We start from the raw sequence: 71,918 nt of genomic DNA on the forward strand, positions 1-71,918 counted from the left end.
GTATTAATTCCTAGAACTCCCCAATTGCTAAGTCAGCTGCATTTATCTGTGTGATGTGCAAGAACAGGAATTCTGTGCCAGAGGAGGCAGGGAGTATGTACCATTTCAACCAGCCCTGCCCATTGCTTTTTCTTTCTTTCTTCTCTTCTTTCTTTTTTCTTTCTTCTTCTTCTTTTCTTTTTTCTTTTCTTCTTTTCTTTCTTTCTTTCTTTTTCTTTCTTCTTTCTTTCTTTCTTTCTTTCTTTCTTTCTTTTCTTTTTCTTTCGAAGCTGAGAAGAGATCTAGAGACAGTGCATGCCACTGTCAACTCAAAACAAATGGGTATGAAAAAGGGATGGACAAACCTCTAGGTTAAATGAATGAATGAATATTAAATGAACTATAAGAAAATGCCAAGTGTGCTCCTCTGTGTGTGGCATTTAATTCATAGTGAAGATTGAAGGATATAGCTTTTTAAATCCTCTCACAAAGTAAATTTGAAAAGACAAGAGTACTCAGTGACATACCGATAGAGCTGTGCGAGTACCTTTTTACAGTTTACTTGCAATTCCGTAAAACAAAATAAAATGTTTTGAGCCAAACCAAAAATGAATTTATTTGTAATTTACAGCTGATTGCCAAGTACAAAAATAATTTCAGGTCAAATTAAATGTTATTTGACCTAAAACAAGGCACTTTATTTTGACTTTGAGCTTTGTTGATGTTTTACATTAAAAAAATAAAATTAAAGAAAATTTCAAAATGAAAAGTTATTTAGAATTGACAATGGAACCATTTTGTTTTTGAAATGTGAAAACAAAACATTTCAATTGTACAGAATTTTTCTTAATTTTTTTTTCCCAACTGAAACTATTTGGTGAAATAGACACGAATTTGTGAAACGTTTCGGTGTCGTAGAATCTGCCTTTTTTGCCAAAAAATATTTTGGTTGTACACTGTCACGTACAAATGTTTGGCTTCAAATGAGAGAAATAAAAGACAGGGGATGTTAAATGCACCTGTGATGGGATCTCCACCCCATCCTACCATGGCCACTAAGGGTACGTCTACACAGCAGCTGGGAGCAAGCCTCCCAGCACAGGTAGACAGAGACGCGCTGGCATGGCTTAAGCTAACAAGCTAAAAATATTGGTGTGAACATTGTAGCATGGGCAGGGGTGCTGGCTAGCGATCTGAGATCAAGCTTCCCTGATCCCTGGGTCCAAGCTTGTGTGGCTAGCCTGAGCTGCCCATGCTGCAACACCCACACTGCTATTTTCAGCATGCTAGCTCAAGTGGAGTTAGCATGTGTCTGTCTTCCTGGGCTGGGAGGCATGCTCCTAGCCGTAGTATAGACATACCCTAAGGGGTTAACAGGTAGGCTATTAAGGTATTAACAGGAGGCTAGCTGGTTCCTCATCTGCGGCTAATCCCGGGGACAGCAACATCTGGGGATAAGAGGGCTGCAGATCAGAGGAGAAAAGCTGCTGCCAGAGAGACTGAGGGACTGGAAGGCAGAGTGGGTGGGTTCTCCTAATATTCCCAGCAAAGAATAGTACACCCATTGGAGCAAAGGAGTCAGGACTCTATGGGGCCTGGGGTTACTGACCTTTCGCTAGGGTCAATTAGACTGCAGGTCTATCAGACTGTATTGCCCCAGAAGAGGAAAGATTATGAACAGTTTGGGCAGAGAGCTGGAGTCATAAGAGGATGCCAGCCAGCACAGGGCCAAATGACTCTTGGAGGGGTTCAGGAAAGGACAGAGTTCCCACAACAGCACACACAGCCATGAGAGGGCGCTGGCTGGCAAAGGCACCCCCGGGCAGCACCATATTGGGGATCTTTGGACATAGCTCCTGACCCTCTGCTGGGGGTAGCACAGGGTAACTGGCTCTGATCACAGTTGTAGTAGTTTCAGCATTGCCCTGCACCTTGTGCCATCATTTATACCCACGGCCCTACCAAATTCATGGCCCATTTTCATAAATTTCATGGTCATAGCATTTTAAAAATGTTGAATTTCACGGTTTCCGATATTTAAATCTTAAATTTCACGGTGTTGTAACAAAGCATGAATATGGATTTAAAAATGGCAAAATATAAACATGTAAAGCCCATGATGACCCTTCCCCAAAAGTGACAACCTCCCCAATATCGTGCCCCCTCACTTCTGCCCTGCTGCTAGTGGCAGCACTGCCTTCAGAGCTGGGTGCTCAGCCAGCAGCCACTGCTCTCTGGTTGCCCAGCTCTGAAGGCAGTGAAGAAGTAAGGGTGGCAATATTGTGACCCCCTTTTGGGTCAGGACCCCCAGTTTGAGAAATGCTGCTATAGGATAAAAGTACACAAAGACCAGATTTTACGGGGGTGGGGAGACCAGATTCCATGGTTTGTGATGTGTTTTTCATGGTTGTGAATTTCATAGGGTCCTATTTATACTGGTCTGAGGTAGGGCTAAAACACTACGTAGGAACAGTTATTCCATTTTGCACCCATGTTGTCTTGGTGCAAATGCCTGCACAAGGACATGGATGAATCGGATACAAGTCTCCCGCTTAAAGGGATGGCGTGCTACCCTCCATAAATGGTATCAGATGCTGTGAGTGGTTGAGAAAGGAAACGTTAAGCCAGTTGGCAGAGAAACATACGCAAGGAAAAATGAGATGCTGTAGCTAAATGAGAGATTTCAAAGGCTGGATCCCTCTGCAGTTTGATCTTTAAAATATTAAAACACGCCAGCTGCTAGCTGAAAGGGCTTTGTAATGAGATTATGAAGAAGATGGGAATGCAACATCAATTCCAATTAAATGGACTAAACCAGGTTCCTTCCTAGCGAACTTGGAACCTGGACTTTATCCCATCAAAGAGAAGACAGAGAAACCCAGCCTATGTCGACAGATGAATTATCCCCAGACTGATTTAAGTTCTTAGTCTTTGAGGGCTCTTGAAATATTTTATTCCAAACTGACAATCAGACAAAGCACAGCTCTTTCATTCCTCATAAAAAGAGGTGGCGGATAGCTCAGGTTTTGGCAAAGGGTTATGTTGTCTTTTACTAGATCATTGGGAGAGCCCAGTGGGTAACGGAGTTTTCTGTTCATTGGCAATTTTGAAAAGTCAAAGCAAAAAATCATTTCAGGTCGGACCAAATGTGATTTTTAAAAAAAATATTTTGGCCAGTTGAAAAGTTTGCGGGGGGGAGAGTCATATTTGGCTGGAATGAAATATTTTCTTTTAACAATATCAAAATGTGCTTCCATTTTTTGAATGTTTAAAAACCCAAGAAGAACAGGAGGACTTGTGGCACCTTAGAGACTAACAAATTTATTTGAGCATCAGCTTTCGTGAGCTACAGCTCACTTCAAGGAATGCATCCGATGTAGCTCACGAAAGCTTATGCTCAAATACATTTGTTAGTCTCTAAGGTGCCACAAGTCCTCCTATTCTTTTTGCGTATACAGACTAACATGGCTGCTACTCTGAAAACCCAAGGACATTTTTGAAACTAAAAGTTGTTTGAGATGAAAAAATGGAGGGGTTCTTTTGGATTTTTGTTCCCCCAACCGAACAAAGGGGCAATATCAACTGTTGGTGCTGCCAAATCTGTATTTCTCACCGGGGGGGGGCAGTTTCAGCTGAAAAAATTTCCTGAACTCTAATCATTGGCTCCAATCCTGCATCATCGTGGCTGTAGTAGGTCATTGCCATCTGGTGTGTTCTTGTCCTTCCCACAGCACACGGCACAGCTTGGTATTCCGGGAGAGCTGTTAGAACTGTACGTGTTCAGACAGTTAATATAAAGAGTGCCATCTACCTTTAGCAATAGCAGCATTGTTCAGAAGTTAGTAGCTTTTAGAGTGACCACACAGCAAGTGTGAAAAATCGGGATGGGGTGGGGGGGAATAGGTGCCTATATAAGACAAAGCCCCAAATATCAGGATTGTCCCTATAAAATCGGGTCACCCTAGAACAGTGGTCACCAATCGGTAGATTGCAATTGACCGATAAATCGTGGAGCCTCTGCCGGTCGATCTCAGTCTCCGGCTGCTAAAATCCTGGTGGCGCAGGGGGGCTAAGGCAGGCTCCCAGCCTGCCTTGGCCCCGCGCCACTCCAGTAAGTGGCCAGCAGCACGTCCCTGCAGCCACTGGTGGAGTAGGCAGGGGGTCTCTGTGCCCCTCTCCTGCCTGCAGGTACTGTCCTCGCAGCTCCCATTGCCTGGGAACAGGGAACTGCGACCAATGGAAGCTGCAGGGGTGGTGCCTGCAGGGAGGGAAAGCGTGTGGAGCCACGTGCCGCACCCTAGGGGCCACAGGGGCATGCTGGCCACTTCTGGGAGTGGTGCAGGACTGGGGCAGGCAGGGAGCCTGTCTTAGTACTGCTGCACTGCCGACCAAGGTAAGCACCGCCTAACGGGCACCTGCACCCTTCACCCTTCCCACACCCCAAACCCCTGCCCCAGCCCTGAGCCTCCTCCTGGAGCAAGCACCCTGAACACCGTCTTGCACCCCAACCCCTTGCCCCCTCCCAGAGCTCCTGCACCTCAACCCCTTGCCCCAGGCCTGAGCCCCTCCCAGAGCCTGCACAACGAGCCACCTTCTGCACCGCAACCCCTTGCCCCAGCCCTGGGCCCCCTCCCAGAGCCCGCACCCCAAACCTCCTGCACCCTACCTCCTTGCCCCAGCCCACAGCCCCCTCATGCACCCAAACTCCCTCTCAGAGCATGAACCCCTCACCCCCTCCTGCATCCCAACCCCCTGCCCCAGGCTCAGCCTGGAGCCCAATCCCACAGTCTGAACCCCTCGGCCCCAGCCCATAGACCACACTTCCTCCAGCAACCCAATCCCCTGCCCCAGACCGGTGAAAGTGAGTGAGGGTGGGGGAGAGCAAGTGAAGGAGGGAGGGGTGATGGAGTGAGTGGGTCGGGGTCTCGGGGAAGGGCCAGGGCCTCGGGGAAGGGAAGGGGTAGATCGGGGGTTGCACTTAAATTCAAAAAGTGATCGTGTGCTTAAAAAGGTTGGAGACCACTGCCCTAGTAGCTTTGATAAAGTTATTGCTGTTATGCACTGCTAGTGGCGGCCTGAATCCAGCTCTTAACACTTGGTGGGATTGCTGACAGCCTGAGCAGAGAGGCTGGGGACTACATAGGCCATGGAGACCAAACTCCCCCTCATGATGGTACTGTAAAGAAACACAGGACATCAGTATAGTTCTGACACCTTTCCTACGCACCAACTTTGTTCCAAAATGTCAAAGTAAACAGATACACAAGCTCTTTTTCTAGGTCTCTTGAATTTTTCTGTCTCATTATACTAAGTGGGCCTCTCGTTTACTTGGGAAACTGTTTTAATGATTCTCTCCATTCTACTGCGGCTCTTTTCTTTTCTTTTCTTTTCTTTTCTTTTCTTTTCTTTTCTTTTCTCATGTTGATCTCCTTAAGAGCACTGAACTCCTGCTTCAGGAAAGCTACTCAAGCTTTTATAAAGGTTGCCCAGCAGAAGAGTTACTTATCCCCCCATCCTTCAGACACCGATGTGAACGGATTAACAACAGCGGACTGCTCAAGAAATTATACAAGCTACGATTTGCCTCCAAAACATGCAACAGATGCATAGTGAAAATCTTAGGTTCTGGTAGATAGGGAACTATGCTGGCAGACCAAATCTTTCATGGCAATTAAAAATGTTAAAGAAAGAATATATTTATGAACAGCTCCGGATGCACTTTCTTTAATAAAGGTACTGTAGTCTACAATCCTCTAATGAAATTTAGTAGATTAGTCTAACAGTCCTTTCCCAAATCCAGTAACAATCCAAAATGTCTTGCTGCCTTGCTAAACTCACAATGCCCCACACGTTTCCATGATAAGTATAATATTGGTATTTTGTCTCTTTACCTAGCTCCAGATGGTAAAGAAATATGATTCTAGCTTTAGGCTCCGAAGCCTATGCATGGCCTCATTTTCAAAAGAGTGGCTCCCACCGAAATTCCTAAATATGGGTTTAGGAGCTTTCCTTTAAGCACGCATTTCTGAAGAATGAGGGCAAACAACCGTGCAAAGGGTAGGAAGAGAACAAAATGTCTGAAGAGAGAGCATGAATAAAAGCTGCAGAGGGGTGAGTATTTTGTGTGAAAGAAAAACAATCTAATGGAAGAAAAACCCAGGTGGCCTGTCATTTGGTATAAGCAACGCACATGTCCTTTGCCAGACTGGCTTGAGTGAGCTTCTCAGAGAGATAGCCCTGGAGGGTGCTAAAATATTTTTCCTAAACCATCTTTGGGGTGGATAAATGGGGTTAGGTTAGAAGGGTAAAACCATGGGCGGTGGGTGAAGCTGCCCCTGGGGGAGGCTAGCTCCCCATCCTGCCTTTTCCACTCGCGGCCCCGTCGACAGTCCACAGCTGCTCTGCCGCAGGCTCCACCCCGGCTCGGTCTCTTCCCCGCTCAGCCCCCTTGCCGCCACTCCCCACGTCCCTCCTCTCCTCCACCCCTCAGCCCTGCGAGGCCCCCACCACCTGTTATGTCCCTCCCCTCCTCCGCCTCCCACGAGCCCCCCCACCCACCATGTGCCTCTTCTCCTCCACCCCCTGCCCCCATGAGGCTCCCTCGCCTATCGTGACCCTCCTCTTCCAACCCCTTCCTCCCACCCCGCAGGGATAAGGCAAGCTGTGGGGACCTCTGGAAAGGGGTGTGTGTAGTGGAGGAGAGGAGGGACTCACCAGGCAGCAGTGGGGGCCTCACGGAAGAGGTGGAGCAGGGACGGGAAGGGGCGGAGCGCAGGTGGGGCCACCACGGCCCAGGTGTCCGGGGTGGTGGCAGCTGGGCCAGGGGAGAGTTAGCCTCCCCTGGCCTATTATACCCACCGTCTATGGGTAAACCATTCCCAAACTCTGCCTAGTGCTGCAATCCCCACCAGACACCAGGTCTATACAAAGATGCAGACATTCAAGGAGATGCCAAAAAATCAAACAGTGGAAAATGAAGAACTAAAGAAGAGGAATACAATAGTATTGACAGAATCCACAGGGATAAGTGTCAAGCTGTCTGGAGTGGCTCACAAATGTGTGTCCCGACCTCAGGAAGACTGTTATAACCCAGCGCACAAATCCCAAACTGGTTGTGAGTTCTGCACTTAGATTTCACCAACCAAGCACCAAGTGTGAACTCCTCAGGCACTATATCAGCCTTAATATGGAGTCACAGACAGCCCCGTGGATACTCCGATCTACCTTGCCACTCAGGCTAGCCTGCCTTTGTGATAGATGGTCCCTTACACCAAAATTCACAACAAGATTCAGATTATACCCTGTCCCAAAGGACCAGTCACTTACTCCAGGTCAGTTGTATCTCGGATCTCTCACCAAGGACAATGCTTGTAGCCAATCTTATAATAAACTAACTGAAGACTTATTAACTAAGAAAAAGAAATTAGAGTTATTTATGAATTTAAAGCAGGTGAACACACAGGCAGCTTTGTCCACTAAAATCAAGTGGTCAGCACGGCTCTCCTGTGTCGTGTGAACGAGTAACAGTCTTAGGTTCCAAAAGGCGATAGAAGCTGCTGTAATATGCAAGTTCTGTTGGTGTGTCTGCACTGCAATTAGACACCCATGGTTGGCCCGTGCCAGCTGACTTGGGCTTGCGGGGCTGTTTCATTGCTGTGTAGACCTCTGGGTTCAGCCTGCGACCCGAGCTCTGGGACCCTTCCACTTCTCTGGGTCCTAAAGCCTAGGCTTGGAAGTCCACACTGCAATGAAAGAGACCCACAGCCGGAGACCCGCATGCTTGAGTCAGCTGGAATGGAACAGCCACAGGTTATTAATTGCAGCGTAGACCTACCCAAAAAGTCCTTTAGTGCTAACTCAAGCTAAGCAACTTGGGGATCCCTTGCTTATGCTTAGAAACACTGCCGTCCCCAAATTCCAAGCAGCATAGTGATACAGCTCCTTCTGGTCAGGGATTTTCATTCCCTTCCCCCAGAGATCAAACTGATGAGACAAGTGTTTGCACCTGTCTCCTCTTCATTGGTGTGGTGGGGCGGGGGAGGAAATCAGTGAAATCTTTGTCCTTTGATGTTTCACATTCATGATTCATTTGGTTTCAATGGGCCTTCAAGACCAGCACTTACATTAATTAATGCGTCTTTCCTGTTTGGTGCATTATACAATTACATAAGAGCTTTAAAATGCAAATGCTCCACATAACTTTATATCGTGAGCTACAGAAGTTGGAAGTGAGATCAATGCATGCAACATCCTCCAAGCCTTTCATCAGATCTAAACATTGAACATATTCTGATCAACTTAACACCTATCTGAACAATGCTAACGCACGGGGGAGCCAGGATGGTTTCCAGCTGTGCATTTGTCACTGTTCCATGAGGCCTAAGGGCCTTAGCGTGAACTGCCACCTGGTCTGCCAGCATCACAATAGGATTCAGGATTAAATAATAACGAGGATAATTGCTTGGACACTAACAGTAGCTCGATGTATAAATGGATTCTGTTGCTTTACAATGGTGATTCATGCTGTCATGCACAGGGATACACCAGCTGTCAGATTAGATGCAGGGAAGAAATTTTCCTTCCACTGCAGATTGGCGGGGATTTTTGGGGGCTAATGGGGTAGCAAGGAGACCTTCTTCTGAAGCACTTAGTAAAGGTTGTCCACTAGACTCAAGTAGGAAAACACTTGCGCAAAACACTTTAGGTGATTTTGGTTTCATCACACCATCCTCTACTTCTATGTTCCTAAAGAAAACCTAACTGAGCTGCATGATTGTTTTTCTTTCAAGTACCAGGACAGGCTCCAGCTGCCTAGCAGGAAAGAGCCAGAAAGAAAAGAACAACAAAGGAAGACAGTGAAGATGCTTCAGTGAGATAATTTTAGCTGCTCTAAACGACACAGGCAATGTGCAAGCATATGGAGAAAAGGGGAGAGGAAGAAGAAAAGGGAACAAAGTCTGCGCTGCACACCGGATGCCCCAAATATGGAGAAAAAGAAGCATTTCGTCAAGGTTAGAAGCAGATTGAGAGCTGGTGTGGGCAGGGGTAGCTCTGCTGACTGTTAAGGGAGTTTCACCCTCTTGAATCAAGTCTGAATGTGACCCCTGGCCACATCCTGTTCAGAATCCTGCACTGTGACAGGCTCCAGCTCACTCAGTGCAACATCTGGTACCATGGCACACCCTGGCACCCTGAGCCGTGGCATGCCCCAGCATTCTGCGCCTTGGGATGCCCCGGCAGCCAAAGCCATGGTATGCCCCAACATTCTGCACCTCGGCATGTCCTTGCCTCCTGCACCTTGGCACAACTCGGTACCCTGACTCATGGCACGCTGCAGCATCCTGCATCGTAGCATGCCCCAGCTCTGTGCCATGCCCCAGCACTCTGCCCCCCTGCCAGCCCGCCTAGGCAGCTTTGGGGAGGAGGATTAGTGCCACTGGAGGAAGGAAAACAAATCCAGAGCTGGTGTGTGTGTTTGTTCAGAGAGGGGGCAGCGGATGGTGGTTTCCTGATAAATAGAGGTTGTGAGAAAGGGAGAGATGCCCTGATCTCCGGGGGAGCTCCAATCCATCTCTCCAGAGCTCTCAATCTCGTACTGCATGCAACACTGGCACCTTGGCAATGAATGTCGCACCAGTGTCTCCATCAGTCCCTGGTTGGGTTAGCCCTCCTCCCACGTCACAGGGCACCCGGGACCAGCAGGTCTTGCAGCGCTGCATGAACTGCCCTTAACCCCAGTGAGTGCCACACTCCAACAAAGACAATGAGCCTGTTCCAGAGTCCACTGGCATCCATGGGAATTGTTCTATAGACTCCAGTGGGATTTGGATCAGACCCAGTGTCCCCAGGCAAAGTGGGGCAGAATGTGGGTGAATTCTCAAGGTGGTTCCTTGGAGACGTATAGTGTGTGGGGGAAGGGAGGCGAAATGACCAGAGTGCCATACCTGTTAACCCTGGGCACACAGGGCATCTCTGTGCCATTCGCTGCCAGTACTAGCACTGCAGTGCCCCACATGGGCAAGGCGCTTTATGTGTGTGTCTACATTGCAGCGTAAACCTGGGTCTGTGGAACCCGGGCTTGCTGACTTGGTGTTTCCAAGCCAGCACTTCAGCCTCCACGCTGCATTGCAATTGATGGACCCAGGTCTCATGGCTGTGCTAACACGTCCATGCTGTGCAACGCAGCCCTTCTGCCTTGGGGCTGCGGCTTGAGCTACGTCCACACTGCAAAATGACAGGGCCTGGACCTGAGTTGCAGCAGGACTTGGGCTCTGACCATCCTCCTATCAAGGTCCAATGCCAGGTGCCCCAGAGGGGATGAACAGAACAGGGAATCATCAAGTGATCCATCCCCTGTCGCCCATTCCCAGCCTCTGGCAAACAGAAGCTAGGGACACCATCCCTGCCCATCCTGGCTAATAGCCATTGATGGACCTATCTCCATGAATTTACCTAGTTCTTTTTTGAACCCTGTTATAATCTTAAGATGCTGTGTAGACATGATCCTGCAAACCCTTCCTCACGTGAGTTATTACTGATGTCAGTGGGGCTGCTCTCTTCACTAAGGATGGGCTGCCCACAGTGCCAAGATCCCCACCCTCAAGAGCTGATGAATTTACAGCCCTGATCCTGGCAGGCGCCGGCAGGGCACTCGGTGTCTTCTGTCCCTGGTGATTTGCTAGGGGATGGGGATGCTCAGCAGCTGGCTGGCTGGGGCTCTGAGCTACAGAACAAGACGCAGAGCGTGGGGAAGTGACGCAGCCCAGACAGCAGCAGATTCAGGCTGGGTATGGGGCTGGTATGTTTTCCCCTCGGGATGCGTAATGACCTCGGCTCTCTGTAAGGATGCCAGCCGGGGAGCAGAGCCAGGGAGGAAGGGGGCTCAGACTCTCCCTGTCTCGTGTGGTTGCCCTATCACTCTCCATTCAATTCGAGGAGATTTTCTGGGCATGCCGGGTGTTGCCAAGCCTCGGCCAGCTATCTGTCAGGGCAGGGGAGGCATGGCCCTCTCAGGCTAGGGGCTCTGGTCCCCAGGTCAGTTTCTCAGCAGTGTCCAGCGGGAGGTGGCTACGCAGCATCTCAGCCCCCTCTCCCCATCGCTCTGAGGCATTCCTCCTCTCCCTTATGACTGTCTCTGGGTGTCTCACTGCTTTCCAGAGCAGGGGAAGCGTGGGGGGGGGGGCGGTTTGCACGGAACGATAGCACCATGTTCAGGAGTCTGGGAGTCAAGGAGATCGCTCTCTCTCCACCTGTCACACACGCTCAGCCCACACATCTATCCCTCCCACACCTCACCCGCCACCCCCACTTTCCCCTGTCATCCTCTCACTCCCCCTTCTGCCTCTGAATCTCTCCCCACCCCAGCTTTGAGCCTCGCTGAGGCAGGGAGCAGGTGCAGACCAGACCAACTTTGTTCTCCAGGGCGTTTCAAGCAGGTGCTGGGGAAAACTTGACAGAAAAAAGGGAGGTGGGGTGGGAAATCCAGATATCCTCCCTCCGAGGCGCCTTTGCTTCGTAAGGTCAGTGGTGACACAGGCTATTCTGGGTGAAATGGAGGAAGACACCCGTGATGAGTGAAAGATCTTTGCCGAAGACCTGATGCCTCTGGATTTATATGGGGCCCAGTAGCGCTGAGATCAAGGCCCCGCAGGTGCTGTATGGACCCATAGCTGTCCACACCTGCCCCAAGCAGCCAACAGGCAAAGGGAAATCTGATTATCCCCACTTCCCAGATGAAGCCCAGAGAGATCCAATGATCTATTCAGGTTCACCCAGGGAGGTTGTGGTTCACTGGGGACCTGCCCCCAGGCTAAATCACCTCCCACCAACCCCCCAACATGCACAGCCCCTGACGCGGGATCAGGAGCGAGCTGTTGAATTGACTGGCATTGTTTCAACCTCGGGAGCTGGATTGTGAAGGCTGGCCCTCACTGGCCATGGTGCAGCACTGCACTACCCCAGTGGGACCAGCAGGAGGTGCTGTGCTTCAGGGAGGCATAACCCCCTTTGAGAGTGCTGTAGCAGGCAATGGAGGAGAAGGGAGGGGGGGAGCTTGCTTCCCCTCCTCCCCTTGCACACTCATATTCACAATCTGGCCCTTGGTGAATTTAGTGCTGGTGAAAGGAGTATCGCAGCTTTGGGTCAGGATCGAGCCCTGTCAGCCACGCCTAAGGACTAGCCGCCAGGCAGATTAATGAGCTCACCTGGCTTGCAGTAGGCCGCCTGCTTGGCTGAAGTGAGGCTCCTATGCCTCCCTTTTGCCTAGCCTTGCTGTTCCCCTGCTCTAGTCCGTTCCTGCCAGTTCCCTTCCTCGGTTCCTGACTCTTGGCTCTGACTTCTGGTTCCTGACTGCTATGGCTCCAATCAGTAGGTCTGACCACCCACACCCTGGTCCTGACCCACTGAAGACTAAAGGCCTTTGTAGCAGGGGCAGGGTGAATTTCCCACGCACAGAACCCCCACCAAATATACACGGTCTTTAGTAATTATTTGTCATTATTAAATGTGTATCAGCCTTTACCTGAGATGTTCCCACCCCTACAGGAGAGTGGGGAATCAGGACACATACAGTCTCCAGTCTTTGCTGAGACTGCCAGCTGTAATATCATTAAAAGCTACCACATGGCTCTGTTAAGAACATAAGAACGGCCATACTGGGTCAGACCAAAGGTCCATCCAGCCCAGTATCCTGTCTGCCGACAGTGGCCAGTGCCAAGTGCCCCAGAGGGAATGAACGGAACAGGGAATCATCAAGTGATCCATTCCTTGTCGCCCATTCCCAGCTTCTGGCAAACAGAAGCTAGGGACACTATCCCTGCCCATCCTGACTAATAGCCATTGATGGACCTATCCTCCATGAATTTAGTTAGTTCTTTTTTGAATCCTGTTATAGTCTTGGCCTTCACAACATCCTCTGGCAAGGAATTCCACAGGTTGACTGTGCGTTGTGTGAAAAAATACTTCCTTTTGTTTGTTTTAAACCCGCTGTCTATTAATTTCATTTGGTGAGCCCTAATTCTTGTGTTATGAGAAGAAGCAAATGAACACTTCCTTATTTACTTTCGCTACACCAGTCATGATTTTATAGACCTCTATCATATCCCCCCTTAGCTGTCTCTTTTCCAAGCTGAAAAGAGTTACAGGTGGTTTTACAAGTTTAACTGAACATATAGGCTGTTAGATCTTGGAGACATGCTTTGCTGTTAGTTGAAATGTTTTTTTTTAAAACTGACCCTACCACTGGAAGTTTGTTCTCCCTGCCTGTGAGTCTCTCTGACTGATTCAATTATGAGGCACAGATCTGCTGCCTATATGGTATACACACACAAGAGAAACATCACAGGGTGTCACAACATTACACCAACCAAGAGGTCCAGTTATTGCCACCTCCAGGCTTGCAAAATTATAAGAGAGATCTGCAAAATCAGGTAATTACAAGTCAAGAGAATTTTTAATTGCATTTTTTTCCTGCCTTCCAGAATTGCCAGACTAGATCAGATCATAGTCCATTCACTTTGTACCCTGTCTCCAATAGAGGCCAGCACCAGATGCTTCAGGAGATGGTGCCAGAACCCCACAGTAGGCAGAAGTGGGACAAGCTGCTGCCCACATTAGATCTCAACCGCACCTATCAGTCTCTTTATCCACAGCTGTCACTGCCTTCCTCATTCTCTTGTCTCCTTCCTGCTTCTAAAGAGGCTAGCAGGCTGGCTAACCTAGTGAGGAGGGTTTTAAACTAGCTTCACTGGGGGAAGGAGAACAAAGCCCTGAGGTAAATGGGATGTGGTATACCGGGAGAAAGCAAGAACAGGAGAGCACGAGAGGGGAGGGCTCCTGCCTCATACTAAGAAAGCAGGACAAACAGCAAGTTATCTCAAGCGCCTACACACAAAGGCAAGAAGCCTGGGAAACAAGCAGGGAGAACTGGAAGTCCTGGCACAGTCAAGGAATTATGATGTGATTGGAATAACAGAGACTTGGTGGGATAACTCCCATGACTGAAGTACTGTCATGGATGGGTATAAACTGTTCAGGAAGGACAGGCAGGGCAGAAAAGGTGGGGAAGTTGCAATGTACATAAGGGAGCAGTATGATTGCTCACGGATCCGGTATGAAACTGCAGAAAAACCTGAGAGTCTCTGGATTAAGTTTAGAAGTGTGAGCAACAAGGGTGATGTCGTGGTGGGAGTCTGCCGTAGACCCCACCAGATCCAGGGGATGAGGTTAACGAGGCTTTCTTCCAGCAACTCACGGAAGTTACTAGATCACAGGTCCTGGTTTTCATGGGAGACTTCAATCACCGTGATATCTGCTGGGAGAGCAATACAGTGGTGCACAGACAATCCAGGAAGTTTCTGGAAAGTGTAGGGGACAATTTCTTGGTGCAAGTGCTGGAGGAACCAACTAGGAACAGAGCTCTTCTTGACCTGCTGCTCACAAACCGGGAAGAATTAGTAGGGGAAGCAAAAGTGGAGGGGAACCTGCGAGGCAGTGACCATGAGATGGTCGAGTTCAGGATCCTGACACAAGAAAGAAAGGAGAGCAGCAGAATACAGACCCTGGACTTCAGAAAAGCAGACTTTGACTCCCTCAGGGAGCTGATGGGCAGGATCCCCTGGGAGAATAACATGACGGGGAAAGGAGTCCAGGAGAGCTTGCAGTATTTTAAAGAATCCTTATTGAGGTTACAGGGACACTCTATCCTTATGTGTAGAAAGAATAATAAATATGGCAGGCAACCAGCTTGGCTTAACATTGAAATCCTTGCTGATCTTGAACACAAAAAAGAAGCTCACAAGAAGCGGAAGATGGACAAATGACCAGGGAAGAGTATAAAAATATTTCCAGGGCATGCAGGAGTGAAATCAGGAAGGCCAAATCACACTTGGAGTTGCAGCTAGCAAGAGATGTTAAGAATAGCAAGAAGGGTTTCTTCAGATATATTAGCAACAAGAAGAAAGTCAAGGAAAGTGTGGGCCCCTTACTGAATGAGGGAGGCCAGCTAGTGACAGAGGATGTGGAAAAAGCTAATGTACTCAATGCTTTTTTTGCCTCTGTCTTCATGAACTAAGTCAGCTCCCAGACTACTGCTGTGGGCAGCACAGCATGGGGAGGAGGTGACCAGCCCTTTGTGGAGAAAGAAGTGGTTCGGGACTATTTAGAAAAGCTGAACGAGCACAAGTCCATGGGGCCGGATGCGTTGCATCTGAGAGTGCTAAAGGAGTGGCAGATGTGATTGCAGAGCCATTGGCCATTATCTTTGAAAACTCATGGTGATCAGGGGAGGTCCCGGATGACTGGAAAAAGGCTAATGTAGTGCCCATCTTTAAAAAAGGGAAGAAGGAGGATCCGGGGAACTACAGGCCAGTCAGCCTCACCTCAGTCCCTGGAAAAATCATGGAGCAGGTCCTCAAGGAATCAATTCTGAAGCACTTAGAGGAGAGGAAAGTGATCAGAAACAGTCAGCATGGATTCCCCAAGGGCAAGTCATGCCTGACTAATCTAATTGCCTTCTATGACGAGGTAACTGTCTCTGTGGATGAGGGGAAAGCAGTGGACGTGTTATTCCTTGACTTTAGCAAAGCTTTTGACATAGTGTCCCACAGTATTCTTGCCAGCAAGTTAAAGAAGTATGGGCTGGATGAATGTACATAAGGTGGATAGAAAGCTGGCTAGATCATTGGGCTCAACGGGTAGTGATCAATGGCTCCATGTCTAGTTGGCAGCCGGTATCAAGCAGAGTGCCCCAAGGGTCAGTCCTGGGGCCGGTTTTATTCAATATCTTCATTAATGATCTGGAGGATGGTGTGGATTGCACTCTCAGCAAGTTTGCAGATGACAATAAACTGGGAGGAGCTGTAGATATGCTGGAGGGTAGGGATAGGATACAGAGGGCCCTAGAAAAATTAGAGGATTGGGCCAAAAGAAATCTGATGAGGTTCAACAAGGACAAGTGCAGAGTCCTGCACTTAGGACGGAAGAATCCCATGCACCGCTACAGACTAGGGACCGAATGGCTAGGCAGCAGTTCTGCAGAAAAGGACCTAGGTGTTACAATGGAGGAGAAGCTGGATATGAGTCAACAGTGTGCCCTTGTTGCCAAGTTGGCCAATGGCATTTTGGGCTGTATAAGTAGGGGCATTGCCAGCAGATCGAGGGACGTGATCATTCCCCTCTATTCGACCTTGGTGAGGCCTCATCTGGAGTCCTGTGTTCAGTTTTGGTCCCCACACTACGAGAAGGATGTGGAAAAATTGGACAGTGTCCAGCAGAGGGCAACAAAAATGATTAGGGGTCTGGAACACATGACTTATGAGGAGAGGCTGAGGGAACTGGGATTGTTTAGTCTGCGGAAGAGAAGAATGAGGGGGGATTTGATAGCTGCTTTCAACTACCTGAAAGGGGGTTCCAAAGAGGATGGATCTAGACTGTTCTCAGTGGTAGGAGATAACAGAACGAGGAGTAATGGTCTCAAGTTGCAGTGGGGGAAGTCTAGGTTGGATATTAGGAAACACTATTTCACTAGGAGCGTGGTGAAGCACTGGAATGCATTACCTAGGGAGAATGTGGAATCTCCTTCCTTGGAATTTTTTAAGGTCAGGCTTGACAAAGCCCTGGCTGGGATGATTTAGTTGGGGATTGGTCCTGCTTTGAGCAGGAGGTTGGACTAGATGACCTCCTGAGGTCCCTTCCAACCCTGCTATTCTATATTTCTATAAAGCCAGATTCACCTCTCATTTACTCCGCTATAAGGCCAAGAGTAACTTCACGGAAGTCAATGACTAGGCTAAGAAAGCTCAGAATCAGGCCTCCTGACCAGAGGAAGTAACCTTCCCCTTCTTCTCCATCAGCCATGGCACGGGTTTTCCAGAGCACCGGGAACCAGCTACTCAACTGCTAGCCTCGGCAAACAGAAAGTGGCTGCATGCATTTAATCAAGCTGAGACTCCCACTGGCTACAACAGTTTAGTGGATGAAAGCCGGGAGTAGCACTGATCACAGAAGTAAGCAATCACGCTGTGGGTTAAACAAAAACTAAAAAGCAGTGAGAGGCAGCAGAAAGCAAAACAGGGAAAATAAACAAACCTCAGCTCACTCCGTGGACTAGTCTGTGCTTCAGTGGCTATTGCTGAGAGGGCAGCTGGCTGGGTATTGACACCGGTCAGAATGCAGCCTGGTGGGGTGGAATGAGTGTTTAGCCAACACAAGAGGCTTGGTAAATTAATGCAGCCCACTTAATTAGTGGAGTGGTTAGCTCCCTACCTGGGCCTTAGAGCTGCTTCTAGTCTTAGCTCTTGGGCCAGTGCCTCCATTTCTCCTTCTGTAAAATGGGGCCAGTAATAATATTGACCTCATGGTGAAGTGTTTTGAGAGCTGCTGAGCAAGAGCTGGGTGTTGTTATTATTATTACCCTGGGAAGCTCCTATTTCCCCTTGTCCACCTTTTCATTGAACCTGGCCCTCCTGGCAAAGAAGGGTGCACAGCAAAATGAAAAGGCCACAGGTGTAAATCAGAGACAAGAACCAGTGGCCAGATTGTCAGTCGGCATAGCTCCATTAACTTCAGTGCACACTAGCTGAGGGTCAGACCATGAGTTTTCTAATATTCTACAGGACACTGACTGAGGCTTCACATTTAAGCCTGACTTGAGAGAATGTATGTGAAAGAGCAAATTGATCCCCGTCTCTCACAGTTCAAAGGCAAGCTCTATTGGTAGGTGTGTTTTGGTGATTACAGTTACCGGGATTTCAGTCCTGTCAACCCCAAGTGTTCAAAACTCAGACCCCCAAATTCATGAGATTACCTTAAAAATCAGAAAGATTGGGCTATTTTTATTTGCCATCTGTTCTTTTTTAACCTTTAGCGTTTCCACTTTCCAGCTTTTCTCCCCAGTGACGAAGGGCCAGAGTCTTACTTTTTTTTTTTTAGCATAAACTGAGATTCTCATATAATAACATGACTCCAGGTGCTGGTGCTTTAATAAAAAGCATTGACTATCACAAGACTGGTGAAGTCTGGCAACACTGAGATCTCCAACAATGTTCAGGAAATCTTTTCTAGTAACCGAGGAGCTTCCGAAGTCAAAGTCAAGCAACCCCACACTGCTGGATGAATAGGATTCGGGTATTATCCAGACCAGTTATGGACTGCAGCTGCGCACTGTGCGCATTGCAGGTGGCTTTAAAGTTCACCTGTGAATGACCCTGATCCTGCTGTAGCTCTCTGCAGGCCAGTGCCCCTAAGTAGCTATGCCAGGCTGCAGCAGCCACACCAGGCTTTAAACGACCATCAAGGATCAGGATAGCACAGTGTCCCAGCCAAGCCCTCTCTCCCGGACCCTGCAGGCAGCAGGGCTGATGCATGGCAGAAGATCCCCTGTGTCACCAGAGGATCTCTTACCCTGGAGCTGCCTTCCCTGGGCTAGCTAAAGCGGTGGTTAAGCCAGCTCCAGGGCCAGGTCATGCTGGCGATGTGGACGGAGCTCCTCTCATGGGGTTCTCCCAGACTGTTCTACGGAGACAGGTGCTGGTGGGGGTTAAACCCCTGCCCCAGCATTGTCCCATCCTCCCCACCATGGAACGAGCAAGGGGTTGACCCCCAGACCCTGCAGCTCTTGGATGATATCTCTCTGTGCCCTTCCTTGATTCTGGGCCCACCTGCCAGGATGTCCACTCCTTATCCATGCTGCCAAGGCATCTCCTGCCTTCTGTAAAGAGGATTCCCTAGTACCGGGGGATTCAGCTCATGTATCAACAAATCTGGAGGGAAAATACTGAGGCCTCAGCCCACTCTAGCTCCACAAGAGACCCCCAGACCCACCAGGGGCTCCCTGCAGGTGCTGGGACAGTGGGAATGGTGCCAACACCACCCCTTCCACATAGGAATGCCGTGATCCCAGTGCAGGCATCAAGGACACCGCGTGGGCTGTTTATTTCTCTGTTCTAACATGAAAGTGCCACTTTCCATTAGCCCTCAAGAACCTGGATGATTATCGTTTCCCTGGATGACTTTGATGCAAAGCTGATTCAGGCTCAGTTTAGCAACACTGCACAGTAGCCACTGATGAGAACTCTGCAGACACAGTCAGTGTAATCTCAACCATTGATGGAATCCAGGCCCTGGGGTGGCTGGAGATCAAACCAGAATGCCTTCTCCCCATCATTTTAAAATTTACTGCTGAAAAGGCATTAAAACATACATAATTCAGAAACTGTGGATAGAGAATTCAATGCTAAAAGGAAGAGGAGCACACACTTAAAAATAAACCCGCTAATTAATGGGAGCCGGATTCCACGCCCCGCTACATCCATGCCAATCTAGAGTCACTCGATTGACTTGACCAGCATTAGTCCAGATTTTCACCCATGTAAACAAGATCCGAATGTGGCTTGGTTATTTTTTTGGCAACAGACATACCCTCTCAGCTAATCAGTTGCATACATGACAAGTATACCAGGCCAATTTAGCGATGTCCCTATTATTGCATTAATCCCATCAGTGTCAGAACAGCCAAGTACACCGTTCAGATTGGAAAGGCAAAAAGCACAGCAATAATAATAAAGAGAAAGAGTTTGTTTCCTTGATTAAGCCTCTGCTGGTTTGACGCTGCAGGGACACAATCGCTTGTTAATATTTTCCCCGTCCACCAAGGAAACAAAAGCAAAAAGCATTGCATTAGAAAATAAAGGCCGCTCTGAATTTTTTTTTTTTTTAATGCCGGAAAAGGTTTATCTGTCTCCAGAAAGAAGTGCTTGTTGGGGAAAAAAAAGTGGGAAGAACTCGCAGGGTTCCCTGCTCCCAACTATTAGCAATAATAATTGTAATGAATACCAATAAAGCACTCACCTCTGATGTTCCCCATTTGTGAGCCCCCCACTGTCACAAAATGAGGGGGTTTCGACAAGAAGTACAGTGGGGCGCGCATGTTTTGAGGAGGCAAGAACAGTGCAGGCACTGACGTGAATTGTGTTGTGATTGGTATGTTGTGCATTGTGAGTGGCAGTTTGAATGGAATGCAATGTTCCCGGTCTGGAGACGGATGACTAGAGTACTCAAAATGTATTATTATTGTTATTATTTTTTTACACATCTTTAGCTCTCCTTCTGATCACCCTTCCTGCAGACTTTGCTTCCAGAAAAACAACCGACTGTCCAACTTTCTGCCGCAGGCAGAGCTGATAGGGTGTGTGCACTGTTTCCTTAAATCTATAGCAGGAAGGCTGGTGGGGGTTGAGGCTGGGGAAGTCTCTAATCTAGGCTGATCTCTTCAGTGAAGGAGGGAGAAAGGCTGGGCATCTTATGGATAATGCTGTGGGTTTGTCAGCTCAAGCTATAACCCCAGTGTTGCCCCTAAAATGGCACCCGTTCATGCACAAAAATCTCTTGCTTGAGTTAAGTGGTGCTTTAAATTCCAGCTCTCTGGCCCATCCAGGCAGTGGGAAGGGGGAAGATTGGGTGTGGCTGACACTTCAGCCAGTAATGCAGTGGGGACGCTGTGACAGATTCAATCACAGAAACCCCCTTGGGACTGTCATCTGATGTGCTGAGACTACCTCTGGGCCCATTTTCTCTGTCAGTTTGGGCCTCCAGTATCCTGCCTTGTTGGGCCTTCAGAACACCACTCTGCTCCAACACTGACCCGGGGGTCTGAACCATGCACCCCAAAGCTGCAGAATTAACTGAAAACAGCTTAAGTGCTCCGGTCTTCAGCACCCAGACACCCAGTTCCCAATGGGGTCCAAACACCAAATGAATCCATTTTACTCTGTATAAAGCTTATACAGGGTCAACTCATGAATTGTCCAGCCTCTATAACACTGATAGAGATATATGCACAGCTGTTTGCTCCTGTAGGTATTAATTGCCTACTCTGGGTTAATTAATAAACAAAAGTGATTTTATTAAGTATAAAAAGTAGGATTTAAGTGGTTCCAAGTAATAACAGACAGAACAAAGTCAGTTACCAAGCAAAATAATACAAAACACGCAAGTCTAAGCCCAATACATTAAGAAACAGATTACAGATAAAATCTCACCCTCAGAGATGTTCCAATAAGCTTCTTTCACAGACTGGACTCCTTCCTAGTCTGCGACCAATCTTTCCCCTGGTACAGTTCTTGTCATCTCCAGCTCAGATGGTAACTAGGGAATTTCTCATGACTGGAAGCTCCTTTGTTCTGTTCCATCCCCTTTTATATATTTGGCACAAGGAGGGAATCTTTTGTCTCTCTGGGTTCCCACCTCTCCTTCTAAATGGAAAAGCACCAGGTTTAAGATGGATTCCAGTACCAGAAGACATGGTCACATGTCCTGTGAGACCCAAAACCTTCATTCTTCCTGGCCTGACTCACAGGAAGGCTTGCAAGTAAACAGAGCCATTTACAACCAATTGTCCTAGTTGATGGGAGCCATCAAGATTCCAAACCACCATTAATGGCCCACACTTTGCATAATTACAATAGGACCTCAGAGTTATATTCCATCTTTCTAGTTTCAGATACAAGAATGATACATGTATACAAACTGGATGATCACACTCAGTAGATTATAAACTTTGTAATTATACCTTACAAGAGACCTTTTGCATGAAGCATATTCCAGTTACATTATATTCACACTCATTAGCATATTTTCATAAAATCACATAGAGTGCAACATCACAGATGCAGCTACAGCTGGAGTTAGCACAACTCACCAACTACTAATCTAGTCCCGCTGGGCACCTTCAGTGTTTTGCAAGGCTAGGTGGAGAGGAGTTGCTCAAGATGGCCATTGCAGTGAAGACAAGCCCATTGTTTTCCTTATTCCAGTAAAGTTCCTTGTTCAGTATTAGAAGAAAATAACTGCCTTGTGACTTTACTGAAGTCTTGGGGTGTGGCCAAGTGGTAAATAATGAAGAGTACAGGTCACTGAGCAAGCTGAATCATTCGGTAAGCAGGGTACAAGCAAATAATATGTGTTATAATATGGCTAATGTATACATCTAAGAACAAAGAATGTAGGCCATGCTTACAGGATGGGGGACGGGGGAAGCAGTGACTCGGAAAAAGCTTTTGGGGTTTTGATGGATAATTAGCTGAACATGAGTGCCCAGTGTGACCTGTGGCCAAAAGGACTAATGCCATCCTGGCCTGCATAAAAAGCGGAATCTCGAGTAGGAGCAGAGATGTTATTTTACCTCTGAATTTGGCACTGGTGCAACTGCTCCTGGAATCCTGTGCCCAGTTTGGGTGGCTGCAATTGAAAAAGGATGTTGATAAATTGGAGAGGTTCAGAGAAGAGCCACAAGAATGACTAAAGGATTAGAAAACCTGCCTTATTGTGATAGACTCAAAAGGTTAAGGGGTGACTTGATCACAGTCTATACGGACCTCCATGGGGAACAAATATTTGATAACAGGCTCTTCAGTCTATCAGAGGAAAGTCTAACACTATCCAATGACTGGAAGTTGAAGCAGGCCAAATTCAGACTGAAGATAAGGCAGAGACTTTTAACAGCATGTGTAACTAACCATTGGAACAATTTACCAATGATCATGGTGGATTTTCCATTACGACAATTTTTAAATCAAGCCTGGCTGTTTTTCTAAGCAGTATGCGCTAGGAATTGATTTGAGGCAGTTCTCTGCACTGTGCTATACAGGAGGTCAGACTAGATGATCAGAAAGGTCCCACTGGCCTTGAAATCTATGAATCACAGGCTAGTATCATGAATAATTCCCCAGGGTTGTGGGCAGGTTTGCACAGCCTGTGCAGAAATTCATGCTGTCACGCCTTTGCGGTTCTGGAACCTGAGCTAGCCAGATTAGAGCTAGCTCTGGATGTCAGCTCAAGCTGTAACCCCACCATGTGATTGCAGTTGAGTTGACCAGAAACTGCTGTGGTGGGGCCAGTTCTGCTCCAGACTAGTTCACGTTGCTAGTCTTCACAGTAAGGCTCTAGGCAGTGCAGATACTGCAAATGCAGCACCTTCTGCCGGTTCTCAGCTGTGCACCTCACTATGCAGCCTCCGTGCTTTCCTTTAGCACTTTGATTTGAGTTGCTCTCCTGCATCTGTCTTGTAGATGGGTAAACTGAGGCAGGGAGGACATTTCCCCAGGGTCACGGAGAGTTAGGAGAGCAGCTGGGATCCAAACCAGAAGTGCCAAGCCCATGTTATTTCCATTGGCCATGCAGCCTCCCCTTATGGCAAATACAGACCCACACAAACTCATTGGGATAGGCGTTTGCCCTTTTGGTCAACAACTGCCACTGATACCCCAGGGGAAATATCTCTCTAGGGCCAGAGTGTGACATGAAAGCACAGGGGGCTACAGGCAGCATCTCTGCACATCCCTAGCACATGCAGGGAGCTGTCTCACCTCACTGCAGATGGCCAGGGGAGCTCTTCCCCACAGCTTGCCTCTTGCCCCTCCTGTAGAGGCCGGTGCACTGGGGAGTTGCTGTGCTCTGGGGACCCCAGGGTTCTGGGGGGAGCCCACACTCTTAAAGGTACAGGCTCAAACTCAGCCCTGATGGGATTCCACTGGGAATGATGCTGCACCGGGGATCAGTGCGGCCCATTGTCCTTTTGATGGTCTGTCTGGGTTTTCAGAGCTCTTTCTCCCATTGCACTCATTCTGGTGTCGGTCTAGTTAACCCTTTTCCCCTCTTCTGATGTTTTGTGCCTGATTCTGATCTCCACACAGGGTTAGCTCCAGGGACTTCAGGGGAATAAACCCCAGTGTACCCCAGTGTCAGTGACATATGAATCATGTTCTTTCTATTTAGCTTTCTTTCTTTCTTTCCCTCCCTTCCTCCTCCCTCCCTCTCTCACTTTCTTTCTTTCTTCTTCTTTCTCTTTCTTTTTTCTTTTTCTTTCTTTCTCTTTCTTCTTTCTTTCTTCTATTTCTTCTCCCCTCCCCTTCTCAGCAGTATGGGAGCTGGCCGCTCTTCCCACTTGGTTTTCTTTTTTCCCTTTGCCCAGTGTCTCCTCTGCTTGCTAGCACTGGTTTGGCTCTACAGGTGGCAGACAGATTGAGATCTCTCACACCCCTTCTGTTTGCTCTCCAGCTTGTCATCCTCTCTCACGCTCAGTGCCCCCCATCGATCAGCCTGGGCACAAGGGCACCATGTGTATAGCTCAGTGCTCAGCACCATGATGGCAAGAAAAAACAGTGGCAATCATAATAATTAGGCATCAGAGTTCCTTTCCCTGTGACCCTTCTGGCCCCGCTCTTCCTGTTTGTCCTCTCCATGGTTCCAGCGACCCTCTGTCTGGGTCTGTCTCTGTCTGTCTCTCCCACTCTCCCCATTCCTCTATGTCACTCAGTGCCAGTTCTCTTTCTCCCTTCCTTTGCTTCTGGCTCCTCTCCTTCCTTCCTTGCTGCCAGCTCACCTTCCTTTAATTAGCAATACCAGGAAAACAGTTGTCATGGTATTTTCCACCAGCCAGACATTCCCCAGGAAGCCCAGAAGGAAACCCCACAACCCCAGAAATGGGAGGGAACCAGTGCATTGCAGAAAGCAGAGCTGGAATCAGACAAACTGGATCCAAAGCACCAAACGGTGCCATGCGCGCCCACCCTAATCTCCTGGCGACTTGGACTTTGGGCGTGGGGTTTGTGTGTGGAGTAAGACATCAGTTGTTATTTACATTGTGGGCTGAATTATTGCTGGTGACACTCCAGTGTTCGGTGGGATACAGTCGGGATGGAGCTAGCCGTGTGTGTGTGTGTGTGCGCGCGGTGGAAGATGGGGGAGAAACGTTGCACAGTGGCAGGTGTCCAGTTAGGTGTGCAAAGTGTATCCTCTATTGCTGCAGTTGTGCAAGCAGTTCCCCAATTCACGTGCACAACCGTGGTGACTGGGCATGCAAAGTAAGACACTTGAAAACTGCGTTCATAATCCGATTCACTCACTTAACTCACTACATTGGATGTGGGCTGGATAAAACACCTAAGACTGTCTTCTAGGGAATGACCCCATGCTGCCCATGCGGGATTGTTCTTTTCCTTCTCTAACTTCTATGACTCCATGAAATCCTTGAGACTAGCCACTACTATGGAACCAAGGGAAGAGGAGAAGCACCCTAGGTCCATGGCATGTCACATCACAACATGCCAGGAGAGGAGGGTGTACCAGGCACCAGCTGAGAGTTGTGTGGCTTGACCTCGGCCACTATGGCTTTATCTACACATTGCCACCACGGTTCCCGTGGGAGCACCAGAGGCCACCAGCCTTTGAACCACTGTATCAGCTGGCTCTCCTCTGAGCAGGGGGTCATTAAAACACTGGCAACTGCTGGCATCCTGTCCACGCTCAGGCTCCCGTGCTCCCTGCCAGCGTTGGCGCTGAGCCAGCACTATTGACGGTAGGAGATGCTTGGCAAATAGCCTGGTGTGGACACTGTCTTGGCATGGCTGGCACGCTGCCCAGAGTGTAGGGGGGAGACATCCACTGGGGACCAGTATGAGCCACCTTATTACATAATACTGAGAAAGCGACCCAGGACAGCTCCCTCCTCCTTGGGACAAGAAGACATGTGCACCCAGCCCACCACAACTCTATCTGTATGACAGCTTTCCGTAAGGGAACTCTCTCTGGAAGGGAATCCTTTAACTGTTGGTTATATAAGGCCCCGGTCTCCTTTTATGGTTGGCTTTCCTGCCTTGCCAAGAACAAATGCAGCTTCATCTGCGTCTGTGGGCTGGCAGAGCAATTAAAGCATCTGATTCAAGCTTAGTAAAGGAACGCACTTTGGATGGGCGGATTTAATTTGGTGGAAAACCTAGATGAGATTTCCCCCCTCCTCTCCCTTCCTCCCTCCATCACAACCATTCCCAAGATAGCAGCTGGCCTGGTGTCATTAAATGACTGGAACAACTCGCACCTCCCAGAGCTTTAGAAATTCTGGAGTATTTTCATTTGAATCTGAGTGACTTTGTCCACTCCGCTCCTTCCCCTTTCTCCTTTCTGCTGAATTATCACAATTTTCAACAATTGCCTGTGTGTGTGTGCAGGGGGTGTGTGGGGGACTGTGGGCGGCTGGCTTGGTGTGACACACTGAATTCATATGCGTTTCCCCCCTCTGTGAGAGCCGCTGGGGGAAGCATGCTAATGATGACCTTGCTGAGTAAATAGTTGAGTGATGAATAAGTGCTTTCTGGGAGTTGAAAGGCAGAAGGTGGGATTACTCATCCATCCATCCAACTGTCTCCAGAACCTTTCAAGTGCTTCTCAGCGCTGCGGCTGGGGGTGTGCGCGAGGGGGCGGGAAGCAAAGGGAGTGCTGCCAAGATTCGGGTTGCCACAGCCACCGGGCCCGCTCTCCTCCAATGAGCGCGGAGCTCTGAGTGGAGGAAGAGGCAGGGAGCCACCCACATGTGGAGCTGTGCGAGGTATAAGTACAAGGGAATGCCTGAGACAGTAGCAATTCCGACGGGGGAAGCAATAGAGCTCTTTGTCGCTTTCACCCGGCACTCAGCACTCGAAGTTAGCAGCAGTTTGGAAGGCAAAAGAGAAATTGCTAGGATATTAGCCGGCAGCTTCTACCTGTGTGTGTGTTTCAGCAGAGGGAACTCTCGGCTGATCAAGATCCCACACTCCGGAAGAGGACGGCAGTCACCGCACACGGTGGGAGATCCCAGCCGGGACGCTCTCTCTTTCCCAGACGCTCACCGCCTGACAGCGTCGCCCTAGACACGTGGGACCAGCATGCTTGGAACGGCCTGAAAGAATTTGCCACCGACTCCTGCTGGCTGCAAAGGGGACTGGACAGCTCTCCTTGGGGTGATATCTGACTCGGTTGTGTTTGTGTGAGACATACTTGGGGAAGCCAGAGGGGGGCGGTGTGTGCCTTTCGGGAGAGGATTTAAAAGCAGGGCGGGAGTGTCACTAAATTAAAAGCCCGGGGTAACCACTAGGGCTTTACCTCTAGCTCTGTTGCGTTGCTGCTTGGTTTAGCCTGCTCACGCCACAGGAACCATGCAGCTGGATAGCATCACCAATGGGAGCGTCCATACCTTCCAGGCGCACCGTGGAGTAGCCAATAAGCCCAACGTGATCCTGCAGATAGGGAAGTGCAGGACTGAGATGCTGGAGCACGTCAGAAGGACCCACCGGCACCTCCTCACGGAGGTGTCCAAGCAGGTGGAGAGGGAGCTGAAAGGCTTGCAGAAATCAGTGGGGAAGCTAGAGAATAACCTGGAGGACCATGTCCCATCCACGGACAACCAGAGGTGGAAAAAGTCCATCAAGGCCTGCCTGGCCAGATGCCAGGAGACCATTGCCCACCTGGAGAGGTGGGTTAAGAGGGAGATGAATGTCTGGAGGGAGGTGTTCTTCCGCCTGGAGAAATGGGCAGACCGGTTGGAGTCTATGGGGAGCAAATATGGCCCCACGGACCATGCCAGGCAGACTGTCTCCGTGGGGGTGGGCGGCCCGGAGGGCAGGGGCAATGATGGGGAGATTTACGATTACGCCCTTGACATGAGCCAGATGTATGCACTGACTCCTCTCCCGGGGAGATAACTAGCTTGCCCCAGCCCCACGACTCCTACCAGTGGATCACCGCCCCGGAGGACACTCCGGCCTCCCCAGTGGAGACCCAGATCTTCGAGGACCCCCGGGAGTTCTTGAGCCACTTGGAGGAATATCTGAAGCAGGTGGGAGGGACGGAGGAGTACTGGCTTTCTCAAATCCAAAACCACATGAACGGCCCAGCTAAAAAGTGGTGGGAGTATAAGCAGGACTCGGTCAAGAACTGGGTGGAGTTCAAGAAGGAGTTCCTGCAGTACAGCGAGGGCACTTTGACCAGGGACGCCATCAAACGGGAGCTGGATCTACCCCAGAAGCAGGGGGAACCCCTGGATGAGTTCCTCTGGCGTAAGAGAGACCTGTATCAGACACTCTACACTGATGCAGAGGAGGAGGAGATTATCCAATATGTGGTAGGCACCCTCCGGCCCAAATTCAAGCGTTTCCTGAGTCACCCCTTGCCCAAGACCTTGGAGCAGTTGATCCAGAGGGGGAAGGAAGTCCTAAGTGACTTTGACCAGTCAGAAGAGCCGACCCCCCAGAGGACCCCAGAGCATCAGCCAGGGGACTCAGTTGATAGCCTGACACCTTCAACCACAGCTAGTCCCATTGCCAGCGAAGAGACGCAACCTGAGCCCCCTAGCCCACCAACTACGGTGATATGAGCTAGTATAACTACGGGATTGGCCTGTATTATACAAAGGTGTGGAGGGGGCTGATTTAGGAAGCTTCTCCTTAGTGAGAGGTTCTGGCTATGGCCAGTCATGGCTGGACTCAGTCCAGTGGCCCTCGGCAGAGGAATGAACTTTGTTTACGGATGGGCCACGTGAGAACGTAGCTGCCCGCCTCACCCGAGTCATGTGATGGGGGTGGTGCGAGTCTGAGGATACTATTTTAACCACTGTGGGGTGGACAGTTTTATGATACTCCTGGTACAAAGCTAGACTGTTCCCCCCTGCAGAGGCAGCCACCCTATGCTGGTGCCTTTCAGGACTTCAAACAGGTGCAGCTATTGACCAAGAGTTCCCACCTACCCACCAGTCTCGTATCCTCTGGAGAGGGGTCCCCTTCCTCAGTGGAACATCCTTGTTTTGACACTTTCCCGTCTCTGCCATACTGACGGGACTTTGTCCAGCCCAAGAGGAAGCCACTGGCTTCTGCTTCCTTTGCAACCTCCCACCAAAGCTTCAGGGCAGAAACTTTTTTAAAGTTCATAATGGTTTTGAAGTGAGCCTAGAACTTGCAAATAGCAACTTTAAGGGGGTTGATCAATTTTACCATCTGACATTGTATCTCACCCGGCACCTGCTCTCATTTTTCCTCCCAGGGGTTCTCTCCCTTTCCCAGCTCCTTCTCTCCCCGTGGGTGACCCATGCCAACAGGCCATTGTAGCAACAAGGGAAATTTTATCCCATGTCCGCTGCTACCTAGGGGAGGGAAGCCCACACTTGCTCCCCACCATCCCTCCAGGTGGCAATTCAGCACATGCTGTTTCACCACTAGACTGGGCGCAACTAAACTTTTGTTCCTTGCTGCATTAGTCTTCTCTAGCTAAGATTCAGGACCAGGCAGATGAATGGGGATAAGCCAGAGATCTGTCTACTTTGGGGGCTGTGAGATGGGGCATTCAGACAAGGCACCCATATTGTACTGGGGTAAATTCTTATTCTTTTTTTTAAATAAAAAAACACACCCTGAACTCAGAGCAAATATCCCCCAAGCAGCAAAGCAAGGCCCCTCCACTGGAGATGCCAGTACAATAGGACATCAGCAATCCATTTCTGTGAAACTTTGCCACGGGAAATCAGAAAGAAAGTTAGGAGGTGCTACATGTGTTGGGTCCCAGACCCTGCTTGCAAAGAAGACTCCTTGATGGCAGATCTACACACACACATTGCTTTTGGAAAGGTCTGATGTCCTAGGTATGAGGAGTCTGATGGATGAACTTTGTCTAAAACTGATGGACTTTCTAAACCAGCCCCTTCGTTCTGCAAGCTGGTACTAGATGGAGCTGGAATTGGGCTCTGTGCTCCTTTTCCACGTTAAATATCAAAGACCAGAACTGGCTGCACTTTGACTAAAGCATGAAGATGGGACTTTGAGACAGGACGTTTGGACCTTCTTGGTTTTCAAGCCTGGCTAACATACTGAGGAAGGCTTTACTGGGGGTGTGCTAGCAACAGTGCCCCACACCACTGACGGCTGCACTTCAGCAACTGCATAGAATCCATCACCTAATAGGCAGCATCAGCACATGAGAGGAAGAGATAAACTACAAGGAGTAGCTGGAATTTCCTTGGGACTCCACAGCTGCCCCGGTGGCTCTGAAAGCCTTTGGGTGTGACTCCTTCCCAGAGGCTGAAGGTAAGACAACTTCCCCACTCTGCAATTAGCAAGTGTTAAGGCAGGTGTCATAGGAGCTAACTCAGCCCCAGAGTGCGTGGGTCCCACAGCACTGAAGTCAGGGGTGTTGCGCCAAGACTGACCTCGGCCCCTAAACTTAAGTGCGCCGCTGAAGCGTGTAATGCCAAAGAGAGGGATGGCGATTGCATAGCATGGCCCAAGCGGGTATAATAACTTAGAGTAAGGGAGCGGATCCAGCAAAGGGAAATTAAATGCATTGAACTGTGGGATAATGTCCTGAGGGGAGGGGTGGGACATTTAAAACAGGGATGATGACCCCTCCTGCTAGCTAAGCAACCTACCAGCTCCCTCTTTGGCACAGCTGAATAAGCGACTGCCTCTAGACTAAGAGGTTCCAAGTTCAAGTCCTGGGGATAGTAACCTACACAGCATGAGTTGAGTCTCAGGGCTGGGGACTTTGCCCATGTCTGGGACAGAGAGCAAGTGTTCTTTCCTTGCTGCTGAGACATCTTTGCTTGGCTGTGACTGAATGTCAGTGCAGAAGGGGGATCTTTACACTAGCAAGCTGAGATCTGTGGGAATGGATGACAGAGAGTCAATGCAAAGTAGTATCTGTCACTGTGGCTCACGTGTATTATCTACATTCTTACAGTGACTAACTCAGACCCTCCTCTGAAGAATTCACTTCATGCTGTTCCTAGCACAGAAGAAAAGAGGCTTGAATTCCAAGGGTTCAGCAAGGGGGAGCGGATGTCAGAATTCAAAGCCACCATGTGTCTCATCTGCAGTCCTGAGGGAAACACCCAGACCGGTAATTAGTGCTCAGCCAGACCTTTCCAAATCTCCTAAAGGGTCTGATGCCAAGTGCTGAAGGGTGCTCGATGCCATTGCACGCACCACCCAGAGGAGTTTATTCCTGAAAGGGGGAGTGGGCATCACAGCCTTGTCTTCTGCTTATGACATTCAGGCCACCAAGCAGCCATCAGGGTCTGACCCAGGCCACTGGGGGTATATCTACACAGCAAAGAAAACCCCACGGCTGGCCCGGGCTAGTCTACTGGGGCTGCGGGGCTGCGTAGATGTCTGGGCTGGGGTTGGAGCCTGAGCTCTGGGACCCTCCCAGCCCTCAGGGTCCTAGAGCCCAGGCTCCACCCTTGTGTCCTAGCCCTGAAAGTATTCCCTCCCTCCAGGCCCTGCTCCATCCTGCAACCTCCACTTAATCCTGTTTGTTGTTGCTTTTAGGGATTGCTGCTACTGTTGCTGGCCTCTTTCTGTGCAGCTGGGAGCCGCTGTTTCCACTGGGAAGAACAGGAGACCTCAGCACTCCCAGAAGAGCCTTCTGCCAGAGAAAGAGGTGATGGGATGAAAGAGTGGCTTTAAAGACACGGCGATGAAGAGTCAAAGAGGGAGCTACATCCGCTGAGCAGAAAAAGCTCCAGAGATGGCACTAGTCAAAACTGGGCCACACTCAGTAGACCAAGCTCTTTATAGAAGGAAAGGCAAAAGTGGGCATGAAGAAACAAGCTAGTCCTTGGACTTTGGGGACAGCAGGAACGCTGGAGTTGTGCTATAACTGCACAATATTCCCTGCTGATTTAGGCATAACTGCACCCAGGGAATTGGAGGCTGATGGGGCCTGGAGGAAAGAATCGATCCTTGGTTGAGAACTAAAATCCTGCTCTGATTCAATTGGCGAAAGCGACAGATCCAAGGGGGCCGCGAACTCTTCTGGTTGTTAATGTTTTAACTCATTTGACCTAAGTGTGGGCAGTTTCGTTTCATGCAGGTAGCCAAGGTCAAATCTCAATAGCTTTGGAGGTTCAGAAAAGCATCCTGGAAGTCAGATGCTTGTCTGAACAATGTGAATCTGCACAACTGGGCCAGTCAGCTCACAAGAACAGACCCTCTTGTGAGATAATAGACACTTCCTGCTTCTGGATGGGCCAGAATTACCGCAAGAACTGGGTTTCTTGTGCTACTTTGGTGCTTTTCTTTCCGGCCAGAACCAGGAAGTGTAATGGGGTGTGAAAAACAATCATGCTGGTGAAATTGACCCAACTTTTTTGAACGTCAAGAAAGTTTTGGTTCATGTCTTGGGTGAAGGGTCGGGTCGGTTCTTATTTCTTCCAAATCCACCCGTCCTGTATATGTGTGCGTGTGTGTGTGTATGTGTGCTGAGCAACCAAATCAATCCCAATAACCAAATTCTGCAGCATTTTGTTACATTTGACTGAACTGATGATATCTGATGCATATTGCAATGATCAGTCAGCAAAAATGCCTAGGGGTCAGATTATGTGGATGCCACAGGAAGCTGGCAGCTAGGTAGACCACAAGGGTAAAAATCCTTTCTGTTTTGCAGTGTTCAGTGCGAAGGCTTTTTCAGGGACCCCCCAATATCCACTGCCATTGTCTTTTGGCATTTTCTTTTCCTGAACAGTTATTCTCACTTTGTTAAATAAATGAAACTAACCAAGCCATGGCACCTTTTGGCCCTGGAAGTTTTTTCACCTGACCTTTTGGAGTATGCAGAACTGGATCTCTGGTACTGGTTTTATTTCACTGGTTGCTCCTAGCAGATTGGAGCTTTACTTGTAGCACCCTGGTTTATATAATCAGCTCTTCTTGAAAGGACTGGTAGTATTTCTGTCCCAGGGCAGACTGATGTGTGTGAGTTGGTGTGTGTTGTGTCTATGGAACCTAAACAGAATTCAACTACTGTATCATTTTGTCAGGCAATTTTACCATTTAACTCTGACAAAGCTGCTACATAGGTTTATTTTTACTATAGATCTTATTAATTCACACGGTATTGTATAAAAGGTGACTGTATGGTGTCATCACAGGTCACTGTATTCACTACATTGGGTTAGAAGCCAAAGGTCTTTGCACAGTGAAATAACTTGACCTAATTCTGACTGTATCTGCCTGTTTATTCCTCATGTGTCACCCTGGCATTACTGACTCACCCAAATGATGTCAGTCGCTGGAATCTGTCAATAGAACACCACCACATTCTGTTTGCCATTGTAGCAAAGTCTGTTCTTAGAAAAGAGCCTTTTGTAGATTTATTTAATAAAACGCTGAACCATCTGCTTACACTATTCTGCTTCTTGCTCTCCGTTCTTTACCTACCTCATTCCCTGCAGAGCGAGGTACATGCTAGCCTGAGAAAAGTTGTATTTTCCCACCCAGAAGAAATTATTTAACCCCCTAAAATCCTACCGTCGTGTCTGCAGGAACAAAATGCTATTTTAAAGTATATATTTCCCTTTAACCCTGCGGATCCTGGATCCATCCTGGATGCAGTAGGCAATCTAATTATCTAAAGGGGGGTCCCAGATCTTTGTTTTGTGCTCTGCATGGATATGAGGTGCAGGACAAAGATGGCTTTAAGTCACTATTAGAGGGTGGCCTGGCCTTTTAAGAGGCAACAGCTCCAGTCCATCTGGGCCTCATTAACAGCCTCTCTATAAAGAGCTGGAGGAAGAGGGGTGCAGGAGCGTGAAGATGCAGAGAGTTGAAAGCTCCGGCAGGCTGCATGGAGAGGAAGGTGGCAGAAGAGTTTTGGACTTCAGGGGCGAAATGACTCCTGTCAGGCAGAGCCTGCTGAAAGCGAGGGAAGTCTCAGTGGGAAGGCCTGGATTGGCTCTGGGGAAAAGTGGTCTTGGATCCTCTCCGGGGAGAAGCCCCAGGACTGAGTGTTGTGAATTTTATACAACTAAATTAGACCCCAAAGGGGGGTGTTTTTAAGGACTCTGGATTGGTGGAGTTAATTGAAGGGGTGCTGTGAGAAAGGGAAACTGAGGCAGAATGCTGCAGAACCATCTAGGGTGGGGAGGCATTTGTCTGGTTACAGTCACCTTTGTCCTCTCCCACCAATTCTGGGTCCAATCAGAGGCAAGTTATGGCTGCCTCCAAGCTGCTCTAACTATGATCAACTGTGCAAAGGGGATCAGCAGCTCAGAATAGCCAGAGCCCAGTAGCACGCAAGCCATGCCCATCTTTCCCAAGTGCCCTAAGTCGGGATCAGCGAGGAGGAGAATTGGAGAGCCATTATGGTGGCCCTTTCCAGCTGGGAAATCTCTCTACACCATGGATATTTTCCACTGACTGAGTCCAGGGCAGTGTAAAGGGACCATACCGTGGAAGAGAATCTAGCCCAGTAGGTGAAGTGAACTTAGGGCTGTTGAAATGTGCTGGACTGAGTGAGTTGGAGATCACTCTTTCTCCATAGCACAGCACAAGATTCTGCACTGCTCTTGCACTTCAAACCTGACCTGGAGGGACCTCTTTTAAGGGTGAGGGTTAGTTCAGCCTCCATGCCTATGGGCCAGTCTACACTGGCTGCTGCAGCAGTGTTTTAACGTGGCTTGTGTAGTCACAGCAGAGTGCTGGGAGAGCTCTCCCAGCGCCCTAAAAAAACACCTCCACGGGGGGCGTAGCTACCAGCACCGGGAACCATGCTACCTACACTGGCGCTTGACAGCGCTGAAACTTGCTGAACGCAGGGAGTTTTTTCACACCCCTCAGCAAGAAAGTTGCAGTGCTCTAAAGTGCCATTGTAGACAAGCCCTATGTAACCCACACACCTTCTGGGTGTGGTTTTGTGTCCCATCTCGTGGCACCAAGATCACTTAGAGAGAGAGAGATAAAATGAGTCTGCTCTACAGCTTTAACTAACAGGCAGCTGGCTTTTAGCTCATGCTGGAGAGGCCCATGCACTAAGCTCCCAGGTTCAATTCTACCTACCAACGACCAGGGTCTGTCTGTCGGTCTTACATCTACTCAGTAAGCATCTCATCCAGTAAAGGGGGACAAAGCTATGCTAGTGGAGGTTAAAATAAAATATTTTTAAAAATCTATTCCCCATAAAGTTCAACAATAAACAATAGCTCATGGAGAGAAGATATAAAGTACGGGAAGGAGACGTGTTTTCTGATCTGAACTGAAAAATACCTGGGGTATCAGTGAGATGGAGAAATAAAAAAGGCAGCGCTAGGTGTCTGAAGCGACAGAGGAGAAAGTTCTTGTATCACTGGTGGCTAGATCATGTAGCGGGATGGAGAGGGGGCAGACGCTAGCTCAGTGAAGATGGGAAGAGATGGATTTTGCTGTGGAGTTTTGCTTGGAGCACAGAGGGCTTTATAGATTGGCAAGATTTTCAATTTTGTGTCAATCCCATCTGAATTTTAATCCAACCACAGCCAAATAATAGTTGTTTACCTATTTTCTGCTGGGGCAGCCCACAGGTCCCTGGGGAGCCAAGGGGCTTAAACCTCCAATTAACAAAGAAATGCCTTATTACAGCTCCAAGCTCAGTCATTAGGGAGTCCCCAGGGATGTTTGTAAACTGGGAATGGATTGAATCCAATCGACATGGAACCAACCTGAAACCCTTGACCAAACTAGGACAGGACCCTTCCTGAAGTTTCTTGTGGCCTGATCTGCTTTGGATTGGAGTCAATGGGAGTTTTTCAGCTGACTGTAATGGTGCTTTGGATCAGGCCTTTAGAGAGCAGAAAACAACCATTATTTCCGGTTTGTTTAAAGACTGCTTTGCATCCCCTGGTTTTGACTGGCCAGGACGCAGTGACCGTAAAGAACGCAGTGGGTGGGACCTTTCCAATTTGGGCTTTCCTATTAGAATATTTTTGGATGGTATTTTTTAAAATCTCTGTGTTGTTGGGTTTTTTTGTTGTTGTTGTTAGTTTGGTTTATTTGTTTTTTAAACAAAGAAATTGGAATGATCAATCTTGTCAATCATATTGATTGACTGTTGTGAAAGTCAGGCATTGGTGCATGCAGAAAGTAACTACTCCCCGGAGCCATTAAACTGTGGTACGGCAATGAGTAATTAGGAAGGCACCAAAACCTACATTACTGACACAACAGGCTATAACAGCTCCACTCATCATGTCAATATGATGCTGCCATAACTACTGACATAATAGCCTGCTCGCTGCTATGATCACTGGAGATGATATTGTCCCACATCCATTCCAAGGGATGCTGCAGGCTGGCATACAGTGTGCATGCTGCATACTCTGACAAAGCAAAATTTCATGGCCCCTGCAGGGGTGGAACTCAGATTTTCTTTTGTTGAAAACAGGCTTCCTACCATCTGAGCTAAAAGAGAATTTCCTTCAGTGCTTAGCAGTAGAAGGCCACTGACACATAGTTGAACAGTTCTAATTCCACTCAGTAGACAACAGTGGAGTGAGGCTACAAGTTTAAACACCATGCCAATGTTAAAATAGTGGCCTTAACTCTGACCCTTCCCTGCATTGTGATACCAGCCCAAATTCAGCAGGGAATCTAGAGGCAGTCTATGTTGGTGTGACTTCTATACTCTTCAACCTGTAAGCCACTGTGACAGGATATACCAGGCTTTTTCTGCCCCCCGACATCCCATCCTGAAGGGAGAGTGTCACCTGGAAAAGAGGGGCTGTGAGTTTAGACCACTGAGCACTGCCTAGAGAAGTCACTCACGGTCTGGTACTGTCAGAACCAACAAGGCTTGGTCCTCCAGTGACTAGAAGGGCTGGCAGGAAGCAGTAGCCAATCAGGGTCCACCAGATGAGATAAAAGGCCTCACCTGCCCCTCTATAGGGAGAGTACTGGGTGACGCTAGGACAGGAGAGGAGTTCTCAGGTTCTAACCCAAAACACCGAGCCCTGAGATAGGGCCTCACAACATGACTGGGCCTTCAGTTAAAACATGCAACAAACTCTCTATTTTTGTAATAAAGCTTGAATGCTCAGGTGGCTGGTTTTGTGTTGGCTTTCTATTAATGGTTAGTTTAGAGAGGAGATGGATAAGGGGAGAGGCACGATACAAAATAACAACAGGGAGGAGGTGGGTGATTTCATCCCTCTCCACTCAGCTTCCTGGTTCCTGCAGCACTTGCTGTTGGCAGCACTCTGTCAGTTCCATGCCACCCTGGAGCGGCACCTTCCCCAGGGCGGTGGCAACCCCCACCAGTGACACCCTCCTATCTGGCACCTGCACCCTGCATGACGGCATCCCCATTATCCAATGCCCACCACAATCCCAGCCAGCTCCCCCGTCCACCTGGTAGCACCCAGCAGCCACCAGCACCACCTCCACCCCACATGACCCAGTGCTCTCAATTCCCAAACCTCCCTCCCAACAGCACCAAGCACCTCCATCCTCGCTCCCCATCCACTTGGCAGCCTCCTCCCAACACCCAGCATCCCAACACCCAGCAGCACCTGTCACCCCTCATGGCTGCACATCATCTACAAAGCACTGCCCCAACAGTATCATTTGAAATTACTTTATTCTCAATGGATAAAATATTCAAATTAAAAAAATTGAAGCTGTAAAGGATGATGGGCTTGGAGGGACATAAATCACTGTGAGCTGGTTTGTGTGGGGATGAAGATTGAGGCCCTCTCTCCATCTAGATGACCCATTAGGACATTTCCATCTCTAACAGCTGCTGTAAGATCATTGTGATGGGGCTTAGTCCCCATCACTTGTAAGGCAAGGGAGAGAACTTAGCCATGCTCCAAACTGGAGAGGTGATCAACTAATTGCCTGCTGGCCAGGGAAGGCAAAGCTAGGCTGTACAAGGAGCTGAGGCGGTGACACCAGGGAGAGATGAGCTCGGGAGAGGTTTTGTAGTCAGGTCCAGTCATTGGGATGGGCTGTGGCCAGGAAGCAGAGCTGCAGGAGCAGGGTTAGCTTCTGTGGTGGGGCCCTAGTCTGGAGCGGCACCCTGAGGACCAGGGAATGAGGCAGAAGCCCAGTAAGTTGTAAGGTCAGTTTATGTGGTACTTAGACGCCCAGCAGGGAGAAGCCTGGGGGAGGGAGATGTCAGTTTTCTGACCAGAGGGAAGAATTGAGGTTGAGCCCAAGAGAAGCAAAGGATAATCTTTTTATTACTGACCTCGGCAAAAAGTGGGAGTGTGCTAATAAAGTTTGTGGACGATACAAAGCTGGGAGGTATTGTCAATTTAGAGAGAGACTGGGAAATCATACAGGAAGATCTGGATGACCTTGTAAACTGGAATAATAGTAATAGGATGAAATTTAATAGTGAGAAGTGTAAGATTATGCATTTAGGGATTAATAACAAGAATTTTAGTTATAAGCTGGGGACACATCAATTAGAAGTAACGAAGGAGGAGAAGGACCTTGGAGTATTGATTGATCATAGGATGACTATGAGCTGCCAATGTGATATGACCGTGAAAAAAGCTAATGCAGTCTTGGGATGCATCAGGCGAGGTATTTCCAGTAGAGATAAGGAGGTTTTAGTACCATTATACAAGGCACTGGTGAGACCTCATCTGGAATACTGTGTGCAGTTCTGGTCTCCCATGTTTAAAAAGGATGAATTCAAACTGGAACAGGTACAGAGAAGGGCTACTAGGATGATCCGAGGAATGGAAAACCTGTCTTATGAAAGGAGACTCAAGGAGCTTGGCTTGTTTAGCCTAACCAAAAGAAGATTGAGGGGAGATATGATTGCTCTCTATAAATATATCAGAGGGATAAATACCGGCGAGGGAGAGGAATTATTGAAGCTCAGTACCAATGTGGACACAAGAACAAATGGATATAAACTGGTCATTGGGAAGTTTAGACTTGAAATTAGACGAAGGTTTCTAACCATCAGAGGAGTGAAGTTCTGGAATAGCCTTCCAAGGGAAGCAGTGGGGGCAAAAGACATATCTGGCTTTAAGATTAAACTCGATAAGTTTATGGAGGAGATGATATGATGGGATAACATGATTTTGGCAATTAATTGATCTTTAAATATTCATGGTAAATAGGTCCAATGGTCTGTGATGGGATGTTAGATGGGGTGGGATCTGAGTTACTACAGAGAATTCTTTCCTGGGTATCTGGCTGGTGAATCTTGCCCATATGCTCAGGGTTCAGCTGATCGCCATATTTGGGGTCGGGAAGGAATTTTCCTCCAGGACAGATTGGAAGAGGCCCTGGGGGGCTTTTGCCTTCCTCTGTAGCATGGGGCATGGGTCACTTGCTGGAGGATTCTCTGCTCCTTGAAGTCTTTAAACCACAATTTGAGGACTTCAATAGCTCAGAAATAGGTGAGAGGTTTTTCGCAAGAATGGGTGGGTGAAATTCTGTGGCCTGCGTTGTGCAGGAGGTCAGACTAGATGATCATAATGGTCCCTTCTGACCTTAATATCTATGAATCTATGAATCTATGACTTCGGACTGGAGCTGATCCCCTGGAGTGGGTAAAGGACCTTTGGTTTGGAGCTGAACCCCAGACGGGAACTGAACTGTTGCACGACTCGGCGAGAAGGCTGAGCCACAAAAGACCCAGTGAGAGAATTCAAGGAAGAGGCCATCTGGGAGTGGTCCCTGTGACTGAGAAAGTGCCTGCCAGAGAGGGTGAGAGGGACAAAGTCCCCTGCAATGCCACGTCTGGGCAGGAAGGGGTGCCCTAGAGGTGAGGATGTGTGTTTAGTCACTGATTACCCACCCAGCACAGGACAATGTAGGTTACTCCTGAAGCCTGGCTCCCTGAATGGTGCTATACCCCTACCCCTCTGTCCCTGCTGCATGGGTGGAGTGGCCTGCCCCAAGGAAAGGCATTTCATTCTGTCCCACTTTATCCTTAAGCCTGGGACCACACTCCGACATGTACTAAGGAACGTGAATAGGGAATCATTTTCTCCCCATTCATTAGCAAACAGGCAGGTGACCCAACACTTATTAGGCCAGTGCCTTGGTGTCTTTTGTTAGCATTTCCTCGGATTCATCCGTTACCGGACTCTATTTCAATGGATCACATCTAGGGCCTGGGGAGTTCAAACAAGCCTCTAATTAACCCTGGCAAACTATGAACTGAAAATAACTATTCCGTTGCCTCCACCCGAGAGCTGCATTTTGGCTTCCGGCACCGCATGCAGCCCGCACGCACCAAACAGCCACCCTCTCATGGGATGCAGGGAGACCTTGTGTGAGCTTGCTGAGAAATAACAAATAATCCAAGCCATAAAAACCCAACAACTGTTTCTGACACACAACCAGTCATCGCTTGGGAGAGAGCGCCTTGGCTTTTGGGAGGAGCTCTGTGCAACACGTGTCGGAGGAACTAGGTATATTGCCTGGAAAGGGACACCTCTTGTTGGTGTCTCTTGGGAGGAAGAGGTGTAATATTGTAGGGTGCTGTGTTGTATGTAAGAATTGAAGGTAAGAAGGGATGGGGCACTGGGCTGGAACTCAGGAGAGTTGGGTTCAATTCATAGTTATCTAGGGTGCTGATGTGAGCCCATCGTATCTGAACACCTCAAACTTTTACAGCTTTGAGCCTCACAATGTGCATTAGCCTCATGTTACAAATGGGAAATTCCCCACATGTCCCAGTTGGAAAACTGAGGCATAGAGCAATTGGATGATTTTCCCAAGGTCACGTTGTCAGTGGGAAGTTATGGGGCAGAGTAGGGAACATAACTTTTGTCTCCCAAGTACCAGGTCTGCTGCCTTGCTGTGCTCTGCCACCCATTTCCCTTATGATCTTGTGCAAGTCACTTAATCTACCTTGTGTCTCTGTTCCTCATCAGTATGAGGGGGCTAATACTTCCCTACTTCCCAGTCCCAGGGGTATTGTGAAGATAAGGACTGTTCATGTCTGTGAGGCACACAGATAATGGGATGGTTATGATGAGTGTGATTGGTTAGATCACAGAGACCCCTTGGGACTGTCACCTGATGTGCTGAATTTATCTCTGAACCCGTTTTCCCTGCCAGCTTGGGACTCCAGAACCCTGCCTTGTTGAGCCAGACACGCTAGCCTGCTGCAATACACACCCAGGTCTGGGCCACACCCCCAAAGCTGCAGAATTTAACCAAAAACTGCTCAGCAGGTCACCTATCTCCAGCACCCAGACACCCAGTTCCCAACGGGAACCAAACCCCAAAAGAATCTGTTTTACTCTGTATAATGCTTATACAGGGTAAACTCATAAATTGTCCACCCTCTATAACACTGGTAGAGAGATAGGCACAGCTGTTTGATCCCCCAGGTATTAATCACTTCCTCTGGGTTTATCAATAAACAAACGTGATTTTATTAAGTATAAAAAGTAGGATTTAAGTGGTTCCAAGTAATAACAGACAGAACAAAATAAGTCACCAAGCAAAATAAAACAAAACATGCAAGTGTAAGCCTAATACACTAACAAACTAATTACAGGTAAAATCTCACCCTCAGAGATGTTCAAATAAGCTTCTTTCACAGACTGGACTCCTTCCTAGTCTGAGCCCAATCTTTTCCCCTGGTACAGTCCTTGTTAGTTCCAGCAGACATCTTAGATGGATACTAGGGGTTTTCTCATGACTGGAAGCTCCTTTGTTCTGTTCCATCCTCTTTTATATATTTGGCACAAGGTGGGAATCTTTTGTCTCTCTGGGTTCCCACCCCTCCTTCTAAATGGAAAAGCACCAGGTTTAAGATGGATTCCAGTATCAGGTGATATGGTCACATGTCACTAAGACTTTGTTACTCACTGGCTAGCACACAGGTATACAGAAAGGCTTACAAGTAAACAGAGCCATTTATAACTAATTGTCCTAGTCAATGGGAACCATCAAGATTCTAAATCACCATTAATGACCCACACTTTGCATAATTACAATAGGACCTCAGAGTTATACTTCATATTCCTAGTTTTAGATACAACAACGAGACATTCATACAAATAGGATGAATATATTCAGTAGCTTATAAGCTTTGTAATGATACCTTACAAGAGACCTTTTGCATGAAGCAAATTCCAGTTACATCATATTCACACTTATAAACATATTTCCATAAAACATTATGGAGTGCAATGTCACAATGAGGTCTATACAGAGAGTTACTGTGGTACCCACAGAAGCCCATTGCTTGCATGACTGACTATGCTCTATTCAGTGCCTGCTCCTATCACTTCTGGAGGGAACCCAAACCAGCAATACTGTGGGCTATCAATTCCCAGGCCACCAGTAACTCAGGATCATTATATCCTATACAAACTATACGCACAGAGCCCCACTGAAATGCAGCCACCTCTGGAGTGGAGGGTCACAGCCAACTAGTATATGGCAATGAATAGGAAAGGTTGGAAGGGGCTTAATGATGCTCTTTTGAAATGTGAAAAATGGATCTTTTGCATCCAGGCAGCCGCAAGTTAGACACAAGCCTCAGTTTAAAGGGCTTGGTCGTAAGGATACCCATGCCTAAGAGTTAATGCACTAAGTGTGTCTTGGCGGGATGAGTCACTGAGGTGGGGATTTGAACTCGTGTGGTGTTCAGTTCAGTTCATTACCGGCTCACTGTCGGACATTTTAGAAGGAGGAAGGAAAGAAAGCTTGGGGCCTGATCCAAAGCCCAGTGACTTAATGGGGCAGCCCCTCAGTGAACATAAGCCAGAGGCTGCTGGGGGCAAAGGAAGATACTTGGGATGGGGGAAGATCAGGAAGCCACAAGAGGGTGCTGTAGACAATGGGCATGTCTATATTGCAGACTAAGTCCAGGCTGTGACTCAGGTTTGAGCTGGCCCTCCTTCCATCCACACACAAATCAGTCTGACTCAGGGCAGCAAGCACTCCGGACCCGCATACTATGACCCTGCTGGCAGGGTGGATCAGAGCCCAAGTACCACTGAGACTCAGGGCCAAACCCCATCATTTGTGGATGCAGCTCAAGCCACAGACACAAGTCAGAAGGGCTGCGTAGTGTAGTATGGTTGTGTCAGCCTGGTAGTGATACCAGGTCCAGCAATTGTAAACCCAGGTTTACAATGCAGTGTGGATGTACCCAATAAGAGCCAAGGGCTTAGGTAGATTTACAGAGCTGTAGGGGAAGCAGGAGGGAATTTGTGCCAGGGCAGAGCTGGAGAGTGTTGTCTAAAAGCCAGGTAATAGCTCTGCCTTGCGCCAGGGAACAAAGGGGGCGATGGGGGTCCGATTACAATTGCAATCGCCTAAGTGTCGATGCAGCTTCCAGCTAGTGCACCTCTGTGCACGGGATGGGGAGTGGTTAACTGTGCCCCTGCCCCCATTCTGCACTGGCCAGTGGAGCTGGCTGGGTAGGGAAGGGAAAGGGTCCCGGGGGGGTGAGGTGCCGCCGCGGCATGTGTTAGGGGGCTTATTCCTTCACCCACTCACTTCCCTGGTCCTTCTCACATGAACAGAGAGCAACAATACCCGAAGTCCAAAAGGTGCAAACAATTCGATGTTTATGGGGGTGAACTTCCAGCAAGCATGATTCCAGTTTCCTTCCTTCGTGTCCCCCTTCCCAGCTCTGACACCACAGAGCCTTACACCTGTATTTATCCCTGTTCCCATTCCTGCCCTTAGCAAAACATGATTCCAATTTCCCCACCCCCATTTCCTGTTCCCATTCCCCCCCAAACACACACCCCCACTTCCTGACTGACTGCAGACTATATAGTAAAACTTGAGTTCTGCTTAGCTACACCTTAACCAATCATTTTCCTGAAATTTAACTAACCAATCTTAACAGATTGTAACATGATTATTTAACCAATTATATCCCACCACCTTAATTAGTTTACACCCAGCAAAATTGATTATACAGCAGACAGAAACAATCGCAGAACCCGACATAGATTATACAGACAAACAATGGGGAAATGGGGATGGGGAAATTGGAATCATGTTTTGCTAAAGGTGGAAATGGCCTGGGCTCTTCCCGGCATCTTTCCTGTTGTCCTGCGGGAGCAGACGTGCGTCCTCCTAGCACCTTCTCATCCCGCCCCTCCCAGCACCCCCCCTGCCACCCCAGCCCAGATCCATGTCACCCCGGCCAACTGCCTTTCCTCCCCCTGTCCCACCCAGCCCCACCCTTCCCAGGTACCTTCCTTCTTACGCAGCCCCACATTTAACCTCCTTCACAGCCAAGCCTCTCTGCTCCCCTCACCATCCCTGTCTTCTGGGGTGGGGCAGTGACTCTTGCTCCTCCTCTCCATCTCCCGGCCTGTTGGGGGTGGGGGGGATCAGAGGGGTCCTTCCTTCACCAGCCCTTGGGGGGCAGTGCCCCCCATGAAAACACAGAGTAGGGCCTCTGAGGCCTGTAGCTCAGTGCGATGGCTGGAGCAGGCTTTGCTGTGGGGAGCAGAGGACACGTTCATGAATATTATGGGCATGGGGAAGGGGTGGCCTTTACCTATCAACCCTCTGAAAGGCCCAGTGAGACTATGTGGCATCCACCCAATTTCCCTTCCTGCCCCCATCAGAGGAAAGAGAGTGAAGGCCCCTGCAGGAAGTCAAGGGTGACCACTGGGGCAGGGGGGCTGGGGGCGAGGGGCACCGACGCGGGAAGAGGGAGGGAGAGCTGGTTTGATGTGGGGGCCAGGAGAGAGAATCACCAGGAAGAGGCGCCTTATGGATTCTTTCCCCCCATCCTTCCCCCCCGACCCTGATCTGGATCCAGAAATGGCTCCCTCAGGACTTTGGATCTAAATCACGAGCGGGCAGCAGCTCCCACTCCCACACAGCCCCTCTCACGGGGGAGTTTGGATTCTCCGATCTGACTCATTTGCTGTGTGAACTGTCAACCTAGAGATGGAACAACCCCAGGCCCCCTTCCCAACCACCCTGCCGCGCCATCCAATTCACACTGGAAACGAAAGCAGACCAGCCACTGCAGTGTGGTACGAGGAGACCATCTTTGCCTGTTTACAGGGAAGAGCCCTCCAGAACCACCCACGCGCTGTGAAGTCAGCACATAATCTGGATTCCCGCAAGCAATTCTGTTCAGCAAAAGCAACCAGGCATCTCTGTTTCCCCACCCACTCGCCCCCTCTCCCATCATCCCAGCGAGGACTGGCCCCCTTGCCTGTGCTGTACCTGTTTGGTGGAATAAAGATGGGCCCTCTGTCTCCAGAGCTGTCGATCCAGCCCAGTCTTTCGCTGGCACACAATTGAGTTAATCGAAACAAAAACAACGCCCTGCGGTGAGAGGCTTTAATGCACATCCAGAGCCCGTTTCTATGACACCAGGCTTCTACCTCTCAGAAGCTGTTAGGTGTCAATCAGGATTTAGCTGCTGGCGGAAATGGCTCAAGTCTCTATGGAAACGAGACATAGGTTATTACGGCACCAGTTGGGCTGCTGTCTGCAGAGATTCCCATCCTGAATATTCACATTCGTATACAATATTTTGCTATAAAAAGGGCATTAGATTCTCCCTGGATCTGGGCAACACTCTCTCCTCCCCTCACATCTCAATGAAGAAACGATGCTCTGAGCCTGAGTTTCACTTATTCATCTCCTTTTCGTGCTTATTAAACATGATTTAATGATTGATGCAAGATGGAAATGCAGCTAATGGCTTTCCCATGATACAGACATTATAGGAATAAAAGGGATTTGCAACTACTATGCAACAGGACTAGTGGTTTAGAGCACATCCATTTCTGGGGTGTCCAGCTTGAAAAGGGTGAAGGCCCTTTAAAGACCTCTCCGGTTGGAGCTCCCAGAAATGGAGGCACCCCATATGACTAGAGGCTTTTGAAAATCTTGCCCTACAACTTTGAATTTGTCAGTGGGGTCTGGCGAGGAGGCAAAGTTATTCTGTGAGCAGGTTGCTTCCCCTTTCCTTCTGTGGCTCGGTGCCAGAAGTCACCCATCTGAGTGAGCCAGAAGTCACCCATCTCTGGGCACCACCCTTCATAGCGACTGGCTCATGGACGCTAGATAGCATATAGCCAAATAACAAGCAGAGGGAGGGAGAAATTCAAACTCACCGTCTATGCGAGGAAGAAAAGATACTTTTTCAGCTGGGCATCTGAAGTGGAGCTGGGGAGTCTATGGGCTTGAAAGATACCAAGAGGTTGTTGCAGGCGCAGAGGAGAAGACTCTCTCACTCGGGCACTGAGAAATGTGTGGGAAGCGGGGAAAGAGGAGGACAGTCTCAGGTGAGCGACAGGAGTTTGGAGAGAGAAAGGGGACATAGACGAAGCCTAAGTGGTAGGAAAGACAAGTGCATGGAGGATTTGCCTGACATGGAGGGTAGAGTGAAACAAATGAGTCTGTACTGAGTGGGGGTGAGGGGTGGTATGTATTTCTGAAGGCTCTGTATTTTGTTTTACAAAGATGCCTGATGTTTTCTTCCCATCTTAAAGCTTCTCTCACTATCAAAGGTTGATCAAGAGTCCTGAGATACCAAGCTACCCACTAACTACCTCACCCCACTACTGTACTGTAATGAGCTGGCAGCAGTGCTCGTACACACTAGCTCTCTGCTGGATCTGGAATCACTGTTGGTGCACTGTGTGTCATATGGCCAATGCTGCCACCAGCTGGAGGAGATTTTCCTGGAGCTCAGCTTAGTAGCCTGTGCTATTAGGACAAGAGGGTCTGAGTTCTGTCCATGCAAACTCCCCTGCCACGCTAATCAGCATCCTTCTGGGCAGTGCCAAGCCCAGAAACTGAACTGCTCACTGGCTAGAGCTGGTCTTACTAGAGTGAAGGTCAGGGTGGAGGCCCATCAGTGGGGCAGCCCATGGAAAGCTTGCATTGCTACAGCCCTCGCTGCACCTGTTCTGTGCATAAGTCAAGGGCGTTGATCTCCAGGGCTGTCACCTGGAGCCCTTACTCCAGCCCCAAAGCAGATTTATCATTAGCTGGAGTTTGAATGAGGAAATTGCATGCCAGCTGGATGGTTTCTAGTAGAGGTAAGCTTGAGGATTCACTGAAAAGCAACCCTGACCCCCAGGGCACTTACAGCAAAATGTAGGGCAGCTAATTCCTCAATCAGGCCACCACAGGGAGTGAAAGGCACCTGAACGGGATGGAGAGTTAATCAGATCCAAATGCCTCCACAGTTTCTGTTGCTAGGGAGACTGCTTCTTGGTATCGCAAGATGAGAATGGCTATACCTTTGACTTCTCAGGAATTAGGTTCTCAGGCCACATGAGAAAGAAAAAGAAAGAGAAAATAAACCCAAGATCTAAGTTTTTTTTAAAAAATCTTTCCCATAACCAACAAAAACAGGCCCAAGTTTATTTTTAAGGCCAGAATGCTGAATCTTTAACCCCTAAAAAGCCAATTTCCCTTCTGATAGAGACATGGGGAGCCAGAAAATAATTGCTTCCCAATGTCCTATTAGCACTGGTCTAATACCAACATGTGATACAGTTACTGCAGTGATATTCAGACCTCAGTGATTCAGGAGCCAAATTAGAGATCAGCATTACCCAAAAGAGTCACAGTCGTGTGAATTTATTGTTCCATTTACTATAGTACTATAGATTCATATTTAAACAGTACAGCAGGGGAAATATTTAGTCTCTCTCTCTCTATATATATTATTCTCACAGCGAAATGACTGACCAAATAGGAATATTTTATCAGCTACAATTGGTTAATAACATAGTAACTGGTTAATAACTTAGATCAGTTAATAAAGAAATAATACCATGTTTTAATATCACATGCTGCAAAGAGCTGCAGCTGACACACTAACGAGGCACTGGTGGCTCGTGCCTCAGTCTGAATATCACCGATTCAGGGTAGAACCGTAGAGTTACAACCAAGTTGGGAATGGAAGTTGTTCGTAACTCTGAACAAAACATTAGAGTTGTTTGGTTGTTCTTTCAAAAGTTTACAACTCAGAATTGACTTAATACGGCTTTGGAACTTTACCCTGCAGAAGAAAAATGACACTTTTAACCCTCTTAATTTAAATGAAACAAGCACAGAAACATTTTCCTTCCCTTGTCAAATCTTTTTTTAAAACTTTTTATTTAATAGTTTACATTTCACACAACACTGTACTGTATTTGTGCTTTTTTTGTTTTCTTTTTATCTCTGCTGTACCCTGATTGCATGCTTCCCGTTCCAAATGAGTATGTGGTTGACCGGTCAGTTCCTAATTCTGGTGTTTGTAACTCTGAGGTCCTACTGTATAGCATGGTATTAGAGTCCTCTGTCTAGCCATTGAATGGGTATGTCACAGGCAGTGGGATGCAAGCTCCATCTACTGATGTGCCAATGGACCTCAACCCTGATCCAGGGACACGTTCCAGGGAAACAGGTTCCATGCAAGTTGAGCTTCCGATCCGAAGCCCATTGACGTCATTTGAAAGACTCCCACTGAGTTCAGCAGGCTCTGGGTCAGGCCTCTCGTCCTTGGCTTTTCTGCTGAGGCTGCCTGCAGAGTTGGCAGCTCTGACCGTCGATGGCTTTGTGATGTGCACACCTGTGTCTAAGAGGACTGGGGCCAAGCCAGCTCATTCACGTAGGCCTCCACTGGGTCCCTGCCATAGATGTTGGATGTTTCTTATGCCAACAGTTTGGAAGAGGCAGGATGGCATTTTGTAGGGATGATGGCTGGTCATTCGGACCCCAAATGTAGTTTCTCTTCAATAACCAACTTTAGAGAACCAGATATTGACACAAATTCTTTCATGATTTTTTCCTAAGAATTCCAGTGAAAACAGGTTGGTGTTGTTTGGGGCTGCCATTGTGGATAGGGGGGTGGAGGGTGATTTAAACATTTCCCTGCAATGATGGAAACCCATCCACAGCTTCTCTAAAAACAAGCAAGAGCACGAGAGGACTTGGAGGTGACACTGACTCGCAGATCATGGCCCACACAACAAGCCAGACCCAAATCCCATCAAAGGCAAGGGGAGTCTATCAAGGCTTCGGCTCAGGCCCTGGGATGAGATAGATAGACCCCCCCACACTGACAAAGAAGGGGTGAATGAGAGCCTGGGGACTCAAATGGCTACACCTGGGAAAGTTGTCACGCCTGGAGGGAGCAGTCACAGGTGCCGAATTTCTGATTTGCCTGGGGGTGCTTGACCCCCGCTGCACCCCAGACCCCACCTCCACTCCACCCCTTCCCCCAAAGCCCCACCTCCACCCCACCTCTTCCTGCCCCTGCTCTTCCCCCACCCTGCCTCTTCCCGCCCTGTTCTGCCCCCTCCCCCAAATGCCCCACCCTTGTTTTGTCTCTTTCTGCCCCCACTCCTCCACCTCCCCACCAGTGCCTCCTGCCCGCTGTGGAACAGCTGATCAGCAGCGGGTGGGAGGAACTGGATGGGAAGGGGAGGAGCTGATCTGTGTGGCCCACCAGTGGGTGCTGGGCGCCCACTCTTTTTTCCCCAGGAGTGCTCCTGCCCTGGCGCACCCACAAAGTCGGCACCTACGGGAGCAGTTACAAAGGGGAAAGCCCAGCTCAGCAGGGACTGACAGGGAAGAGGCCTGGACCTCTTGGGCTAGCTCCTTGAACGAAGGCCTGGCCAGGCTCAGGGCCTGTCCAGTGCAGGGCTCACGTCAGGCCAGAGTGCTCCAGAACGGCCATTCTGGCTGCCGCTCTTTGGGGGCTGAAATGATGTTACTATACTTCCGGGGCTTCCCCTGCTACTGATCACTGAAAGTCCTAGGAGCACAGTCCCACAGGTCTTTTTTAGGGCGGGAGCATGGATCCAAGGACTGCCCGAAGAAAAGCCTGGATGAGGCCAGGGGATATTCAGGCCATGTCTCTATGCTGCAACTAGACACCTGCGGCTGGCCCCGGGCCAGCTGACTCCGCTTGTGGGGCTCCAGCCGGGGGGGCTGTTTGATTGCAATGTAGCCGTTCTGGCTTGGGCTGCACCCCGAGCTCTGGGACCCTCCCACTTCACAGTGTCCTGGAGCCCGGACCCCAGGCCAATTCTGGAAGTCTACATTGCAATTAAACAGCCCCTCCACCCAAGCCCATGTCAACTAGCTCAGGCCAGCGGCGGGATTTGAATCGCAGTGTAGAAATACCCAGAGGCTGACTGAAAGAAGGCCTGGCTGGGGATAGGATCTATCCAATGACTGCTAGACTCCAGAGTCCCTGGGACAGGCAGCCCTGGCGTGGGACTTTGATATTTGCTTTGTTTCCTGTGGCTAATGTGTCTTCCTTCTGAACCTGGCAGAGTGAGTTTGTGCCCAGTCTGGGCCCTGATTGAGGGTGGAGTACGAGCATGGAAGCCAATGGCTGCCTGCAATAAACCTCGGTGATGTGACCCTAGGCGAGCCCACAGAACAAGCTGCCACACCCCCTGAAGAGTTGCGATCACAGGCCCTAAAGCTCTCGTGTGCCACTATGTAGAATTTCTGGCTGCCGTGGTGTTCCCTGACCCTGGCACCTGGGGCATAAAGCTGAGGCGGCTGGGGAAAGGGAGCGTGGCTGGAGCTCTGGCTATTCCCTTTGTGGGCTGCTGGGTGCAGAAAAGCGTAACCATGAGGAAGCTGGCTGGTCCCAGCACAGGGGGACGGTCTTTGCCCCCCCTGCGCTGAGCAGGCTGGGAAAGCGAAACTGAGCTGTCAGCTCTCTCACACCAGCTCGGAGGAATGCGAATCGCAGACAGAGGCCACACAGCGCAAGCTGAGCGGGGCCTTTCCAGTTGGGTCAGCGCTGGCGTCCAGTCGTTTTGCGAAGGCTCCCTCCGAACTGGGGATTTGCCCCAGTTACAGCCACGAAGGGACACCCTCCCGTGTGAATCTCCCGCATTGCTGGGGTCAGCCCACTGAATAGCAGCTTGTGTCAGTGCACCGTGGCCTGGCCTCATGCAGTGGTGAGCGCTGGAGATGGCTCTCTCGAGACATACGGAACGGCAGTGTTACAGGGAGGCAGTATGATCTACAGCGGAGGTTCCCAAACTTTTTTTGTGGAGTCCCCCCTTTGGAGTTTCATGTCCCATGTGTGCACCGCTCTTTCAAAGAAACAGGAGTTCGGGGAGAATCATACAATCATAGACTTTAAGGTCTACGTGCCCTGTATACATTGGGGCGGAGGGAGGGGTGCTCGATGTGAGGAGAGGAGATGCCCTGTACCCATGGGGGCTGGAGGTGGGAGGGAGGGGATCTGGAGCAGTGGGCAAGGGATACCTATACCTACAGGGACTGGGGTGAGGGATGCCTGGTACCTGTAGAGATGAGGAAGGGACCTCTTCACGTGGCAGTTGAGAAAGTCTTCCACACCCTGCAGTGGTCAGGTGGTCTCGGTTGCCAGGACCCAGTTCCCTGCCCCAGGGCACGTGCCCATGGCTGTGCTGATGGGCCAGGGTCAGGAGAGGAGTGACAACCCACCCTTACCCACCCCGGCCCTTCAGCACTGCCCTGTCTGCTTCCCCTGCACAGGCTCTGTCCGGAGTGGGGAAGCGGATGGGGTCTGTGTCCTGGGGCTGCACTGAACTAACAGGGTCCAGAGGTTTCATGCCCTGGAACAAGTCACCGCCCACTCTGTGGTTCTCCTTTACCACCCTCCTTATTTACTTATCTGTGTGTGTGTGTCCAGACCGGGGCCCCGATCTCTGTTGAGGTGTCTGCATGCTACTGCAATATATGAAGTAATCGCTTCCTTTTATACAGCCCCCCTGTAACAAGCGACACGGATGCAGAGAGGAACTTTGCCTTTGTCCTCTAGGGACTAGGCCACTCTGCTCCCGGCTGAAATCAGGGCAAACCCCCAGTGTTACAGCAGAGCAGGGCAGTTTAAAAATTGTGTCTCTGTCCCTTGAAAACCGCCCCACCCCGCTCTCCTAGATAGCGTTTTGCAGCAAGCTGGTAAAATCTTGCTCCGCAGCATTGCAGGCTCGGGGCCTCTCCCCTATTTCGTCTCAGAGGTGTTCCTTGTTGTAGGGGGGCTTTGATTTGTATATTTCTTTCCAACCCGGTCCGCTGCCCATTCCCATCCCACACGGCTCGATCAGCCTGACATGTGGGGAACTGAACGCATTCCCTCTCCAGATAGTCTCTCCTCGCTGCACTCTTTAAGAATAAATCAAACCAGACAATGGGAGTGATTAATGGCCTCGCGCAGCTGTGTCGGGGCATCAGTCAATATTGTATTACCCAGCTTGTCTGTGGCACCCCCGGCCCTCTCTCCTTTTTTTTTTTTTTGACAGACCCAGCGGTCCATTGTTAATGAGTGACAGGTTTCTGGTTCCCTTCCCCGCTCCCCGGGACAGACGGAGCTTGCTAAAGCTACAAAGGAAGAACAGACTGCATGGCTTCCATGCAACTAATGAAAAGCATCTCTGGGAAGATCTGGTTTCAGAGTAGCAGCCGTGTTAGTCTATATTCGCAAAAAAGAAAAGGAGTACTTGTGGCACCTTAGAGACTAACAAATTTATTTGAGGATAAGTTTTCGTGAGCTACAGCTCTCTTGATCTGAGTGTGTCCCTGGGCAGAGGGTGAAGGGAAGAGGGCGGGCTGCAGGCAGCCCTTCCCAAGGGGTATTGCCTACTTGGGAAACACACGAGAACGTAAAATCTCCTGAATGAATTTCCCCTGGCAGCTGAACAGAACAGCTGTCTCAGAGGAAGGAGCCTTGCAGGGGCAGCACCTTTGGGTCTGTCTAGACAGGGCATATTGGAGTAGGGGGCTCCAGAGCAGCACCAAGAGCTGCAGGTGACTTCATCCAACGGCTGTGGACATTGCTGGGCAATAGGAACAGGTTTCAAAGTAGCAGCCGTGTTAGTCTGTATTCGCAAAAAGAAAAGGAGTACTTGTGGCACCTTAGAGACTAACAAATTTATTAGAGCATAAGCTTTCGTGAGCTACAGCTCACTTCATCGGATGCATTTGGTGGAAAAAACAGAGGAGAGATTTATATACACAATAGGAACAGGGCTTCTCTATTGAGTTTGCCTCAGCCTTAAAACACACTGTAAAATTGTAGTGATGGGGGAAGGTGCTGGATAGGCATATCTGGGCTCTAAACTCCAGCACTTATCCACGGCACAGACAACAGCATGTATCTCTCTCTAGCATTGAGTGGATCAAGCGTACTAGATGAGGAATGGGCACCTTTATTCCCAGCTCTACCACTGACTAATGGTGTGGCACTGGGCAAATCACTTAACCGCTCTCTACCTCCATTTCCCTTTTCTGTCTTGTCTATTGTGACTGATCTTCAGGGCAGGGACTAACTATGTATTTGCACAACACCTAGCAGAATGGGATCTTGATCTTGCTTGGGGCCCCTGCGTGCTACCGCTAATAACAACAGTACCATCCCAGTCCTTAATTGGCTGGAGCAACCTAAAGGATAGAGGACAGTTGAGTCTCCAAGGCCCATTCAGTCTATGGCAGTGGTCCACAAACTGTGGGGCATGGCCTCCAACAGGGTGAGGGAAGTGGAGTCCTGATTTGCCTCCAACTTCGCTCCGGCCCTGCCTCCAGCTCTGCTCCGGCCCCACACATAGCGCCGCCCCAGCCCCAGCCCCAGCTTCCAACCCCATTCCTGGCCTCTATTCCCGGCCTCAGCTCCTAGCCCTGGCCTTGGCTCCTGGCCTCAGTTCCTGGCCCCGGCCCCAATCCCTGACTGCAGGCCCTGGCCCCCAACCGTGGGCCCCAGCTCCTGGCCCTGCTCGCAGCTGCAGATCCTGACAGTAGTTCAGGGATGGGGGACATGCAGACAAGTTCCATTATGTGTAAGGAGGTGACAACAGAAAAAGTTTGGGCACCACTGCTCTATGGTATCTCTGCTGAGGCTGGCAGTTCAGGTGAGTTTTTGTGATGTCTTTTCACTGGACTCAACCCCACCAAACTCTTTTGAACATAAGCCATAAATGGCTCATCAGATGGTAATACTTTTGGTCACCAGCTGGGTTTAGAAAACAAACAAGAGGCGAGGGGGTTTCTAGGTCATTAGCATGCATCAGGGTCATTTAACATCACATCTGCCATAGGTCATTTTGTTGTTGTTGGTTCAGTTTTTCTACCAACACCTCTGATTTTGTAGGAACAATTTTCAGTGTGGGATACATGGATTTGGAAGCAAAGCAGAATGCTTATTTGTATATTATAGTAAAGTGGTCATGATAGGGTTAATGAGGCTACCCAGGGTGTTATGGGATGGAGCCATGCTCCACCTCCTTTCTTCCAACCTGTTTTAGTTAGATTATTTCCCCCTACCCACCCCCCACCCCCCCGTCTGTGTGGTGCAGATGAATAAAGCAGCAAGTTCCCAGCCTGCGGTCCTAGGAGTAGACTCTTTGCACTGAGCTGTTCCTTCCCAAAATAGATCATTGCTTCCAGCTTTCAGTTGCTGTAGCCTGAACTTTGAGAACATTGAAGAGTAATTGGAGCCCAGATACTATGGTGATGGACAGGAGTCAGTGAATTCCCCCACTAAGTCAGAACTGGATCTAGTTTTCCTCTCCTTTAACCTCCAGATCCTTATGATCTTGGGTGAGATTGTATATACCCAGTTCCACCATGGTCAGGCCATCTTGCCACACACCGGTGATCTCTTGAGGAGCTGATTACATGCTTGGATACTTCCCTGCATAAACCCAGCTCCGGCAGAGAAACTACCCATGGCTGAGTGGTTAAGTTAACTACCTTGCCCAAGCACACAGCAGAGGGGCCCTTCACCTCGAACCAAAAGGCTTTATTCCCCTTACCAAGAAGCCCGGAAATTCATGCACATTTGGAAGCCAGTTCTGATCTCATTTAGAATGGTGTAAATCAGGAATAACTACATTGACTTCAATGGGGTTACACCGGCGTAAAGCTAACGTGAGGGAGATCAGAATCAGGACCCGGAAGTCTCCAGGATGAGGTGTTTTGCAAGCAGAGACAGAGTCAATATGTAAATTTGCTAATGAGATCAACGCCAACAGCAATGGTACACTCTGTTCCATTCCGGATCGAGAAGTTTTGAAATAGATGCTTGGTGGGCTAATAATCTGCCTAGCAGTTCCCAGAACATTCTCCCAGCTGGCAGCCTGTGAATGCAGAGCACGGGAAATTGGCTGGCTGGGGTTTGATTGTGGGAGCACTGAATTATTATTGTAGCCTCCTAACTCCGTCACATTTCCGATGAAAAATGAGTAACAATTCTCAGGGTTATTTTCTCCCCTACTTGAACCTTACGTTTTCCTTCACTTAAAACTATTCTGTTCCCATCCTCTGAGAGCTAATACTAGTTGTGATTATTTATTGTTTGTGTACAGTGCATAGGAGCCCCAATCACAGCCCAGGACCTCACAGCGCTAGGTGCTGTACAAACACAGAACAAAAAGACAGTCCCTGCCCCACAGAGCTTCCAGTTGACATATAAGACAAGAGACAACAGAAGGATGCAGACAGACTGGGGAGGACAAGGAAACAGTGTGACAAAAGCAGTCAGCATGCTAGGCTGTGGTCTCAGCAAATCAGCAGCCTGGCTGTTAAGTTTATGGTGGACATCATGGCAGAGGGGAGTTTTAAGGAGGACTTTGAAGGAAGCCAGTGAGTTAGATGTGCAGGCGTTCATGTGGAGCTCCTCCCAAGAGCAAGGGACAGCAGGAAAGAAAGAACAGAGTCTCCAAGATTGCAAGTAGCAGCCAGTGTGCATCAGGAAGTAACACAGGGGTCATAGAATCATAGAATCATAGAATATCAGGGTTGGAAGGGACCCCAGAAGGTCATCTAGTCCAACCCCCTGCTCAAAGCAGGACCAAGTCCCAGTTAAATCATCCCAGCTAGGGCTTTGTCAAGCCTGACCTTAAAAACCTCTAAGGAAGGAGATTCTACCACCTCCCTAGGTAACGCATTCCAGTGTTTCACCACCCTCTTAGTGAAAAAGTTTTTCCTAATATCCAATCTAAACCTCCCCCATTGCAACTTGAGACCATTACTCCTCGTTCTGTCATCTGCTACCATTGAGAACAGTCTAGAGCCATCCTCTTTGAAACCCCCTTTCAGGTAGTTGAAAGCAGCTATCAAATCCCCCCTCATTCTTCTCTTCTGCAGACTAAACAATCCCAGCTCCCTCAGCCTCTCCTCATAAGTCATGTGCTCTAGACCCCTAATCATTTTCGTTGCCCTTCGTTGTACTCTTTCCAATTTATCCACATCCTTCCTGTAGTGTGGGGCCCAAAACTGGACACAGTACTCCAGATGAGGCCTCACCAGTGTCGAATAGAGGGGAATGATCACGTCCCTCGATCTGCTCGCTATGCCCCTACTTATACAACCCAAAATGCCATTGGCCTTCTTGGCAACAAGGGCACACTGCTGACTCATATCCAGCTTCTCGTCCACTGTCACCCCTAGGTCCTTTTCCGCAGAAAAAGGTCTGTCCCCTCTCCTTTGGATAGGTCTCCAGTGAATGATCCATGTCGCTCCACAGTTTGTCTTGGCTTTAGATCCACCTCACTCACCCCCCACTGCCCAGGGCAAGGTCCTTCCACTCTCTGGCCTGGGCCCTACACACTGGGGAGATGTTCTCTCTCCTGAGCCCCAAACATTTCGGGGCTCACCCACTCCCCCCTGCTGAGTCTCAATAACTCCCGTCACTCCCCACGCAGAGAGCACCCACCCTGCTCTGTCTTTAACCCGTGTCCCCCTCCAATTCAAAGTGAGTTTCTATCATCTCTGCATTGGAAAGTCACCAATCTGTGCACACCTTCACCTTTTCCCCTGCAAGAATTCTTTGCTGACCACAGGGTATGCCACAATTCCAAAGTAGCCCTGCAAAGTGTTAGGGTCATAGAATCATAGAATCTCCGGGTTGGAAGGGACCTCAGGAGATCTTCTAGTCCAACCCCCTCCTCAAAGCAGGACCAACCCCTAACTAAATCATCCCAGCCAGGGCTTTCTCAAGCCTGACCTTAAAAACCTCTAAGGAAGGAGATTCCACCACCTCCCTTGGGAACCCATTCCAGTGCTTCACCACCCTCCTGGTGAAAAATTTTTTCCTAACATCCAACCTAAACCTCCCCCATTGCAACTTGAGACCATTGCTCCTTGTTCTGTCATCTGCTATCACTGAGAACAGCCGATCTGCATCCTCTTTGGAATCCCCGTTCAGGTAGTTGAAAGCAGCTATCAAATCCCCCCTCATTCTTCTCTTCTGCAGACTAAACAATCCCAGTTCCCTCAGCCTCTTCTCATAAGTCATGTGTTCCAGCCCCCTAATCATTTTTGTTGCCCTCCGCTGGACTCTTTCCAATTTTTCCACATCCTTCTTGTAGTGTGGGGCTCAAAACTGGACACAGGACTCCAGATGAGGCCTCACCAATGTCAAATAGAGGGGAATGATCACATCCCTCAATCTGCTGCTAATGCCCCTACTTATACAGCCCAAAATGCCGTTAGCCTTCTTGGTAACAAGGGCACACTGTTAACTCATATCCAGCTTCTTGTCCACTGTAACCCCTGTTTCTAAATATCTTATAACCGTGGATTTTAATATCCCAGGTATGCAAGCAATACTATCAGATTTCAATAACACTTACTGGATCAAATTCATGCTCATAAATGAACAATTCCAATTTATCTTTTTTGTTACTGAGACTCCTAGCACTGACAATTAAAGAATGTCTGCTCATTATGTCCTCTGATTATTTGATTAATTCTGCACTCAATATTGTGCTATGTCCTCAGATCTTCCCTCTTCTTACTCCCCCCTGGTTAATTTAATGTCCTCCTGTCTATTTAGGCAGCTTGCCCCTGAGAAGATGGGTCCCCATTCTACTGAGGTGGAGGCCATCCACATTCTACAGCCCCCTTGCACCATAGAAGATGGACCACAAAACCAAACTTCTACAACCTATCTCACTGCCTTGCACAGTGGTTCCCTTCCAGAATCTTTCGTCTTCCTTCCCTCATGGACCAGGAAGAATCTCAGGAAAGATCACATGAACATTCTCCTTCTTCAGCATGCTTCTGAGTTCCTAGAAGTCATCTGCTGTCTGTGAGAGATCCTGCAACGTAGTGTCATCAGTGCCAATATGAGCCTCATCAACGGATCCTTTCCCACCGACTTCAAAAGCCTATTCAATCTCAGAATGACATCTCATCTCTTGGTTCTGGGAAGGCAGCACAGCATCCTATCTGCCTGTCCCTTGCAGAATGTTCTTCCAATTCTTCTGAGCATTGAATCCCCAACAAGGATCATCTGTCTTCATTCGATGGTGGGAGAGCTCTTTGTGGAGAAGCTTGATTTTCTTTACAGATTGGGCCAAGCCGCCATCCACAGCGTATCCCATATGCCTCTCTGTTCCCTTGCATCAGCTGGTCTTGAGAGATATCATCCACAATTTCCATGCTGAATACCTGGTATCAATTGGAAATGTCTAGCTCTTTGATCATCTAGCAGACCTTCTAACATTCTAGCTGAATGAGATATTGTGAATATGCTGAATGTGGATTATAACTCAGCGGCCAATATGCAACAGATAGAGCCCGACAGCTCAGGGACAGAGATTGCCCCATGTTCTCTTCAGTTCAGCCGCTGATGTGGGCTTCATAGAGTTAACTAGTATCTTGTAAAGACACACAGAAGAAAAGGAAAAGAGTAAGGGGAGGAGGAGAAGAGAAATGACAGGGGGCACAGGAGGGCATTATGAAGCCATTTAGGGAAGAATCACTTCTCCTTCCAGTTGTACTTAAGCCTCAGCCACAGAGGCTGAATCATGATGGGTCTAGGATTTGCTGGGCAAAATGCAAAGCCTGTGCATGTTTCCTTTAAGGAGGCACCATGCAAAAGTACTTTCTTTGTTCTTGAAACATCCATGTTACAGATGGGACAATCTCAGGGAAGTGTGATGGCTCTCTCCTGCACACCATCCAGGTCAAGATAGGAGGCTGTGATTCAATTAATTGAATCAAGGCCGTGAGTGAGGTCATGGCAGAGGTGGTAGCTGGACTAACTTATGCAAAATACCAATAAGAATTTATGGTCTCTAAAATTAACCAGCTCAAATCAAGTCATCTGGTCACTGGACATTTTATATGGGCTAGATTCACTAGTATGTCCCAGCTGCTTTGTATTGTTTTGGGGATTGTCATAGGTCATAACTGGCCCCTGGGTAACGATGATGTCAGAAAGGCACTTAGAATGTTCAATGTTTCTCCAGTATCCCATGGAGAAGGTGAGTTCTTTCCTTGCCAACAAACAGGCAACTGGGGAAAAACTTGGCCATGCATCCTTGGAAAACTTGGCCATGCATCCTTTAGATGGATTCAATGGCCAACAGATCTGAAATTGATCTGTCAGCTGAGAAACAGAGATTAGATCCATTGGGGGCTCCATGGAAACTGAGTAGGATTCATGTTATTGCATAGATAGTTCTCTTTCATAGAATCATAGAAATGCAAGGCTGGAAGGGACATCGAGAGGTCATCAGATCCATCCTCCAGTGCACAGGCAGGACCAAGGAAACCTAGACCATCCCGACAGGTGTTTGTCCAACCTGTTCTTCAAAACTTCCAGTGACAGGGATTTCCCAAGTTCCCTTGGAAGCCTAGTCCAGAATGTAACTACCCTTCAAGTTAGAAAGGTTTTCCTAATATCTAAACTAAATCTTTCTTGCTGCAGATTAAGCCCATTATTTCTTGTCCTACCTTAAGTGGACATGGAGTACAATTGATCACCGTCCTCTTAATAAGAGCTCTTAATATATTTGAAGACTTGTTATCAGTTCCCCTCTCAGTCTTCTTTTCAAGACTAAACATGTCCAGGTTTTTTAACCTTTCCTCATAGTTCAGGTTTTCTAAACCTTTTATCAATTTTGTTGCTCTCCTCTGGACTCTCTCTTCAATTTATCCAGATCTTTCCTAGAGTATAGCACCCAGAATCTGAATGCAGTACTCCAGCTAAGGCCTCACCTGTGCTGAGGAGAGCGGGACAATGACCTCCCATGTCTTACATACAACCCTCCTCTTAATATACCCCAGCATGATATTAGCCCTTTTCCCCAACTGCATTACATTGTTGATGCCTATTCAATTTGTGTTCCACTATAAACCCCCAGAGCTTATTCAGCAGCATTCTGACCTTGCCGGTTATTGTCCATTGAGTAGTTGTTCATTTGATTTTTCCCTCTTAAGTGTACTACTTTGCACTTGTCATTACTAAATTTCATTCTGTTTCTAACCTTTGTCAGTAGAATGGGAGTCCCAAATATAGTGGTGCAGCAGGGCACTCCCAGGGGAGATGGTATAGTCTAGTAGCTAATGATACTTAGCATGTATACAGGCCTCTCTATGCTCAGAGCGCTGTACAAGCATCACCCAGTTATCCCTCATGTGGCACTCATGTATGAGAGGTTACCTGCCCACTCTCATCCCCATTTTGCAGCATGAGCTACCAAGAGGCAGCAGTCGATTTGGCCAGGATTACACGAGTGCCTGCATTACAAGTCAGGAGTTCTTAGATTCCATTCCTAAGCTCTAACCGCCAGACCAACCCATTCCTGTCTCCATCACTGACTGGGGCAAGTCAGAACCTCTCTGTATCTCACCTACGACGTGGATCTAGTCCCCACTTTCTGGGGGTATTGTGGGTCTTAATTATGCCATGCTTGTGAAGCACTTTGAGATCCTTGGATGGAAGAGGTTCAACTTAGAAGAAGGATGGTTTCATGGTGATAGTGTAAGACCGACAGACCCCGGTCGTCGGCGGGCGGGATTGAACCTGAGGCCTCTGGAGCTTAGGGCATGAGCCTCTCCAGCATGAGCTAAAAGCCAACTGGCTGTTAGGTAAGACTGTAGCGCAGACTCATTTTATCTCTCTAAGTGGTATAGGTGCCACTAGATGGGACAGAAGCCCGCACCCAGAAGGCGTGTGGGTTACGATAGCACTGGCCTGGGATGCTTGGTTCAGTTCCTAGCTTTGCCAATGACTTACTATATAGACTCATTTCAGAGTAGCAGCCGTGTTAGTTTGTATTTGCAAAAAGAAAAGGAGTATTTGTGGCACCTTAGAGACTAACAAATTTATTTGAGCATAAGCTTTCGTGAGCTACAGCTCACTTCATCGGATGCATTTGGCCAGGCCTGCTGTCTCTGATGGTTCATACAGCCAGCCTGACAGCCATTGTAATGGGAGAGCAGCAGACAGTGTTCCTGTAAATAGAGATCCTGGCTGCGGATAGCACCAAGCCAAACAAAATGTCCCATTCATTGGTACTGAGGAGTAGAACTCATGGTGCCAAGGGGTGGAATTTAACCTGCCCATGTGGGTGCGGGGGGCAAAATCACACAGCATGGGCTAAATTGTGAGGTTAGGCACAGCCCTGAGCAAGGATGGATGATCAGCCTCCCCGAAGAGGCACTGTGGTCTCCCCTGCCGGGGTGGGGAGGAAGTGATTTGCTGATGGGAAAGCTCAGCTGTGTCAGCCCATGAGTCGTGGGAGGAGAGACCCAAGGCTCAACTGGTTCCCCGTCGCACCTCCATGCACTTGCTTCGCTCTGTCCCTCAATGCCATCTCCCCACTGCTGGTGCAAGACCCTTCTGGGTAACTGTTGCCACCTGGAACCAAGTGTGCATCCCCTCCCCCTTTCCCAGCTCACCTTGGATTTTCAAAACTGAGTGGCCAGCACCTTGCGCTGGCCTGTGCCTTGGAGTGACTTTCTCTCGCTGCTAGTTTTTCATTTATACCTGTTTTGTTTGACTCCGCAGCAAGGTTACTTACCCCTCCAAAGCACTTTGGGATGCGGTTTGTAGGAAAGATGCTGCTCACAGTTAAGCTGTATTTTATTCAATGGTGATTACCCTTCAGCTGCTTCCCCCCAGGGTTATTTCACTGCCGATCAGCCCCATGCACTTCCGCTGGGGTGTTTTTTATCAATATCTCTGAACCTGTTACAGCTTTGGAATAGGCATGTGCTCAGTGACTGCTCATAAACAATAAAGCAGGACTACAGTGCCTGTGAGCAGCTGTCCCTGAGTCCGACACAATCTCACACCTGCAATTAGACTGGGATATAGGTTATGCTAGGACACTCCTCACTCACAAATGAGGCCATTTCTGATTTTTTCAGCCATAAAGCCAGATTTTGTTTATTGTCGCCTGCTATAATATTTCAGGCTTAATTTTACATCCCATATGAAAGGAACGTGAGCCAAAGGGGCCTGTTGCATTATTTTCATCGCTCTGATGGCAAACATTGAGATTTAACAATCGCAGCCAGGGCCGCAGCCAGTGTCTGCAGTTACATAAAGTGTTAAAAGGATTTATCCGATGAAGGGAGCTGTAGCTCATGAAAGCTTATGCTCAAATAAATTTGTTAGTCTCTAAGGTGCCACAAGTACTCCTTTTCTTTTTGCGAATACAGACTAACACGGCTGCTACTCTGAAACCTGTCATAAAGTGTTAAGAGTCAGACTTAGAGTCTCTGGGGTGGTGTGTCGGGAGCCCTTCCCCCCGCCCAGCAAGCTTCACACTTTAACACTATGCAGGGTGGGGTGGCAGTTGGCTAGAAGTCTCTGAATCCTAACCAGGAGCATCTGAGACTTCCAAGGAGGTTCTCCCATGCAATGACCGCCCAGGTCCAACCATGCCGAGCATGTGACAGGTCATAGGAGCACAAGCCCAGCTGGCCTGTCTCCAAATACAATAGCTGGACATGCTGCACTATGGGGGATTTCTGTGCTGGGAGTGGTGGAATGGGAGGAGGCAGGGATGCTCTTCCACTCCCAATGTGCCCATGAAGGAGACAGCTACACCACTGCTAAGCACTGAGACACTGCAGCTATGGGCGCTATAGGGTATGTCTACTCTGCATCTGGGAGTGAGGCTCCCAGTCCCGGTCCACCGACTTGGGCTAGCGGGGCTTGCGCTAGCCCTCTAAAAATAGCTTATAGACGGCGCTTTGATATTGCATCCTGGGCTGGAGTGTCAATCCACCCCACCCACTAAGTTTCCAGAGCCCAAGCTCCAGCCCGAGCTGCAATGTCTATACTGATATTTTTAGAGTGATGTAGTGCAAGCCTGGGGAACCAGACTGGGAGATTATTGCTGGCATAGTGCTGACAGTGCTGCCTAGCCGACAGGAGAGGTGACTGCGGGGTTGGCAGAGTTGCCAAGGTCTAACCTATCTCTGGGCATCAGCTAATCTTGAGAGGAAGATATTCGTAGATTCCAAGGCCAGAAGGGAACATTGTGATCATCTGGTCTGACCCCCTGTGTAACACAGGCCAGGGAGCTGCCCCAAAATAATTCCTAGAGCAGGTCTTTTAGAGAAACAGCCAATCTGGATTTAAAAATTGTCAGCGATGGGAATCCATCACAAACTTTGATAAGCTGTTTCAATGGCTAATTACCCTCACTGTTCAAACTGTACACCTGATTTCGAGTCTGAATTTGTCAGTCTTCAGCTTCATGTTAAACCTTTCGCTGCTAAATGGAAGAGCCCACTATCAAATTTTTGTTCCCCGTGTAGGTGCTTATAGACTGTGATCGTCACCCCTTAATCTTTGTTAAGTAAAATAAATTGAGCTTCTTGGTTTATCACGATAAGACAGGTTTTCTAATCCTTTAATAATTCTTGTGGCTCTTTTCCAAACCCTCTCCAAATATCAACCTCCTTCAGTTATGGACACCAGAACTGACACAGTGTTCCAGCAGCAGTTGCACCAGTGCCAAATATAAAGGTAAAATAATCTCATTCCTCCTATTCACGATTCCCCTGTTTATGCATCCAAGGATTGTGTTAACCTTTTTGTCCACAGCTTTGCACTGGGAGCTTGTTCAGCTGATTATCCACCACGACCCGCAAATCTTTTTCTCCATTCCAGAATACAGTCCCCATCCAGTAAGTATGGCCTAAGTTCTTTGTTCACAGATGTATATGTTTACATCTAGCCATATTAAAACACATACTGTCTGCTTACGCCCAGTTTACCAAGTGAACTCTGAATCAGTGACCTGTTCTCTTCATTATTTAACACTCCCCGAATTTTGTGCCATCTGCAAACATTATCAGTGGTGATTTTATGTTGTCTTTCAAGTCACTGATAAAAATGTTAAATAGTGTAAGGCCAAGAACTGATCCTTGAGGGGCCCCACTAGAAATATACACGAACAATAATCATTCTGTTTTCAATTACATTTTGACACCTATGAGTTAGGCAGCTTTTAATCCATTTAATGTGTGTCATGTTAAATTTATATTGTTCTATTTTTTTATCAAGGTGTTATGCAATACCAAATCAAACGCCTTACAGAAGTCTAAGTATAGTACACTAACACTATTACCCTTATCAACCAGACATGTAATGTCATCAAAAAAGATTAATTTGATAGGATCTATTTTCCATAAATCCATGTTGATTGACATTAATTATATTACTCTCCTTTAATTCTTTATTACTTGAGTTCTGTATCAGACACTCCATTATCTTGCCTGGGATTGATGTCAGACTGACAGACTTATAATTACCCGGATCATCCTATTTACCACTTTTAACTATTGGCATGCTATTAGCTTTCTTCTAGTCTTATGAAACTTCCCCGGGTTCCAAGACTCATTGAATAGCAACATTAATGATCCAGCATGCTCCTTAGCCAGTTCTTTTGAAACTTTTGGATGTAAGTTATTTGGATCTGATGTCTGAAAAATGTCTGTCTTTAGTAGCTGCTGTTTATCATCTCCTGAGATGCTAGTGAGAATGAAAGTGTTATCACCATTATATGATGAAACTACATTATCTGTCCCCCCCTCCCCAGATACAGAACAGAAACATTTATTGAACACCTTTTCTTGTTTTGCAATATTATTGACAATTTTACCCTTTCCATATTTCAATATTATGCCTTTCATAAAAGTGAAAAACATCTGGAAACATGATTTATGAAGACATAATGCCTCCCTCAGTCACTTCTTATGCGCCTGCCCCCTAAACCAGGGTGCCTCTGATGCTCCATGATTCAACTCTTACGGGCTAATTTTATTTGGAACTGAAAAATCCACCATCAGCACAAAAAGAGACAAAGGGGTTTATAAAAATTAGCCATGGTCTGAGGTTTCAATTATAGTGGAGCCACACACAACCTTCCTGGTCTGAGAGTTTCTTTCAAACTGGAAACTCAGAGAAAATGTTCACATAACCCTCTGTAAGCTCAGCCTCCATGTTTTTCACAGATTTAGGTATGAGGACTCTGAATCACAAGCTGAACAGCCACTGGTGACTCATCTGAGTCAGGGTCACTATCTGGCAATGGAGGAATGGTTCATCTAGCTCGGTGTTCTTTCTGGGACAGTAGCCAGTGCTGGATTAGAGCTGGACAAAAAAAAAATGGCAAATCATTTTTTTCACCAAAAAATGCATGTTTGGGATCTCTGAAACTATTCACAAAATCAGGAGGAATTTGACAGTTAGTTTCAGCTGAAAATAACCTGTTTCTATTTTTTTTAAAAGTCATAATATTTTGTTTTGACTAGGGCTGTCAAGTGATTAAAAAAAGTAATCATGATTAATCACATGATCAAAAAAAGAATCACAATTAATTGCACTGTTAATATTAGAATACCATTTATTTAAATATTTTGGATGTTATCTATATTTTCCAATATATTGATTTCAATTATAACACTGAACACAAAGTGTACAGTGCTTACTTTATATTTATTTTTATTACAAATATTTGCACTGTAAAAAACAAAAGAAATCGTATTTTTCAATTCACCTCATACAAGTACTGTAGAGCAATCTCTTTATCATGAAAGTTGAACTTACAAATGTAGAATATAAAACTTTAGAGCCTACAAGTCCACTCAGTTCTACTTCTCGATCAGCCAGTCACTAAGATAAATGCCTTTGTTTACTATTTACAATGTCACCAGAAAGTGAGAACAGAACAATTGATCACCATCCCCTTGATAACAGCCCTTAACGTATGTAAAGACTGTTATCAGGTCCCATCTCACTCTTCTTTTCTCAAGATTAAACATGCCCAGGGTTTTAACCTTCACTCGAAGTTCAGATGTTTTAAACCTTTTCTCATTTCTGTTACTCTCCTCTGGACTGTCTCCAATTTGTCCACATCTTTCCTAAAGTGTGGTGCCCAGAATTGCAAACAGAACTCCAGCTGAGGCTCACCAGTGCCAAGTAGAGGGGGACAATTACCTTCCTTGTCTTACATACAATCCTCCTGTTAATACAGCCTAGAGTGATATCAGCCTTTTTTGCAGCTGCATGACATTGTTTTCTTATATTCAATTTGTGCTCCAGATAACCCCTAGATCCATTTCAGCAGTGCTACCACCTAACCCATTATTCCCCATTTTGTAGCTGTGCATTTGATTTTTCCTTCCTAAGTGAGTACTTTGCACTTGTCTTTATTGAATTTCACCTTGTTGATTTCTGACCTTCTGTCTGATTTGTTAAGGTCATTTTGAATTCTAATCCTCCAAAGTGCTTGCAACCCCACCCAGCTTGATGCCATCCACAAATTTCATAAGCATACTCTTCACTCCATTATCCAAATCATGAATGAAAACATTGAATAGATCTAGACCCAGGACTTACGCCTGTGGGATCCATGTTGACAGTAAAACATTTGAGTACATTCTTCCAACCTGTTATGCACCCACCCTTACAGTTATGTCATCTAGACCAAATGTCACTAGTTTGCTTCTGAGACTGTCCTGTGGGACTGTGTGAAAAGCCTTACTAAAATTAAGATCCATCACGTCTACAGCTTCTTCTTATCCACTAGGCCAGTAACTGTCAAAAAAGGAACTTAGGCTGGTTTGACATGATTTGTTCTTGACAAATCCATGTTGATTATTCCTGATACCCATATTATCCTCTGGATATTTACAAAAATTAATTGTTTTTGTTCCAGTATCTGACCAGGTATCGAAGTTCGGCTGATTGGCCTATAATTCCCTGGGTATTCTTTGTTCCCCCTTTTAAAGATAGGTACTATGTTTGCCCTTCTCCAGTCTTCTGGGACATCGCTCATCCTCTGTGAGTTCTTCAAGATAATTGCTAATGGTCCCAAGATTATTTCAGCTAGTTCCTTACATCCACGAGGGTGAATTTCTTCAGGCCCTGCCCACTTGAATATGTATGGGGAGATGTCAGCAAACCAGTAAAGTGCCTGAAATCACTATGACTTATTGCTAAAAGCAGCCAAGACCGCAGGCCGTAAAGTAACAATGTAGCAAACTCAGTTTGATCAAGGCAGGAGGGGTGGGGGTTTTGAATGCCACAGAAAGGGCAGCTTGACACCGAGTCCTTCCTGATAAGAATTGTGTTGAACTTGCTGATACATGCATTTTAGAAGAGCAGGATGTGCTCAGGAATGTCTATTGGGGCCTCAAGGCTGCAAACTCTGGAAAAAACCAGATCTGGTTAATCAATAATCAGAAGGAGCCTCTTGCTTGCCCATTGGAACTGCTTGCTTAACAAGTTTTCTTTAAGGGACATGTCATTCTATTACTAATGTATAAATAAGGGGGAAAAATTTGGGGTAGGAGGACTTTTCGGGACTGAACTCTCCCTCTGGATGCATCTTATGTTCCCCACTAGCAGACGGGCTGCCACTGTACCACTCGAGAGCCACACTCAGCTTCAGTAATTATCGAGGGTCGGGGGTGTTTTACTAACCTGTTGCGGATGTGTGTAAGTGCATGAGACTAAGTAAAGTTTAGCTTTAAGTGAAAGCACTGATGTGTTGTCCTGTTTGTGCCAGCCATCTATCCGTCAGTCAGCTGTGTCTCCCCTAATTTATTTCCTGACACCACCTCACACAGACTAAAAGTTACCAAGAGCTTTGGGTTGAAAGAACCCCGGGTAACAAATACATCTAACTTATTTAAATAGACTTTAACCTGTTCTTTCCCTATTTTGGCTTGCGTTCCCTCCCCCTTGTTGTTAATATTCATTGTGCTGAGGTCACCATTAACCTTTTCAGTGACAAGTGAAGCAAAATAGGTATTAAACACCTCAGCTTTTTTGATGTCATCAGTTATTTGCTCTCCTTTCCCACTAAGTAGAGAACCTACACTTTCCTTTGTCTTTCCCATGCTCCTTCTGTATTAAAAGAACCTCTTCTTATTGTCTGTTATGCCCCATGCTAGGTGTAACTCAGTTTATGGCTTAACCTTTCTGATTTTGTCCCTACATGCTAGTGCTATTCTTTTGTTCTCCTGTTTAGCAATTAGTCTGTTTTCAGTTTTTCTAGGATTCCTTTTTGATTTTCAGGTCATTCAAGAGCTCCTAGTGGAGCCATATGGGCCTCTCACTATTCTGCCTATCTTTCCTTCACATCAGATAGTTTGCAGTCCTGCCTTTAATATTGATGGTCCCCTTGAGAAATTGCAATCTCTTCTGAACTCCTTCGTCCCTTAGACCAGTGATACTCAGTTCTCATTGTTTCAGCAGCCAAATTAGTGATCAACATTACCCAAAAGAGCCACAGTCATGTGAATTCATTGTTTCATTTTCTATTTTGTAGTAAATGAAGACACATTAGAGAGACCCTTGCAGCTCATGGTCCTCAGTCTGAGTATCATTGCCTTAGATTTTCTTCCCATGGAACCTTGCCTACTAGTTTCCCGAGTTTGCTAAAGGCTTCTTTTCAGAAGTCTGTTGTCCTTACTCAGCTGCTCTCACTCCTTCCTTTCCTTCAAATCATGAAAGCTCTCGTTTCATGATCACTGTCACCCAAATTGCCTTCCACCTTCAGATTCACAGACAATACCTCACTTTTGGTTAGAATCAAATCTAAAATACCTGTTCCCCTAGTGACTTCCTTCACTTTCCGAAACAAAAAGTTGTCCCCAATATATTCCGAGGACTTACTAGACATTTTATGTTTTGCCTCATACATGTTGCTCCAGTGATTGCAGCAAAGGTAATAAGGCAACCTGCAGATTGAGCTCACTATTGCTAATACCACTCCTGGTTTTGCTCAAGTGAATCAAGCTCTTCCCCTGGCAGTGGGAAAGAAGAGCTCTGCAGGGGCACAGTGTTTCCATTCCTCACCTAACTCAGCTTGCAACTCTCATTTTCCTTGTCTCACTTCAATATGGCAGGGTTAGTCAAGTAGTACACCATTTGGGAATAGGGCTCTTTTACTGCAGGTCTTTCTCATTTGGTCCATTAAATGCTGCCTCTATATCCACTAAGCCTGGAGCATTTCTGTAGTCCATCTATCAGAAGCCACAACATAATGGCTTTGCTGATACAGGCGATGAGAAATGGCTTTTTGAACCACTATCCTATGGTGCGTCAAAGCCCACACTTTTCTACAGTCCATTAACCTGCCATTATTTGTTGTTTGCAAACCTCTTAGAAAAGCACTGACAGCAAGCTAATTGGACTGGAGGGCTCAGGTCTTCCCTGTTTCCCTTGTTATGAACCCACATCTGCTGGCATGCATGATGCCAGGTTCATACATAGAATATGCAAGTGGCTTTCATCTGGCATGTTTCTTGGATATAGCCTTAATAAAGGAATCTTTTACATCCTCCAGGTGTAGTCCTTGACCTTTGCTAGGTCAGGGAGCCACTGTTACATTGGGGAAGCTTAATGGTATGTCCTTGTTCTCAAAACATCTAGTGAGCTTCCTGTAGTAAGCCAGTTCCATGCTGTTTCTCCAGCTGAGCATTCTGAGTAACACATATCCCCTTGGTGATTTGTTTCATCTCATTACTGGTCTTGATGGGCCATGGGCCTTCTCTTCCTGGGACATTGGGAATGTCTTATGGTGGGGTGGTATCCAGTGTAGGCATCCAGGTTAAGGATGAGCAGACTGGTTTGGATGAAAGAAGAACTTGCTTAAACTTTAAACCGAAGGTTATTTTTAAAAACGTGGATAACATAACAAAAAAAAAAACCATGTTCCTGATGCCACCCTAAGGTAAGGGGAGGCTGTTCCCAGTTGTGTCTGGGAATGGAAGAGCCAAAATACAGTGAGAGGATATTTCTGTTATAGAACTTTTCACATAATGTGTGCTTATTCCATGGAACTCATTGCCACAAGACAGTATCAAAGCCAAGAGCATAGCAAAGGGATTAGACAGTTTTATGGGTAATAGAGCCAGTCAGGAATTTTTCAGTGTGTTCCCCCCCACAACCCTCCCCCCCCCGCATTGGAAAATGCTGATTCATCAAAAATGAAACTGTTAATCGAAACTGAGATTTCCACAAAACTTTTCTTGGGCAGTGTGATGAGGTGTATACCCCATACTGACTCTGACAGAGTTAACTTGAGCTGGAGCGCTCAATTAGGCCACCTGGCTATACCTGGAAGGTAGGCCAGGCCCAGTTATAGGGGATGCCAGCTGGAGGAGGAGTTGGGTGCTTACTGTAAAGAGAGGAAGCCCAGAACAAGAGAGGGCTGCAGGGAGAGAGGGATGAACTCTGCAGTCCCTGGCCTGGCAGCAGAGAGTGGAGAAACTGAGAGGGTCAAGGAGGAACCTTGGGGAAGAGTTGGCCATGGGACACTCTCCCGAGTGGAGCAGTCTGGCAAAAGGACAGGAGACACACTATACCCAGATGTACAGACACTTTTTTCCCAGCCTATGTATTATATAATTTTTTTAACATTAGCTTGAATAACATTTTTACATCCATCAGGGTAGAGCAAGTTCCAGCAATGAGGAGAAGGATCTGTGCCTCTGATGCAGCAGCCTGAGGAACAGAGTAAAGGGGAAGCTTAAGGGTGATGAAAGTTCAAGCCTGAGGAGGGCAGAAGTGGTTGAAGTTTGTGTTTCCATGTGGGATTTGTTGGCGGACTCCGGGGGAGCCTGTGCCCTGAAAGAAGGGTGAATCTGGAGCGGCTGTGGAGCCAGGGAAGATGGAGAGGTCATGAAGCGCCCTGAGGCCAAAGGGGGTAAGGACCATGTGGTGAGGACTCTGTTACCCCAAAAAGGGGGGATTATAAGTGATCTGGTTGCAGACCACTGCAGGGCCATAGCAGCTATCCAGAAGAGGAGGAGAGCTTTCTATGCCATGCCCACCACCACAAGGCGGTGCACCTGCCATGAGCCCACTCTTCTACAGGAAGGGTTCTCAGGTCCAGGATGGAATTTCCAAGGCCACAGGAGTGAGACAGTGAGAAGAGGATTATGCAGTAATCTTCCCTAGAGGAATGTGCCTGATGTCCTTCAGTAACGACCAAGTTTATGAGCACATATCATGGATGGATTAGGCCACTCGTGTGTAATACAAGCTTTAGATCGCATTGCACCATCATCTATGCTCTCCCTAGCCATAGCAGACGTATAACACGCCATAATCATTGTCAGCTGCCATGGGGCTTGATGTTATATATGTGAGATAAGTAGTGTCACTCACCCTTGAGGGTCTCACCAGCACCAGATCTCTTATCACCTACCCTCTGCCCAGATATGCATCTCCACCATGATTCTAGTGATCCAGACCTCTGATCTGCTGGTGGCACAAAGGGGCCGTGTTCGCCACTGCCCCAATGCTGGCTACTGATCTCATCTGGATCCCTGTCAGCATTGCTATGATAAAGCCCCTGCAAAGAGAGCCCCACACCCAGTGAAATGAGGTTCTGCAACCTGGAGAATCTCCACTCTGAAGGACACAACACATCCTTGTGCTGCATAAGTGTCTGAGGGTTTGCATCTGGGGTGAGGTTGGGTCTATGTGCATCTTCCCTTGACCCCTCCCTCTCTGGCCCATGCCCCGCCTCTCCCCCATCCTCTGTGAGGCCTAGGGATGGGGAATGGGGGCAGATGCTGCTGATTGCTTCTCCCCCTCCTTTATAGAGCAGGATGATGATACCGGCCCACAAATATACGGCATTAGAATGTGTGCTGTGTAGGTCCAGCACACATGACCCAGCCCAGGAGGAGGGGAAAGGTGGCCTGTCCCCTCTAAGGACAGTGAGGGCCTCGGACCAGCCAGCCCTGTTCCAAGGTGAGGGCCCTTTTAAGGACAGGTGTCCAGAAAGCATCAGTAGAACCAAGCTGAGCATGGAGGCCAGGCTGCAGTCGAGCGACTACCCTATGGAGCATGAGAAAACCCTGCCCTGCAAAGGCTCAACCAGGGGTGATGGGCAGGGAAGGTGGTTGGTAGGACAGAACCCGGCTGGGCCTGGGGGAGCCTGTCAGAAGCAAAACACCACCCTAGGAAGGAGAGCTGTGTTCAACCCTGCTCCCAAGGAGAAGAACCCTCAGAGGCTCAGGCTCCATAATGGGAAGCCCCTGGAAGTTGCTGGGCTGAGGGGATCCTGCCAGAAGTGACCCCTTCTCCATCTCTAAAGGGAGACAACGATACTTTTTTCTTTCCACCATGCCTGCTTGGTGTGGCACTCTGTCCCCCTTTAGTGGCAGCTAGACCAGGTAGAGATTGATGAG

General features: G+C 48.1%; 1 protein-coding gene and 1 long non-coding RNA gene across 2 annotated transcripts; one reads left to right on the forward strand and one right to left on the reverse strand.

Moving 5' to 3' along the window:
• Window positions 1–21,531: 21,531 nt before the first annotated feature.
• Window positions 21,532–44,855, reverse strand: LOC119850345. Its single transcript, XR_005290820.2, has 3 exons — window positions 44,721–44,855; window positions 22,157–22,212; window positions 21,532–21,896 (listed from the first exon to the last, which is right to left on the reverse strand). It is a non-coding gene; the product is annotated as an uncharacterized LOC119850345 (long non-coding RNA).
• ARC (activity regulated cytoskeleton associated protein) lies at window positions 26,394–32,046 on the forward strand. Its single transcript, XM_038388178.2, is given in 4 exon segments — window positions 26,394–27,485; window positions 27,488–29,858; window positions 30,511–30,669; window positions 31,101–32,046. Coding segments are annotated over 2 exon segments (1,215 nt in total). The 5' UTR covers window positions 26,394–26,942; the 3' UTR covers window positions 28,160–29,858; window positions 30,511–30,669; window positions 31,101–32,046.
• Window positions 44,856–71,918: the final 27,063 nt, after the last annotated feature.

This window comes from Dermochelys coriacea, chromosome 2 (assembly GCF_009764565.3).
Source record: "Dermochelys coriacea isolate rDerCor1 chromosome 2, rDerCor1.pri.v4, whole genome shotgun sequence".
NCBI lineage: Eukaryota > Metazoa > Chordata > Testudines > Dermochelyidae > Dermochelys > Dermochelys coriacea.